The sequence below is a fragment of the Trichechus manatus genome, unplaced genomic scaffold (assembly GCF_000243295.1).
Source record: "Trichechus manatus latirostris isolate Lorelei unplaced genomic scaffold, TriManLat1.0 scaffold00094, whole genome shotgun sequence".
Taxonomy (NCBI): Eukaryota; Metazoa; Chordata; class Mammalia; order Sirenia; family Trichechidae; genus Trichechus; species Trichechus manatus.
The window spans coordinates 10,734,890-10,788,231 of record NW_004444030.1 but is presented as its reverse complement, the minus strand read 5'-3'; the positions used below and the strand labels follow the sequence as shown (position 1 = coordinate 10,788,231).

Genomic DNA, 53,342 nt, shown 5'->3' with positions numbered 1-53,342 from the left:
GCAGAACTCAAATTCTAGTAAGAAGACCAGACTTAGTGGTCTGACTGAGACTGGAAGAACCCCGGAAAGCATGGCCCCTGGATTCTCTGTCAGCCCAGAGGCCAACTCTTCTAAATTTCCGAGGCCAACTCTTCAGACAAGGATTGGACTGGACGGTGGGACATAAAGTGATACGAAAAGTGTGCCTCTTAGCTCAAGTAGATACGAGAGACTAAACAGGCAGGTTCTGTCCGGAGGCGAGATGGGAAGGCAGAGAGGGTAAGGAGCTGGTTGAATGGACATGGGGAATCAGGGGTGGAAAGGAGGAGCGTGCTGTCACAGTATGGGGAGAGCAATTAGGTCACATAACAATGTACATATAAATTTTTGTATGGGAAAAAATTTTTAAAAATGGCAAACGGAAAAAGAGTACTCAATTTATAGCCTTGACAATGCCTGTTATATAAAAGAGCTCCTAAAAGTTGAGAAGAAAAAGACCTAGATAAAAAAATTGGCGAAAGATATGAGTAGGTAATTCAGTAGAAGAAATGAAAATGGCCCTTAAATATAGAAAAAGGAATACATATCACAACTACCCTGTGAGACCATTACTCATCTATCAAATTGGTAAAAGACTAAAAGTTTGAAAACATACTAAATTGGTGAGTCTGTGGGGAAACAGGCATTCTTAAACGTTGCTGATGAGAATTCAAAATGGTGCAGCCCTATAGAGAGAAATTTGTCAATATTTAGGAAAACCACATATGTAATTATATTTTGACCCAGCATTCTCAAAAATACAGTAGCAAAAATATGAAATGGCTACGTGCAAAACCAGAGCCCTGATGGTGCTGTGGTTAAGAGCTCCAGCTGATAACCAAAAGGCTGGCAGTTCGAATCCACCAGCCTCTCCTTATTAACCCTATGGGGCAGTTCTACTCTGTCCTATAGGGTCACTATGAGTCAGAATCAACTCGATGGCAACAGGTTTATGTGCAAGATTATTCTTCGGAGCATTACTTATAACAGTAAAAGACTGGAAAACCAAATGCACAGCAACAGAAGACTGGTGGAATAAATTATGCTACATTCCCTCAAGATAATACAACACAGTCATAAAAAGGAATGCAGAAAAGTTCTACAAATGCCGTGCAGTGGTCTCCAGGATATATTGTTAAACCTTGGATAATAAAAAGGGAAGGATTTATGATGGGAGGCTCCTGGAGCCAGCAGACTGAGAGAGAGAGCAAGCTGTGGCCCTGAAGACAGTGAGAAGCAGTGGCAAGGGAGACCAGCACGAGACAGCATGGTAGGCTTCCTGGTCCACAAAGCGAGAAAGCTGAGTGCCTGAAGTGCCTATAGAGACTCACTGGCTGGGGTAAAGAGCTTTGTAACACTTGCCTGAGCAAGGCAGACGCCTATAGCCAGAGAGAGGTATGCCTGTGGGCACAGCTGAAGAGGCTATCCTGATGGAAGAACTATATTCTGACTGTTCCTGAGCCTGAATTGTAAACTGTTACTTTCCTAATAAACCCCATAATCTTGAATACTGTCTGTTTAAGTTCTGTGTGGCCACTGCAATGAATTATCGAACCTAGCAGAGAAGTAGAGAGTGACGTGTGAGGGAGGGTTGGTGTCAGAATTGGTAAAGATGGCAGAGAGGAGGCATATCTGACCTCCACCTCATAGGAATCAGACTTGGGCTGTTGATCTTGATTCTCCTTCCCCACTGTGAAGTTAGAGAAGGTCAAACAAAGGCCCATGCCATTTTTACAACAGTCATCCATAAGGGCAAAGAGAATTCAGAGCAGAAGGGACATGGTGAAAACCAGGCTTTCTTAATATGCCTTGATACATAATTCTGATTTTGGAAACACATACATGATTTACATATTAAAAATTAAATCAAAAATAAAAAAATTCATAAAAAAAAAAAAACCCTAACTGTATATCAAGTTGGTGACATAAACGCAGAGAGAAAAAACAGTTTAAACTAACTTTACCCGTTGCCACCGAACTAACTTTACAACACAGCATTTTGACTGTACTTCCATAGTGGAATATATTCTATGGACAGAGCTGAAAAAAAAATCCCAAACTTCACTCAGAAGTCCTTTTGTTAGAAATAATATTGGTATCATTTATTTTACAACTATTTTTTACACTTTATTGGATAAGCAAGTGATTAGTGATATTAGGAAATGAGATTTTTAGTGTTAAAGAAGAGATAGAAGTAAACACATCAAAGGAGCTAACTAAAATTCAACCCATTATGATAACTGAATTGAAAATATACATTCAAATTCATGGTTCTTTTTACTTTCAAATACACATATTTCCTAGGTTTGCTTGCCCACTGAAAAGGCCTTGAAGCAATGACAACCCATTAACAATACTCATTTCTAGAACCCAAATTATGTTCTCTAAGACCCGTTCCCCACTAAAAGAAACCAGGGATCCTTGGAGGAATGGCTGATTCCAAAGCTAGGGTAGGAGATAAATACATAATGAGCCTGGACATCTTGTCATGTCAGAAAGCAAGTTGTCAAAGACAAATGGAACCATAGCACAGGACACAGGAGCTAAAACAAAGGGGTCTCCTCATTGGCCACAGACGGAACAATTTCAGCATCAAAAGAATAATGACTGTAATTGATTGAAGTACACTGAATATATAAAATCCATGATTTCATGATACTCAAAAAAAAAAAAAAACCACTCCCATGAGTCATTATCGGAGGTAACTAGGTTGTTGTTGGGTGCTGTCAATTTTGACTCATAGCAAGCCCATGTGACGGAGCAGAGCTGCTTCACAAGGTTTTCTTGGGTGTAATCTTTACGGAAGTAAATCACCAGGTCTTTCTCCTGTGGCATAGCTGGGTGAGTTCAAACTGCTGACCCTGTAGTTAGCAACCCAGCGCTTTACTGTTGTGCCACCAGGGCTCTCCTTACTCTAAAATTGGCAATAAAAGGAAATATATGAGCATTTATCATTTATCCTCTTTCCTATTAAAATATCCTTTATGTGAACTAATAGTCCTAATTGATAAGGAAAGGTTTGTCTTTACAGAAGAATTCTAACTACTAAATGTGGAAGGAATACAGAATTAGAATACCACCATTTTCAAACTCCCTGTTAAATAAGTAATGAAGGCAGAGACTATCAACGAATGAAAACATTAGATGAAAGGTTGATGGAGAACTTTATTATGGATGTAGCAGGCTGTCACATCTGAATCCACTGACCAAGCTTAGCTTTATTATTAGCAAGACACCCTGTCACGTGCCACATGACTTGATAGAATATAATTTATACATTGCCACCTAGGAAGTATTCTTGTTGGGGGAAAAAAAAAAGTTGAAACTGAATTTAATCATGCCGATGGAGTTAACGTACTGTTTACACGAAGTAAGGTTAAATGGCACCTTGGGAAAGAAAACAGAAAAACCTACAATGTAGGACTTTCTACAGAAGAAATGACCCAGGTTTTACAAGCCAGTATCATGGGGGAGAAAAAAGTGGGACTATTCTAAATTAAAAGAGACCGAGAGATATAACAACCAAATGCAATGTGTGGATCTTGTTTAGATTCTGACTAAACAAATTAATTGAAGTAAAATGACATCATAAAGAAGCATGTAAATAAATCCACAATGTGAACATTCTATAGGACAAATGGCATGCTTGTTTTCAACAGACCGATAGACCAAGACATTAAAAAAGTGGGGGAGAGAGGGGACAGTAGAACTGCTTGAGATTTAAGAAGTTGTAATAATCAAATGCAACAGATGGACCATGTTTGATACTGATTTGAGCAAACATGCTGAAAATACTGTATTTTTTTAAGATAACTAGGGAAACGTGAATATGGACTGGCTATAGGTGATACCAATGAATTACTGTTTGTTAGGTGTTATAATGGCATTTTGAAGAAAAACACAGAATTGCATACTTAAGTTTATATATGTAAAATGATGTGAAGCCTGGGACTTAAAAATATAACAGCAAAGATAACACAGGCAGGCAGAGTGAGCAAGTGTGGCAAATCTTGATAGTCACTGAAACCAAATGATGGCTATGCTGGGGCTCATTACAATAGTCTCTTAATTTTCATGTATGCAGAAAATTTTCGTAATAAAATATTTAAGTAAATGTGTTAAGATATATACGAGTATTTTTTAAATCATGGGGTGGGGAAGCTTTCATATAGAAGAGAAAAAAATTCAGATGCTACTAAAGAAAAGACTGACAGACTGGTTACATTAAAATTTAAACTTAAAGAACAATAATAAAAGATAAACAAGAGAACTGGAAAGAGAGAGTTGCAGCGTACATAACAGAAAAAGCAATATGCCATAAAATACCAAAATACCATGAATCAATAAGATAAAGAAACACATTAATAAAAATAGACGTGATATGAACAGGGTCTTCACGGAAGGAGGAATATGAATAGCAAAGGTGCTCTACTTCCCTAGTTAAGAAGGAAAATAACAAATTAAAATAATGTCTTCACCTATAACGTATAAACTGGCAAAAGTGTAAACACAGGTAATAGTCATTATTGGCAAGGTATTCTTATTGTTAGCAACTTTACGGGCACAGTTTGTGCCTGTCCTTTGATTCAGAAATTACATTTCCAGGAGTTTATCTTATAGAAAGTCTAAGGCAAATATATTTTGAATCCTATCCTTTAAAGCATTGTTTAAAATAATGCAGAAATGAAAACAGCCTAAATGGTCATCATATTTTAGAATAAAGCTAGAGGTCATGGGCATGACAGAGGAAAAGAGGAACACGGAAGTTGAATTGTACAGAACATTTCTATGTAAGAATTCTATAATACTGACCCTATTAAATTCTTGTCTTAGTCATCTAGTGCTGCTCTAACAGAAATACCACAAGTGGATGGTTTTAATGAAGAGAAGTTTATTTCCTCACAGTTAAAGTAGGCTAAAAGTCCAAATTCAGGGCGTCAGCTCCAGGGGAAGGCTTTTTCTCTCTGTCAGCCTTCTTCTCTTTGGTGTTCCCCCGGACTAGGAGCTTCTCTGTGCAGGCACCCCGGTTCAAAGGATGCGCTCTGCTCCTGGGACGGCTTTCTTGATGGTAGGAGGTCCCCGTGTCTCTGCTCACTTCTCTCTTTATATCTCAAGAGACTGCCTCAGGACACAATCCAATCTTGTAGACTGAGTCCTGCCTTACTAACACAACTGCCACCCATCCTCCCTCATTAACATCAGAAAGGCCGGATTTACAACATATAGGAAAACCACACAATACCAGGAATCATGGCCCAGCCAAATTGATACACACATTTTTTGGGGGACAAAATTCAATCCAAGACAATTCTCTAATAGTTTTTCTATTGCTCCTCTTGGGTTTTCCTGGATATAATCACGACATCTAAAAGTAATCATTTCTACTTTCATACATTTTTATTATTTTGTCTAATTTCATTGACTAGTGCTGCCAGAATGTTAAATAGTGGTGGTAATAATGGACATCCATATCTTGTTCCTTTATCTTCAATTTCTTCCTTCTTTCCTGTGTTTATATATAAAACTCTAAAAAACTGAGATCATACTTTTTTCCTATTTTTTGCTTTTTTTTTTTTTTCAATTAACAATGTATCATAATCCTTTATCCATTACAATGAAGTCTCCTAGCTAAAATTAATTTTTTGGAAATGGTGATGACCGGAAGTAAGAAAATTTGCCATTTTAAAACTATAAGCAGATTTTCTATTTCTCTAAATAGGGAGTTGAATTCATCTTTAATACACTGCTGGTTTTGGCAAAAACATGCTTTGGTTTTGCAAAGATGAGGCAAAGATCCCATTGTGGAAAAGGAAATACTGAGAAAACAAAAAGGTAAAACTGCTCAGCAAGGAATCAAGAAAAGTGGATCTAATCTAATGTAATCAGATATAATCACTATCCCAAGACTGACTTGGAAAAATGGTATTTTGGGAAACCCTCAGAAAAATCCTGGCACCTTTTATCTTCTAGTAATGTATGTCTTTTCTGAAGAGGTGAAATCAACAGTTTGTGATCATTGTCTGTTGTTCTTCAGTTACAGCAACACCTGTGTGCCTCTTTCCGAATAATGTTCTCATTGAAGGATGAGAAAAACAGCATCTCAACTTTTCTTGCTCAAAAACCTCTTTGAAGACTGTGCTGTAGTTTTCACTAGAAACAGATAACCCAAAAAAAATTCCCTGAACAAGGAAAGCCAGTTATGACAGGATGGCACCATGGACCCATTATGTCTGTCACTGAGAAGGCAAGCAAGAAAAGCCTTTTTGGCTCTTGCTCCATTTGAACCAGCCGTCTGCCCTTGGAGCTTTGCTGCTTGCAAACTCCTCTGTATCTCACCCCACTACTATTTGGAAGGTCCACGACAATAAAGAGAGTGAAGAGTTCCACCTGCATACTAGTGTGAGGAGGGGTGCCCTTTTGTAATTTGCACAAAGATGCTACATATACTGGAAGTAGCCATGGGGGTAGAAGCTGAAAGTTGCTTAGCATTGTCATTTATGGGGAATAAAAAGATATTAAACCCTTTGATTAATCACTCTTAGTGTTCTGAAATTTCCAAATAATTAAAAGAACTAAAGTAAGGCTAAGAGCACAAAGAGAGTTAGCCCCAATTTTGGTAAATCTGTAAGACAGAGTATATACTACTTCTGGCGGTTTGTCGTTTTTTTTGTTTATTTCTTTTATTCCATGCCAAAACCGAAAAACCAAACCCACTGCTGTTAAGTCAATTCCGACTCATAGCAACCCTCCAGGACAAAACAGAACTGTCCCATAGGGTCTTCAAGGAGCACCTGGTGAAATCGCACCACCAACCTTTTGGTTAGCAGCCAAACACTCAACACTGTGCAACCAGGGCTCCAGTCCCTAGAAAATGCACACACACAACTTTCCATCAAGTGGCCGTGCCACAGTGATTTAGCCAAGATTTTCTATGAACTGACTATCATGTCTTGGGTTTCACCCAAAGGGGGTCTGTGGATATCTTAGACAGTCTGCCAAGTATGGCATGAGGAAGGGAGACTCACGTCCAGAAAACAAATAGAATTTAGTACTCACAGGTCCCAGAGAGGATCTTACAGCATGCCTCCATGCAAGGCACATAGGGGTTGTACCCGGGGGCAAGGCAACACGAAGCTAGAAATGTAGGCAGTGGCTTATGTATGGCAAGCAGGGTGTGTGGTCTCAGGTTAGCCTCTGTTGAAGTCTTACTGGTCAATTTATAAGTTTCTAGTGCATTAGCACAAGAAAAGGAACATATATTTATTTTAGGGAATCATATGGGACATGGCCAGGGGGGCAAGGAGTAACTATGGCCATTGAGAGACTAGGTTACAAGCCTGTAATGGGTTTTTATCATGGGAGTAAACTGCTGAGAGCCTGTACATCAAGATATGAACGGCCATGTCAGAAACTGGGTGAAAGGGCAACCAGGACAATTACTGCATGCTGAGGCAGCAAATTATGGAGGCCACAACCTGGCTTTATGACATTACATAAATTGTTTACCAAACCTGGCATTAACTACTGACAAGATATCTGGAGGTGATAAGCCAAGGCTTGTGATCAACCAGTGAGAACAGGGGAGCAGCAACAACAGCTGCTGCTCTGAAACCCAGACTGAGGGGGTTTTCTTAGCCGTATTAGAATGACATGAGGACCTGGGATTTGTCTGTGCTTGTTACTGTTGTTTATACTTATTAGTTTTCTAGTTTTACTGTGGTATGGCCTGAATCAAGAGTTTACACATGGCTACGAAGATCAATATTTATAAATGCTCCATGTGAATTTAAATAATCTGCAACCTCTAAGTGAGGGTGTATTCTTAATTCTATTATTTATATCCTTATTTGTGTTTTGCATACTTAATCTGTCAAAACTACTACTGTTTTCCAACAAATGGTACTGGAACAACTGAATATTCACATGCAAAAGACGAACTTCAATCCACACCTTACATCCTATGTAAAAATTAACTCAAAATGGATCACACACCTAAACATAAATCCTAAAACTAAAACTTCTAGAGGAAAGCACAGAATAAAACATTTATGACCTCGGCTAGGACAGACTTTTTAGATAGAACACCAAAAGCATGATCCATAGAAGACTTCATCAAAATTAAGAACTTCTACTCTTCGAAAAACCACTGTTAAGAAAATGGACAAGCAAAACTAGGAGAAAATATTTGCCAGTCACATACCTGATAAAGGACTTGAATCCAGACTATAAAAAGAATTCTCAAAACTCAATTAGAAAACAACCCAATTTTTAAAATGGGCAAAAGATTTGAACAGCCATTTCATTAAAGAAGATATATGGTGACAAATAAGCACACGAAAAGATATTTAATATCATTAGTCATCTGCATAATGGAAATATAAATTAAAAGTACAATGAGATACAGCTACACAACTATTAGAATGTCTACAATTATAAAGACTGACAATATCAAATGTTGGTGAAGATGTGGAACAACTGGAACTCTTACACTGCGAGAGGGAACGTAAACTGAACAAAAACTTTGGAAAAGTTTGGTAGCTTCTTGAAACATTAAACATACACTTACTATATTACCCAGCCATTCCATTCCTTGGTATTTACACAAGAGAAATGAAAGCCTATGTCCAGAGAAAGACTTGTTTACGAGAAAAAATTTTTGGATACGACAAATCCAATCAGCATCTAATCTCTAAAATCTACAAGATACTGCAAAATCTCAACAACAAAAAGACAAATAACCCAATTAAAAAATGAGCCAAGTCTTATGAACAGGCACTTCACCAAAGAAGAGATTCAGGCAGCTAAAAGATCATTAGCCATTAGAGAAATGCAAATCAAAACTACAGTGAGATACCATTTCACCCAACAAGGCTAGCATTAATCCAAACAACACAAAATAATAAATGCTGGAGAGGTTGTGGAGAGACTGGAACACTTACACACTGTTGGAGGGAATGTAAAATGGTACAACCACTTTGGAAATCGATTTGGCACTTCCTTAAAAAGCTAGAAATAGAAGTACCACACGATCCAGCAATGCCACTCCTTGGAATATATCCTAGAGAAGTAAGAGCCGACACATGAATAGATATATGCACACCCATGTTCATTGCAGCACTGTTCACAATAGCAAAAAGATGGAAACAACGTAGGTGCCCATCAACGGATGAATGGATAAACAAATTATGGTATATCCATACAATGGAATACTACGCTATGATAAAGAACAACGATGAAGCTGTGAAACATCTTATAACATGGAGGAATCTGGAAGGCATTATGCTGAGCGGATTTAGTCAGTCACAAAAGGACAAATATATAAGACCACTATTATAAGAACTCAAGAAAAGGTTTAAACACAGAAGAAAACATTCTTTGATGGTTATAAGGGTAGGGAGGAAGGGAGAGCGTTATTCACTAACTAGATAGTAGACAAGAATTACCTTAGGTGAAGGGAAGGACAGCACACACTACAGGGCAAGTCAGCACAACTAAACCAAAGCTAAGTTTCCTGAATACAACCAAACACTGCGAGGGACAGAGTAGCAGAGGCGGAGGTCTGGGGACCATGCTCTCAGGGGACATCTAGGTCAACTGGCATAACAAAGCTTACTAAGAAAATGTTCTGCATCCTACTTTGGTTAGTGGCGTCTGGGGTTATAAAAGCCAGCGAGCGGCCATCTAAGATGCATCAATTGGTCCCAACCCACCAGGAGTAAAGGAAAATCAAGAGCACCAAAGTATTAACCAAGAGACAGAAAGGGCCACATAAACCAGAGACTGCATCAGCCTGAGACCAGAAGAACTAGATGGTGCCCAGCTACCACCAATGACCACCCTGGCAGGGAACACAAGAGAGTCCCTGACAGAGCAGGAGAAAAGCAGGGTACAGAACTCAAATTCTAGTAAAAAGACCAGACTTAATGGTCTGACCAAGACTGGAGGAATCCTGGAAAGCATGGCCCCCGAACTCTGTCAACCCAGCACTAAAACCATGCCCAAGGCCAACTCTTCAAAGATTAGACTGAACTATGGGTCATAAAATGATACTTGTGAAGAGTGTGCTTCTTAGCTCAAGTAGCTACATGAGACTAAATGAGCAGCTCCTGTCCAGAGGTGAGATGAGAAGGCAGAGGGGGTCAGGAGATGGTTGAATGGACACAGGAAATCTAGGGTGGAAAAGGAGGAGTGTGCTGTCACAGTATGGGGAGAGCAATTAGGGTCACTTAACAATGTATGCATAAATTTCTGTATGAGAGACTAACTTCAATTGTAAACTTTCACTTAAAATACAACAGTAAAATAAAGACTTGTTCATGGAAGTTCATAGCATCTTTATTTGTAATAATTAAAAACTGGAAAACCACCCAAATGTCCATCAACAGGTGAATGGATAACAAACTGTGGTGTACCCATACAACAGAATATTACTTAGCAATGAAAAGGAGTGAACTGTTGATACAAGCAACAACATGAATGAATCATAAAATAAATATGCTAAAAGACATAAAAAAGGAGTACATACTGTACGAGTCCATTTACATAGGGTCACTTAACAATGTATGTATAAATTTTTGTATGAGAGACTAACTTGAATTGTAAACTTTCACTTAAAGTACAACAATAAAATAAAGACTTGTTCATGTAAGTTCACAGCATCTTTATTTGTAATCATTAAAAACTGGAAAACCCCGAAGTCCATCAACAGGTGAATGGATAACTGTGGTATATCCATACAATGGAATACTACTAAGCAATGAAAAGGAATGAACTGCTGATACACACAACACGAATCACAAAATATGCTAAAAGACATAAAAAAGGAGTACATACTGTATGAGTCCATTTACATAAAACTCAAAAAAATACAAACTATAGTGAGAGAAATCAGATCAGTGGTTGCATGGGAATGCTAGGGAGGGGTTAGAAGCGGGGATTACAAATCAGCATAGGGAAACTTTTGGAGTGATAGACGTGTTCAGTATCTTGATTGTGGTAATGATTTCATGGGTATATACATATATCAAAGCTTATCGAGTTGTATGTTCTAAATTTGTGTAGTTTATCATATATCAATTATACTTAAAAAAAACTACCACTGTGTTTCAACCAACTACTTACATGTCTTTAACAGTTCTTGTTTTATATAATTTCAGGGTTATATTATTTGGTGTTCAAAGTTTTATTACCAAAAAATAGTGTGTTGAATCCTCTACTATTATTGTGGATTTATCTATTTCACTTTTCATATTAGTATTTGTTTCATATATTTTGGTGCATTGTTATTAGATGCATATATATTTGAAACTGTTATGTCTTCTTGCTGGGTTGACCCTTTTATTATTATGTAAGGTCCTTCTTTATCTCTTATAATAGATTTTGATTTAAAGTCCATTTTATCCGACACCAGTATGGCCACTCTGCTCTTTGTTTACTGGTTATATGGAATATTTTTCTCCATCCCTTTATTTTCAGTCTGTTTGTGTGCTTATGGCTAAGAAGGTGTGTTTCTTGTAGCCAGCAAAAGGATGGTTTTTATCCATTCTGCCTCTCTCTGCCTTCTGCACGGAGCATTTAGACCACTTACATTTAAGGTTATTACTGAAAACAAAGTGTCTACCTCACTCATTTTGCTATTTGTTTTTTGAGTGTTTTGTATCTTCTTTTATTCAGATTTTTCTGGTTTTTTTTTTTATATTTGACTGCTTTCTTGTGGTGAGCCTTTTTGCTAACTGTCTTCTTTTCTTCTGAATGTTTCTTCTTGGTGGTTTTTCTTAGTGGTTACCACATAAGTTACATTACACAACTTAAAATTGCAAAACGTTTAACATATGAACAACAGTTAACATACAACCTTAACATAATAAATGTATTCCTGATATGCTCCTCTCTACCCCAATTCTGTTTGCGTGTCTCCATTAACATCAATATACAACCCATATTTGGTAAGTCCACTTTGTACTTATTGCTTACAAACTTGATGTTGTATTGTTTGCAGGATTTAATTACTGAATTTAATCCCTGAAAATATCATATGCCTGGTCCTAGGATTGCCCATGTTGTTGCACTTTTTGGAGATCTTTTTTTTTTTTTCCTTTGTGTACAGAAATGAGTATTTATTTAATGCTCTTGCCTTTCCATTTGGACTACTCCCTTGAGTAATATTTGCAGAGCTGGTCTGATGGTGGCAAATTCCCAGAGCTTATGTTTGGGAATGTCTTGACTTCCCCTTTTTTTGAATCACAACCTTGGTAAGTAAAGAATTCTTGGTTGGCAATTATTTTCTTTCAGTATTTTATATATGTCGCTCTGTTGTCTTCTGGCCTCTAATAGAGTTTCTGGGGAGAAATGTGCACTGAATCTTATGAAAGCCCCTTGGTATGTTATGTTTTTCTCTTGCTGCTTTCAGAACTCTCCTTGTCTTTGGTTTTCAAGAATTTTATTAGGACATGGTGCAAAGTTGATCTTTTTGTCTCTTTTAACTGGGGTTCATGTAGCTTCCTGTATATGCAGCCTTGGTTACCTGCTCAGATCTGGAAAATTCTGATTATCTCTCGGAAAATCGTTTCTATGTCTTTATTGTTGTCATGGTGCTCTGGGATTCCAATAATTCTAATGTTAGATTTCTTAATTGAATCCCATGTTTCCTTTTGCGTTTGTTCACTCTTCTTTGTTCTTTTCTCTTGACACTTGGTAAGTTATTTTGTCTTCTAGTTCATTTATTCTGTCTTCCATCTGTTCAACTCTATTGAGTGTTTCTCCTGCTTTTGCTAATTCAATTTTTTTATTCTTCAGTTCCAGTAGTTCTCTTTGGTTGTTTTTGTTTGATTTTTTTTTTTTTTTTTTTGGGACCTTTTCAATTTCCACGTTGAGTCTCTCATTTTGTTCCTCCATTTGTTTTCTGATCTCCGCTAGTCTGTTTTACATGTACTTTTTGCTTTCTTTAAACATATTTACCACCACAGTCTGAAAAGTATTCTGGACTCCATAGGAGAAATTTCCTCTTCGTCATGTTTCACTTTTGACCCGTCCTTCTCTTGTGATTTTGTGTGTTTTGCTAATTTTTGTTGAACCTCAGCCATTCTGTTATTTTTTTTATTTCAAATTTTGTGTACTTGTTTTTGTGGGAAAATTTTCTGATTGGACACCCTGGTGGCGCAGGGGCCAAGCACCTGGCTAACTACTGAAAGGCCAGGACCTACACCCACCAGCTGCTCTGCGGGACAAAGATGCATCAGTCCACCTCAACGAAGACTCACAGCCCTGGGAACCCCACAGGGCAACTCCACTAAGCCTCACAAAGCCACTATGAGTCAAAATCAACCCAGCAGCAGCAGGCTTAGTATCTTCTCCTGAGAACCACTAGACGTTACTCTTATCCTTAGGTTTTTTTCACTGCTGAATCAGGAGTTCTGGATGCTTTATCTCTGAGATTCAATATGCATGAATGGGGAGTGGGGGTTGCTGGTCACAGATGCTGACGTAAGCAGTGGAACTTGACTCCTGTGGTGAAGGTAGGGGACTCTTTCCCTCACAGGTGCCTCAGTCCAGGCTCACCCACGGTGTCCTGCTGTGGGCTGTTTTCCCTCTGTGTCGCCCCATCAGTCTAAAGTATTCCCTCTGCCCTGCTGCCCTTTCTGTTCCTCTCGGTTCTAGTGCCTGTCTCTCAAACCTCAGCAAGATTCAACAGCACTCTCTCGTAGTACCAAGCTCTCCCTTTGCCCCCTCCCAACTCCACAGCCAGGGAATTCCCACAGCTCCCTGGCACTGTCTTTAAAAAAATCGAGCTACAGCTTCCTCAGATTAGCTTATTTTGTGTGTTCCCTGTTTAGGGTGTTACCCAGCCCCATCCCAAAGTGGCTGCAATGAGCCAAGTTCTCCCAATGTCTGTGGGTAAGTTCTCCCAGCTTGTGCATCCCCGCTCCTCCTCTCCCTGCTTCTGGACTCACCCCAATTCTCCAATACCACAGCTGCTGTCCGGAGTTCTGAAATCTCAGCCTGTGCTTGTTTTATTCACTGTTTAGTGGGTTAGTTGCTGGGGGAGTACAAGGGAGCCTCCACTCACTTCGCCATCTTGCTCTGTCTCCTTATATCTTTCCTTTTACTATTCTGTCTGTAAATCATTTTACCTTAAATTGTATTTGAGCTAGTATTAATGTTTTAGTTCCTCCCTTTTACCTTGCATTTACCTAGTACACATTTCCCTTTGGCCAGCTGCTCCCTAGATATGTGACATTTGGCAAGTTACTTATCTGTCTCTATTTCCCTACCTGAAAGATACGCAGCTTTCATAATTTCTCTGAGGATTAAATCAGTTAATATTTGTTAAATATTTAAAATAAGGTTTCTCAACCTCAGCACTATTTACATTTGGAGCCTGATAATGCTTTGTTGTGGGGGCTGTTCTGTGCATTTTAGGATTACTTCACAGGATCCTTGACCTCTACCCACTAGAGGTCAATGGCACCCTCTTCCCAGTTTTGACAACCAAAAATGCCTCCAGACATTACCAAATGTTCCTTAAGAGGGCAAAATCACCCCCAACTGGGAACCACTAATTTAAAACAATGCCTATGATATTTTTTTGTTTTAAATGTTGCTGTCAATTCTAACTCATGGTGACCCCCTGTGTGTCAGAGTGCAACTGTGCTCGATAGGGTTTTCAATGGCTGATTTTTCGGAAGTAGACTGCCAGGAGTTTCCTCTGAGGCACCTCTAAATGGACTTGAACCTCCAACCTTTCGATTAGCAAAGCACATTAACTGTCTGCACCACCCAGGGACGAATAAATGCTATATGAATGTTTGTTAAATAATTATTCTGTGGCTGTGGCCACTCTCCTTCCTAGGGCGCCTGCCTACTGTATGATGGAAAAGCTCAGCTATATCAGGAAGAAGCCCTGCTGCTCACAACTACTTGATGTAGCCATATTTATGCTTGGATTTCTCAGCTAACTGCTTCAGGTGCTGATTCACAGCACAGAGTGCTCATTTTCTGTCCCACAGCCCACTCTCACTGCCAGATCTTACCCCTCCAATTTAACAATGGGGCTCTCCTAGAACTTCTACTTATTGCCTGTGATTCGGTAAGTTTTCAAAAAGCAAAACTGCAGGCCAGTTGTAATGTCTTCTTTTAACATGGTTCCTCCTGCATATAGTTAACAGATAGATGGGTGGCCTTCTTCCCCATTTCCAGGGTGCATTCAGGATTTGTCCTATTTTAGGGCCATCTTAAGTCAGTTTAGGGAATGAGGGGAAGCCTATATTGAGGCTTACATATTTGCTAGAACTCTATCCTACGTGTTTTTTAGGATTAGATCTCCTTAAAAGTAGACTTTTTTTTTTTTTTAATTAGCTCTTTTCGGACGAAAATGTGCAACAGACTAGATTAGAAAAACAATACACTTAGACTTGGTAGGAACTAAAACATGTAGTAAATAAATAAAAAACCCTGTCCTTTTTTTTTTTTTTTACCATCAGAGTATAAAAATACTAGAAATTTAAAGATTTATTAACCAAACCAGTTGTCACTGAAAGTCAATTCTGACTCAATAACCCTACAGGACAGAGAACTGTCTCATAAGGTTTCCAATGCTGCAAACCTTTACAGAAGCAGACTGCCACATCTTTCTCCTACAGAGCAACTGGTGGGTTCGAATGGCCAACCTTCAGGTTAGCAGCTGAGTGCTTAACCGCTGTACCACCAGGGCTCCTTAAAGAGTCTTAATAAATTTCTGTATCTCTAATCTTTGCCAAATATCAATATTATGCCTTTACTATAGATAGATGTCTTCTCCTGGATTGCTTGATAAAGTGTGTGCAGTATATTTATGAAGTCACTTGAGATAAAATTTTGGCAAGGAGTCAGAAGGTTAAATTTTCTTGACCTGCTTAAATCTAGGGTCATATTGTATCATAAGGGAGATTATATTTCTGTTATCTATTATCTGGAAGCTGTCTGAGTAGATGCGATATTCACTGACTTACAGAACCGGCGAGGATCTCAGAGTTCACATAATTCAGCCTCCAACTCAACTGTGCAATCTGGTCTACATCATCTCTGCCAAATGATCATCTTCTCCCTGCAATAAAAGAGGACTAAACTGCTCTACATGAAATAAGAGGAGAAAGTTGGGGATGTTTGCTCCTGAAGAAAACAAGAAAGTAAAAAGAGCAAGTTAAAATGAAAAAGCAAATTATCAACTGGGAAAAAAATTACAAGTGATGATAATATCCTTAATATATAAACAAGATTTACAAGTTAATTTTTTTTAAAACACTGAGGCAACAAAAGAAAATCAGCGAAGGACAAACAATTCACAGAGAACAAGAAACGAATAATAAACATGTAAAAAAAGTTAAACCTTAATTATACTGAATAAAAATACAACTGAAAAGATAGAACACACACACACACACGTGTGTATGTACAAATACATTTTTTAAATTGCCAAAAATTATTTTGGAATGATATCCGATGCTGCTCACAAAGAGACAAGGAAATGGGCACTCTCATACGCTGCTGGTAGTAGTCTAAACTGATACTAAACAATACATACAAACACACAAAATCAAAGTCTATTCTGTAACATCATTATGGTTATAGTACTAAGAAACTAAGAAACAATATTAAGACACCTTACAGTACTAAGTTATCAAAAATAGGGATATTAAAATTAATGGATGCTATCACGGGGAAAGGGAAATATGGCTACAGTTTCAGAATCACAATACCAATATTATCATCAGGAATTCCATAAAGCTATTTTTTATTCATCCAAGTGCACTTTGTTATGGCAAGCTACAATAATAAATTTATTCAATAAATGTCCAAAAATTATCTTCATAGAGACTATATTTTCTGAGTATAATAAAACACTATTATGTAAAAAAAAAAAAAAAAAAAGATAGATTGAACAACCCTACATGTCTGAAAACTAATATTAAGTAGCATTTGTTTTAAGGAGAAAAATTATGAGGGATTTTTTTTTTTTTTTTTTTAATTTCAAGCTAAACGAAAGCACTACATGAGAAATCTATGGGATGTAGCCACAACTATGTTTAACAAAAAACATTTTTGTATTAATAATTAATAAGAATGAATAACGAACATCTGAGTACTTTCTATACGCCATGCACTTATTATGGTTTTCACACGTTATCACATTTAAACTTTTTAGTTGTATTTTTATAAAGTATGTAGTATACGCCTATGAAAATGAAACATATACAACAGTTGAACCCATTTAGATCTCATCAGTAGTACTTGAAAGTTCCTACTGCACTTCATACTTAAACCCAGGTATTATCAGACTTTAGTGTTTACCAACCTGGCAGGAAAGCAGCAGTTTCTTGTTGTGGTTTTAATTTGAATTTCCTAATTAATGAGGTTGAGTATCTTTTTATATGTTTATTGGACATTCAAGTTTCCTCTTTTATGAAGTACCTGTTCTCAGGTTTTTCTCATTTTTCTACAGGGTTCCTTTTCTGTTTATTGGTTTTGGGTAGGAATTCTTCATATAATCTGGATATCAGTTTTTATCAGTTACACAATTTGTAATTATCAGTAATAATTACCAGTTTGTAACTTTTTACTTTCTTCAGCTTTAAGGTCCAAAATAACTTTAAAACTAACACCTGTCCCCTCTCACCACCCATCCTCAGAAAGCCAATGTTTGAACATCAAAGACTTCATGGCAAAACCAGTTTCAGAAAGCCACAACTAGAAAAACAGGAAAAACAAAGTTTAAATAATCAAGGAATTCCCAGCATTCCTAGAATCACTTGGAAAGACTGTACAAGGTCAACAGTGTGAAACAAAGGAACACAGAGTCTTCACTTGATGGTCTGATTATCAGCAGATCATGGAATTTTATCTCAAGCAGACAGCTAGGAAGCTTTTCAGATATTTCCCAGGTCCTTTTAATAACTTGGAAAACAAAATAACTCTGGCAACTCAGAATGTAACTTCTTTCTCTTCTATTCCTCTACAAGAAGGATTCTGGCAGAAGTCCCAAGCATTTATACCAGTTGTTCCCAAACTCCAACGTGGGGATTAATACAGGCCCAGGACGAAGTTTGTGTGTGTGTGTCTTTTATTCAATCTAAAGTGCAATGTGAAAAAGGACACAATTTAATTTTTTCACAAAGCTAAATGTATTCAATTTGAAGTATTTGTCTTTTATTCTGCAATTATGTCCTTCCTTTGTATATGTGAGTCAAAATGTTCTTCCTTTGGAAATGAGGGTGATAGTGGAAATTTTTAACATCCTTATTTGGCAAAATAAATTTGGCCACCTCCATAGACTACACAGATAATGGAAAACTTTTACTATTCATAAAACCTAAACTGTGTAAAACAAGTATTGATGCTTCTGACGAGGAAACAAGGATTTCTAAGAAAGGCTGGCCCTGGGGCATATAATACCAATCCCTACATTTTGGAAGCTCATATTTAAATGAAAATAGTTTCAACAGGAGCCAACCTTACTCCTGCTCCACTTTTTAGGGAGGGCTTAACAATGCCCTTAACATCCATCTTACTTTTCAATTCTGAAATTGCTTCTGCTAGCTGTTAAGTATGAACATAAAATGACTAGGCTATCATGGCAACCTATTTCACAGAAGGCTTTAAAGCCAGAATAAGAAGGTAGAAGGAAATAACAAGGTACCTTAGAAGCCCTAGAAAGGTAAAGATGAAATAGTGTGTAAAACATGAATGATATGGGCAGAGAGAGTACAAGCAAGATGAGTGAAAGGACAAAATTTGTACACATGGTCTCTAACTTAACAATGAGTTCTACTGCTTAATTGTGAGCTGGTTAAATGGAATTCAAAATGGAAACATTTTCCACAGAAAAAATGTTGTAAACAGAGCTGGTTTCCAAGCAGCCTACAAGGGTCTATTAATCTAGATACAGAAATATCTCTCTATCCTCAATACCTCATATGGCTCAGTTTGGAGGTAAGAGGTTGGATGCTCCCAAAGGGTATAAATTCATTAAATTCTCTATTTGTAAACAAAAAACAGCAATTTCTTATACTACTTTGATGGTGAGATAAACGCAAGCACTGTCCTAAATTGTTCACTTCCTGCTATTCTAAATTGGGAAACGAAGGGACGCGCTCTTCACAAGGACACAAGCCAGGGTTCCAGAGTTTAGCTCCTCTAAGCCAGCTCCCATTAAACACTGGTCCTAAGACAGGATCATTCCGAAAATGTGTTGTGGCAAATAATGCATCTTATCCTGGATCCCCAAGTATTCTGCAGGGTGTTCGTGGTACATTTTCATTTGCACAGGAACATATTTTTGCTCCACAGTCCCCAACCTTCCCATTTTCTATGGCTTGTTCTTTCTGAGAGACTTGTTTTCTATATCACAGAACACCGGTGGCATTATAACCCAGGTGCAAAACTGACTGGTTACACTGTCCCTTACCAAAAAACACCAAACCCGTTGCGGTCGAGTCAATTCCAACTCATAGCAATCCTATAGGACAGAGTAGAACTGCCCCATAGGGTTTCCAAGGAGCGGCTGGTGGATTCAAACTGCCGACCTTTTGGTTAGCAGCCGAGCTCTTAACCACTATGTCACCAGGGCTCCAAATTGTCCTTTAAGCCAAGTTAAATCTCAGGTCCTATACATTCCACTTGATCTTGGCAAGTCAACTGTGACAGTAACTATTGCATCTGCCTGCACTCTACTGGACTGAAGACTTACAACCTCATCTTTTTAGCAGCCTTTTTGAAGCTACAATATTCCTTTATTCAGTTGAAAACGCTCAACTAGGAAAATACTACCATGGCTATGGTCTTGCTACAAGTCACATAAAATTAAAGGTTTTGCTCAAATAAATTAATCTCCACAGAAAATATACAGTACATATCGATACATAATAGCTTTTGACCTCATCAACAGACACACAGCATAATAACTTCCGTCCTCATTAACATGCTACTAATGGCTTATCCTAACAACAACCAATTTTCCACTGTCCCTGCTACTTATTACTTTTTTCAGAATGCCAAGGCATTTGAGTGTACCTGGGACATTCATGCACTATGATAAGGCAATCAAAATGGCAGAATTTGTTTAATGACAAAATTGCACTTGAACATTATGACTAGCAATTCTTTTTTCTTTAAGGCTTACACACATAAGAACCCCAGTTCTACCAAAGGTAATTATCAATTTCTCTGAGTTTGTCAGCTGCTTGACTAAAAAGGGATGCATTGTTTTGTAAATGAGAAAACACAGGTACCTCTGGTTCCATTCTTAACTCCCATGGGTAAGGTGCTGAAAAAAAGGTCTTTCTTGCCCACACACTCAGTACAATGGCTAGATTATCACGGGCACTCAAGGAGTACTTACTGGAGATTATCACTACAGTACGGATTCATTCACTTCATGAGCTTAATTTGGGACATATACCTGGATGATCCTAAGAACATAGACTGAAGAATAATTACAGCACAGACAGAAAAACCATCAAATGAAAAGCCCCCAAAAGCACTGGAATGGCAAGCTCTGCTAAACAAACCTACTGATCATTTTTAAGACGGTGGTTATACTTAAGCCAATGTGCATCACAGTTCATTTCACAGAAATGACTCCATAGCTTCAGGAGTCCCCTGTGAAAGTATAAATACTGGCACCACAAATTTAAACTTATTTTTAGACTAAAAAATAATGAATCACTGAACCACCCTGTCTTTATACAGACCTGCACCACACTAGATTTGCTATCTCACAGGCTGCCAATTATGTTACTAAAAACTATCACAGACTCTATGAGGGGATAATGGAGAATTCTGCTACATGTTAGGAACATACAGAACGAGGCAGGAGATTTAAATAACACCCAGAGTTACAATTTTTAAGTAAACTAAACGGTATGGCTCAAATAGTTAAAAAAGATGAATAAACTGGCCAATTGTGTGGGAGAAATCCTACAGCATTAATAGTTGTAACCCAATTACTATGATCCTCTTTCTTAAGCCCAAAGTGTTTTCATATCTATTCTTGCATTGGTATTTATAACATTCCTGAGAGCCAAGTAAGGACAAAGATTATCCTGCCAAATTTTAGTTGGGAACATTATGCCAAATCAAGGTCAGACTGTTAGTGAAGTTTATTAACAGTCTTCAGTATGATGTTGTCATAGGCATGAAGTGAACACTGATTTGAGATAATGCCCCCAGCTATCATCATCAGTAGATCAGAGTATCTTTTCCCAGAGACCCTGGACTGACTCAAATCGATCTTCATTAGTAAAATTAGTTACGTAACATTATACAGTATGCACTGTGTACAAAGCACTGAGCTGAGAACTATGATTAGTGCTTCATTTAGTTTAACAACAACGCTTTCAGTTAGGTACCATTATTAACTTCATTTTACAGATAGGAAAACTGAGGCTTAGAGATGTTAACTTCCTGAAGTTGCTGAGTTAGTACATCATGGAACTTGGATATGATCCCAGACTTCTGACGCAAGAGCCCTGTTCCTAGCTACTACACATTCCTGCCTTCCAAACTACCCAAGCTGGTACAGGAGCCAAAACCTGTGCCGTTCCAGAAGGCAGAATGAATACTGGTCAGAAAAGTTAGCTGACTTATGTTTTCTATCAACTCACACTTAATAGGTTTGTGAACGTGAGCCTTAATTTACTCATTTGGAAAAGGTGAGAGAGTGAAACCTGTGAGAGCCAGAACTCAACAGGACTGCCTTGTTTCTCCAGGTGTCCCAAGTTTTCCACTTTTGAACTAATCACTGAACCATCACTGAGGGTGTGGTCTTACCACTTTTCTCTTGCTCATCTTGGTGAAAAATATTTGCGTTTCCCCTCTGACTGGTTTCCGCCTTACATAGGTTCTGGCTTTCTCAGATTTTACTGTGATTATGAGATTATTCTAATCCACAGTCTTGTGATTTCTGTAACTGTATCATACTAGGATCACACTCCTATGTCCATATAATGACTATAACTGAATAGGAACATACATTTAGATAACCAGAGTTCTAGTCCAGCAGTCTTAATGAAAGACAGGTCACATGTGGGCCTTTCCCAATTCTGATTTCTTGTCTTAAGGGGGCATTTTCCAGCATGAAGTGCACCAAAGAGAGTGAGATGTGTTCTAAAGACAGGTAATTCCAATGTGTCCTCTGGTTGAGGACTCACCTTGGACTGTGGTAAGCCCTCAACCAAAGGACTCTAAACTTAAGAGAAACTGAAATCTTTCTCACCTACCTACTGACCATTATTCCTAGGGTACCTAGCTATTTATGCTCTGAAAACCTAGCACAGTGACTGCCTTGCACGTAACTATTCAATACATCTTAGTTATTACTTACAGAATCCCTGTAGATGGCTTACTTGAATTTCCTGAATGCAGTGAAAAGCAACCTATTCCAGAGCTCTCTATTAGTTCAATAATTACAAGTTCAAAGCTGCTGCTTTGAATCTCTCGAGTTATTCTTTTCTTGACTTGTAAAGCAAAACAGAATAAGTTCACTTTCTATTTAATATAAGAAACTTAATCCATTCCGAACTGCATTATGAGAGTTTAAACATTAGCCATACCACTTAAAACAAGGAAAAAGCCATCCTTCTCCAATGATTAAACTACTAAAAAATTGATGGTACAAAAAAAAACTTGCATTTCAATAGTACTAGCTTTATTTATTTATTTTTTTAAACAAAAAAAAAAAAAAAAGGTCTAAAAGCAAAGACAGATATGTACTGAGGGATAGACATGACCTGGTACTTACAAAGAAACTGTCATGTTAGATATGGTAACACACAGACAGAGAAAAATAGTATTCCAGGTGCTGTCTGTGTGAGTAATCTAGAGGAGTAAGAGAACTGAAAGGTGCTCTGCCAAGCAATCAGGGTGAACAAAAAAAGACCACCAGAAGTTGCTTCCAGAGAACTCGGTGGCAGTAGCATGAGAACTGGCATCAACTCACAGTCTTCTCATTTTCTCCATTTTCTATAATTTTCCTCTTCTTTTCATCTGTTTTTTTCTTGAAGATGTTATTTCGGTAAAACTGAAGTTCTCTGATGCTTTCACTAATGTCATCGAGTGCCCTAAAAGCAAACACACCATGTTGAATGACACCCTTAAACACAGAGGAGATGGAAATCGTTTTACAAAACACAACTTCTTATAAATAACTTAAGAACAATGGGCACTACCGTAAATGCCATAATTTGGCATCATCAAGAAATGGGACATTTCAATAAAGCAAATTTAAGTGTTCTGTTTTTTAAAAAATGTTTGGTAACGAAAAAAAAACTTTCTAAATCATAGCAGACTGAAGTTTCCCCAACTGTTGCATAAATGGTGATGTGTCCCACAGAGGGTGAAAAAATGATTCTAGGGTCAAGTAAATTCAGGAAAAACTAGATTAAACATTTTTTCTTTAGAAGTTCTTTGTGAACTATTTAATATACTAATGTGCACGGTGAATTCCCAAGAGGAGGTTATAGTATATGCACACAGTATTTCTAAAACTTAATTGACCACATTTGTGGAGTACTTATTAACAGCTCATGGAACATAGTCTGGGAAATAACTGAGCAATACTTGACATCCCTGAACAAATATACTGACATGCTTGAACATAATTCATGTCTCAGTCATAATAAACATCAATTATCAGACAGTACCTAACCATAAAAGAGGATCTACCTCCTCTCTCGTGGTGATTTGTGCTATAATCAGTGGCAGCCTGCCTCCATCTAACAGCCTTTCTTCTCGTCCAACATGCTGTTTCTCATCTGTTGTAGTCTGAGAAATCAGGTAACCAAGATTATTAGAACAGTGTGCAAGTAAATCAATAAGCTCTGAATGATGGGCCTCTTCTAGAGAATAAAACTGCACAAACTTTAGTGCAAGAGTTTTATGACAGTTATTTCTGTGGCTAAGGCAACAATTGTTTTCTTCCTAGGTCCTACATACACGGTGGAGCGCTGAACCTGTCAAAATTACACCCTCTGGCTAAATAAAGGTACACAGCCTCTTTATACAATACTGAAATTCAAAAGAGATCTGAGAACCCAAAGTACTTTTATAACCCATTAAGTGGCAAAACCTGCCTGGTCTTGATGTGAGGCTATTTATACTCATTAGTTATTTCATTGGGTGTGATTACCTGTATGTTTTACTGTAGATATCAGTGTGTTGTATTATAGGGTACTCCCTTAGACCTTGCTGGAGTGTTACCAAATGTTTATCAAAACAATGTACGAGCACTATTACCTTTCTAAAATCTGAAAGAATTCTGAATTTAAAACACATCAAGCCCAACTGTTTCAGATAAGGTATTATATACTTGTATTACTGTGTTACAGTCCATGTAAGATCAATGAAAAAGAAAAAAAAGCCCATTAGAATGAACGACTCTTTAGAGTAAGGACTTGGTCATTTTCTGCTTGCCTAGAACTGTGCATATCACACAGTAGGCACCCAGTAAAGGATGAACCAAATGCTTCCTTTAGAAGGAATCTCCCCTCATTCATGTTCACCCTGAAAGACTACAAAATCAAAAAGTGAAAAAATTAGCACAGGACACATGGTATACAAGATCTTTAAATCCCTGTGTATTTGTAACTAAGGCTGTAGTGCATGAAAAAAACAATCTGAAGAATTTTAAGTGTCAAATTTAGGATTACAGTATTATACAACCATACATAAAGTGTTCTCATTTTAAATGGCTATAAGCCTATATCCTCTGTGGGAAGAAAATTAATACTGCTCATTACTAGAAAAATTATAGTTTGTTTCATCATACCTACAAACTAAGCTATCTAAAAGTTTTAAAACTATAATAAAGACTACAGGACCCACACGTATCTCAGAATGGAATACTGGAATCCTGATCAGCATTCCTGATAATCCTAGCAAAATAAAGTTTTCCTTATGCTATTCAATCTTTATCTTTCCACCAAGGGAAAGGGGTGGACAATCACTCAGAAATCTGAGGATTATGGGTGCATCAAATTGCCAAGTGCTTGGTAGGACCCAAACATACCTGTGAGAAGCAGCCTTCTTTGGTGCAAATTCATATTCTTCTGGATACCAGCGTCTATATACAGCAGAAATGGAACTCTCAAAGGAAAACTGTCTCAAATATACTGAAAAATTACCTTCTTCAAGTAATTTATCAATACTGAAAAAGGCATTTGGGTGTGACTATCAAGCTGCCTCTTCACCTAGGGCTCTGTCTTCCACCCTTCTCTCCTCATTCTACACATTCTCTTTGAGCAAGCTCACCTAACCACTATCAATGTACAGAGTCAAATCTGTAACTTCAGCCCAACCCTCTCCTGAGTTTCTCTCCTGGATATCCAACTGCCTGCTAGACAACTCCACCAAAAATTCCATCAGGCACTCCTAAGTCAACATATGCAAAACCACATTCACCATCCTAAACACCCCTCTCCTCCATCCACCAAATCTACTCTTCCTCTATGTTCCCCTTTATCTCTGAACAGTCATTTTACATTTCTTCCTCTTACTCACTCCCCACATCAAGCATTCAATGTCCTGCCAATTCACCCGCTTTGATACTTCATCTCCATACCTTTCTCTACAGCCCAACTGCCATTTCCCTAGCTTATTCTTCTCTCTCCAAGATGATGCAGCAGTTTCCCTTCTTATCTCCCTATCTCCTTTCTAGCTATCTTCTAATATATTCTCCATCCTAAGATCGGAATGATCTAATCATATCACTCATTCCTCACTTAAAATTTTTCAAAAGAATCCTATCTCATATGAGATAAAATTTAACCTCCTTAGCATGGCCCTTCAAAATCCGGTCTCATCTCCCACCTTTTCCAACCTCACGCTTAGCACTCCAGCATTACTGAACTGCTTGTAGGTCCTTGAACTTGTTGGTTCTTATCTTCCTGCTGCCTCACACCTTCATACCTCTGCCCATTCCCTTTGACTAGAATGTTCTCCCCTCCCTTAAAAGCCTGAAAAACTTCTACTCATTCTTTAATCTCAACTTAAAAGCTAATTACTATACAAAGCTTTCCCTGTTGGGTGCTCTTTCCTTTGTGCCCTCAATATACTATATGCACATGGCCACTACCGACATCATCACCCAGTATATTTGGGGGGGGGGGTGTTCGTTACACATTTGCCAACCCACCAGACTGTAAGCTACGTAAGGGCTTTTTAGCTATGTGTTCCCAGCACACAGGCCCATGCCTGGCACAGAATGGGGGGTCAGTAAGTTTTCTGGATTAATGAAATTTATATGGAAGGCTTTTGGCATTGTTTCACCCAATTCTCACCAGTCCAAGATAAATTAAGGTTCTGTCCAAGTGAGAACAGGATGAGGAAGATATACTCCCACTTTACATCCTCAGCTTTGTAGCTCTACTCAATTACTTTCCACAAATTCTCAGTAAAAACATGCTAAATGAGGCAATTTAATGGATCCTAAATATAGCCCTTACCTGCACAGTTCTTTAACAGTGCTCACATCAATTATTCTATAATGAAGATGTTTCATGAACTGAGGCATGTATTTGTCAAGAAACTTCTTATCTGCATGAACTGAATTTCCTAGAAAGACACGAAGCATACTGCATCTGTGTATTTCTAGTAGTATACAACAGGATATAAAAACTAGCATTTGAAATGGAGATGATTTTTTTTTTTTAATTTAAACAATTCCTAAAAGCATCTCAAAATTTTTAAATCAATCTGAGAACATCTGATTAGGTTCCAAACGCACATTTCTGAGTATTTAGTCAGTCTAGCTCATAATAAATTTGTCAATGGTCTCTCTGTGGACAAAATAGTAAGTCTCTATCTACCACATGCTAAAATAATGCATACATCTATTTGTTACTTTTTATCATACCAGATGCACAAATTTTCTCCCAGTGTCAGGAAATACACACTGCTGATACTAAAAATTTAACTGAATCACAGAAGTAGATAGACCTTTATTTATATTCCAATTTTTTAACAAATCATATCCATATTCACATTTCCATACAGTTATTCATATTAAAAACACTTAAGTTTTAAATTAGAGCTTTAAAACAGACATCAGCCACATTATCAGGTGGGGGGGATTAATACAATATATGCTCTAGTATTTAATGTCAAAACATTTTTTACAAATGTTTAAAGGGAGTATTACCACATCAATTTACATATACAAATGCAAGTACATCTCCAAGGAACATTAACTTCCCTCTTGACAATGCCAGTTCTTTCAAAATCCTATTAGAACTAGCCTGGTCTCTTTAAAAAGTCAATGCCACAGGGAAAGAAAGGTAGGTAGACAGTTTTAGATAAACAGACTAAGGAAACATAATAACCAAATGAAACACATGAACCTTGACTAAATCCTGGTTGAAAAACAAGTATAAGACATCTTGGGGAACTTGATAACCATGAATTATTTTTAAGATCTTAAATGTGATAGTAATATTGTAATTATGTAAGGGAATGTCCTTATTCTTAGGAGATGCTTGATGACGCATTTAGGAATCAAGTGTCAAGATGTCTGCAATTTACTTTCAAATGTTCAACAAAAAAATAGGTAAGTAAAACAAACATGGCACAAGATTAACAATTACTGAATCCAACTTTTCTGTACACGTGAAATTTTTCCATAGTAAAAACATGGGGGAAATTTTTATTGAGTATGTCTGTGTTCCCAAGATCTCATGTCAGATTTCAGGGCATTTTTCCAATATTCACGTGATAAACTAAACACGAAAACTTGAACACAAAAGCAAGATGTATTACCCAAATTAGGGTAAGTGGAAGACATGGATGACCTTGGCTGGTCTTTCTGGAACTGCAGTCTCTTGAACCACTACAATAGAAGACTATCTACAAGGCATACATAGGATTGGATTTTACCTGCAAGTGGACAGAGCCCCGGAGGAGTCTGCTGTCGTACAAAGGAGAGAAATTCATACTCTGCCTGCTGCAATGTAATTGTACTCTCCTTCACGGCCTTGGTAAGACCAGACTGCAAGAGAGAATCCCCAGCCCCCACCAGAAACACATGAAGTCAGTTTTCAAATGCATCCAGAAATGAAACTTCACTTCTAAAATGGGCAAATATAACCACAGATAGGCCATTTTTAGAGCTCAAGTTCAAATTGAAACTGCCATCTTTACACCAATTTTTTCTTAAAGAATCCAAGCCAAATCAGCTGTTCCTGATTGTTAATAGCATTTCCACACAGTCAAAAAAGATGGCGCCCAAAGTCCAAGGGTATAACCTCTGGGAAGAAACAACTATTAACAGGAGAGCAGCATTCCCCCTTCTCTGAAAGGGTGATGTCTAACCTTATCCAAAAGACTGACTTGAGCAATACTTGAGAATCCACAATGCGTTCGCGACAGACTGAATGTAGGAGAGAAAAAAAGAGGACATTCAGGAGAAGATGGTCTCGAGAGGTCCCAAAGATGAAAAGTAAAGCAGCAAGCAGTTTCCCAGGCTTGCCAAGCAATCTTCCTCTAACCCTTTTTTAAATACCATCCAACAATGGTATAGGATTCAGATGTGGGAGCAACAAGCTTGTTATGATCCCCAAAGCAGCAATCCTGTTATTTGGTAATGTTACCTTCCCATGATGCTCCTTACACCAATCTGACATGCTGTCCAGCAACTCATCTGGCTGCTTTATAATCAGGTTAGGACCCTGTGGATGGAAAAGGCCATTAGGCATCAGGAACCAACAGGAATAACCTTACTGTCTGAGATAAAAAGTTTAAGCTGCTTTTAGGATTAAATATACTGGCCAGAGAAATTAAGAGATCAGAGCACATCATTAACTCTAAAAGTGGTCCTCATTCCTTCCAGTACTATTTATGACAGCATAACAACAAACACACACCTGAGAACCTAAATGTCTATTCAGAGAAGACACAGATCTATACTGTATCAAGGGTTGGCAAACTATGGCCCCCGCCTGCAGCTGTTTTTTTACGGCCAGCAAGTTAAGAATGGTTTTTACATTTTTTAAGGATTATAGAAGAAAGAAAGAACATGTGACAGAAAGGTATGTGGCACCGAAAACTTCAAATAAATACTACCTGAATTACAGAAAAAAGTTTGTTTTTGCTGTTAGATCCCCCAGAGTCAACTCTCACCAGCAATTAGGAATACACTCTGAAAAGCATCTACTTTATATTGCCAAGTGAAAGAAAACTGTGGAACAGTATAAATGATACACTTTACACTTATTTAAAAAAAGAAAAAAAGAATACACACATACATACAAAATACCAAGAAAATACATAAACTTTGGTGAATAGGAATGGGATAAGAAGAAAAACTAGTAACTCACTATACGTGTATTTTTGATAAAGTTATACTCTTTAATTTTAACATTATTTTTACATTAAACACACCAAAAAAATTTAAAGAGGTATTTAGTGACATCTGGGGACAACAAAAAGTAGACTTCAAATTCTCAGCTCCATTTAACAGTCAAAACATTCAACTGAGAGTAACAAGGATAGAGTCCCAGGAGTAACAGTACGCTAACCTGTGGCATTAAAGCAAGTCACCTCGGGCTTTGTTTCTCCTTCTGTATGATGGGGATGATAACAACAAACTGCCCTCCCCTTCACTCAGGGATGTTAACAGGATTAAAAAAAATTACAGATATGAAAGTTCTTTGAACTCTCTGGAAGAAAAGTACTCTATAAATCCAAGGTATCCGTACTACTAAGCTGATAAAAATGGTTTGCAATCATTGAAAGGAATGACGAGAATTTGACTAAAATATGCCTGACATCCTACAATAGTTTTAGTCAAAGAAGAAAACTGGTGATGGTCAAAACAATCTCAGTGGGGAAGCCAAAGATTTGCTCTGATAATATATTTAAAAAAAAAAAAATTCATCATGTAAAAAAAACAACTCTAATCAACAATGGTAGAAAAAGTAAACTATTATAAAGCTAAGGCTTATACAGCTTATTCTAGATCCCAGTTGGCAAACTGAACTAGCTACAGAAGAAGTTTCAGAGTCAGACGTTTGTTCTTTTCTAGCATAAGATATTTTCCTCAGACTCTTATACAAAGATAAAATGTATTTTCCACAGAACTAACACTTAAGTGCCAATAGCCTCTAATTTTTTTTTTTTTTTAACATTCCCTATCCTCATCTTTGTCTACTTACGAATGTTGCACTCATCTGCAGCTGTGTGAATACACACCCAAATTTCCTCCAGGGTACATATCAACTAACTGGTTCATTAAACTGTCAGTATTTCACATTATAGCAACAGTCTAAAGGAAAAACTCTTCTTCAGCCAAGTTAGGTAAGTAGAGCTGGTAAAATAAAAACGCTTCACTATTCGTCTCCAATAAATTCTAAATGACAGTAAAAACAACCAAACCTAAAACTCAAAGCTTTATTTATATAAAGTTCAAAAAAAAAAAAAACTAATTATTATAATGCGAGAAATACAAAGTCTCATGATTCGTCTTCAGCTGACGTGCTGATGTATCAGGAAGACATCGCTGGTACTCCGAGAATAGCTGGTAATTCATCTATAAATGCTTCCCCGCCCCCCTTACCTACCCAAGAAAGTAATGGAAGAATTAACTGTAGATTTATGAACTTTACCCACTGTCAGTAACAAATCGATCCTACCTCTGTAAACTTTTTTTTTCTTTAACAACACTCTCTTTTGTTCCTACTTTGTTCCTATTCTAGACTTTCTTGATGACTCTGAATATTGCTGACAATATGAAACAGAGTTATTCAAGGTCAGGGATTTCACCCCTTACCAATCACATGGTGTCACGTACTTATTAAGTGCTTCATGAGGGGCTGAAATTCAACACGTTATGTTTTATGTTTTGTTTAATGTTCCAATTGAAAGCATGTAAAAACCTTAATTATGCCCCATATGTCCACAAGAATACATTTTATGGATGTGCATCAACAGAAATTCTAAAATCTTAATATAGATCTAGAAGAATCACACATCCTAGCTGAAAAGGCAGGAATTAGGTATCTGGAGTCAAGTTAAAATGAAGGTTATGATAGTAAGATGCAAACTTTGACAAGAGTCACCAAACCTGATGGAACAAGGCAGCCCAGTGGTCAGGAGCACTTTACTGACTGCCTGGATTCAACTACTGGCTCCCCCAGTGACTAGCCAGGTGGTCTTGCACAAATTACCCAATGTCTGTGCCAAAAGGAATCATCTATAAAATGGGCATTGTAACAGTACCAACTTTATACTTGATGTGAGGATTAAGAGTGAGTACATGCAAAACCCTTAAAACTGTGCCTGGTGCACAGTAAGCACTCAGTAAATGATAGTATTAATGTGTCTTTTGGTTTCTGGTATGGTTTCTTTTAAAGCTAAGTAGCCTGCTAGATGGATTACTTTGGTTCTAGTATCAAACCTACCATGACCTAGCACCTTACTTAGAACCTTTATCTACATAGACCTCAGTTTTCTTACTTTTTTAAATAAAGAGACTTGGGGTGGGGTGGGGGGGGTGATCTTTCAAATTTCAATCAACTCCAAACAGTCTGACTGCATTATATGGCATCACCTACTTCAGCCAAAATGTTGAGATCAGAGTCAGTTATCAGACAGGCCATCTCAATAATCTGATCCTTCTCAATGTCCAATCCTGTCATCTGCAATAAAAATAAATAAATATTAAACATAAAACCATCTTTCTGGCCTATTTTACCGAAGTTTAACAGGAATTCCCTCAAGCATATTCAGTTAATATCCCTAACTGTGACAGAAGAGACAACAATGCCACTTAGGCAAGTCCACCAGACAGGAAATGAGGGTCTTTATTCAACAAACATTTACCAAGGGCCTACTGTACGTCAGGCACCCAGTTCCACTGTGGAGTAGGTGCAAAGTAAGTAAAACAGGGTCCCTGTGCTGGCCACACTCAATTTTGGAAGTTAGATAACTATCACTACACCCCAGCAAGGTTTGCAAAGTTTTCATATGAATTATACCACTTGACCTGCACTACAATCTGATGCAGAAAACGCTATTATTATTCCCATTTTATACAGAAGAAAACTGAGAATGAAAGAGAGGGGGCAGCCCTTGTCATGAGCAATGTTAAACATAATGGAATCAGAACCAGAACTGGGTTCTAATCCCAACTCAGACACTCACTAACATCATGACCTTGAATGTCTGGAACCCTCTCTAAGGCCCTCAGTTTCCTAACTTATGAAATCGAGGATAAGGCTGAGTCATCTCTAGAGTCTGGTTTAGCTCTAACAACTTACAGTCCTTTAAGGCTTGGGAGAGAGGGGTCAGCAGAGCCACTGTTCCCACCCCCACTCCTGTCACACTAAGTTCAAAGGGACTAGCGCATTACAGAGGCCCACATCTGGGCAGATGGGGAGTACCGTATGGATGACTCCTCCTTTTTTAAAAGAAACCCCACAACCTAGCACGGCCCCCCCACACGCAGGTCTCCTGCCCCCGGACTTGCCCCGTGACCCCAGAGCCCAGCTGCGCTCACCTACCACACCTGAGCCCAGACCCCCGTCGCTCTCCCCGACAGGCTGGGCTACTGGGTCCCATGCGCGAAACCTCACTCACCTCTCCTAAGCCCCCGCCGACCTCACTCACCTCCAAGTCCACCCAGACCATCCGCTGAGCCATGCTCTCCCCTGTCGCCATGGCTGCGCCACCTTCGCGGACACCCCGCCCCCAGAACTGCCCGCAACTCCCACCCACACTTCGCAACAGCCTGGAGCCCAGGGAGCCGCCTAACATCACCCGGCACGAGCCTTCACAGCCCCAGCCTATCAGCCGGCGCTGGCGCAGGCGCGATAGTCGCTAAATGTCGCAAACCCGCAGAGAGGTGCAGAAGCAAAAACCACAGGTCCCAGCATCCAGTGCGCCGGCTCGCCCTGAACAGCCCGGCTTAGCTGCCGAACGAGATGATGGGACTTAGAGTCTTGCCAGGAGTTGAGACCTGATTCCCCACCCCCGCCACGTGTTTTTCGGATGTTAACTGGACGCGCATGTTTTTCCCAACTAAGTTGATTTGCTGCCAACAGTTTTTATTTCCTGAGTTTTGGTTAGTTGTAAACCGCCTAGTTTAAAAAGAGCTCTTTTACTTTAGGTGGTCGAAATAATGTGTTTATCTGTTTGTAAGTTTTTTTCAAATATATCTTTCCTTATTTGTTTTTTTTTTTTCTCTTTCTTTCCTTACCCTCCCCGAACCACGCACACACATAGGGTATTTTTTTTTTTTTGCTTGAAACAGAAAAGAGTGGTGTGCTTTTATAGGCCAGAAGGCCAATTCCACTTTAATCAAATCCTTTAGATATCCTTAAATGGAATCTTTGCTGAGAGATCACTTAGCACATATCAAAGCTCTGATTAGGTAACAAAGTTTCTCTCTCACAAAACCAGCTCACCAGGCAAGAGTAACCATGTGATGGGCCACAAGTTTTTTAATTAGTGACAGTACAGCTCTTAGAAAAACATGTACATGATACAGTTCAAGACCGAGATCAACATTTGCGACAAGGTTGCACTCTGCACACGAATTTGCTGAATAGCCACTGTTTAAGGAGAGAGTAGTATACTGGGTTTCACCTATTCCTTCGATGTACACAACCCACTACCTGCCAGCGCACAAAGAAGCTCTCTTTGAAGGGTCTTCAAATCGTGGACACAAATTATACATATAGAATCACTGAGCGCAATGTGCACACATTATACATATATAATCATTGAGCCCGATGTGCATATATTGTAACTGTTTTGCCTGATGGGTCGCATTGTTTTGCTATAGCTTTTTATTCAGTTGTAGCCTACTTTATAAAAAATGATCTACACTTCTTTTTTTCTTAGTTTTAAATTTGGTTCATATAAAGCAGAATCAATGGAAGTATTAAAACTTTTATCAGCTTGGCTTTTTATTATCCTCTCAAGGTATTATTTCTTTAAATTTTCCAAAGAACATCTTTTGTTTTCAGTGTTACTATTAGAACATTGACTAGTTTTATTACAAATTACAACTTCAGTGGTGGTATTTACATTTAAGAACTTACATCCTGATAAATCATAATCATAATTCAAAAATAATGGGTAGTTAAAATTATATGATGAGTATCCATACAGTGGAATATTATTCAGCCATAAAGATGAATGAAGTACAGACACATGCCACAATGTGGATGGACCTCAAAAACATTATGCTAAGTGAAAAAAGGCCACACATTGTATGATTCTATTTATATGACATGTCCAGATGGCACAGTGATAAAGCACTCAGCCACTAACCGCGAGGTTGACAGTTGGAACCCACCAACCACTCCGCAGGAGAAGGATGTAGCAGTCTGCTTCCATAAAGAGTATAGCCTTGGAAACCCTATGGGGCAGTTCTGCTCTGTCCTATAGGATCGCTATGAGTCAGAATAGACTTCATGGCAACTAGTTTGGTCCAGAATAGGTAAACCCACAGAGAGAGTGGTTGCCAGGGACTGGGGGAAGGGATGAATGGGAAGAATGGGGAATGACTCCTTAATGGGTATGGCGTTTCCTTTTGGAGTGATAAAAGTGTTTTGGAAATAGGCAGAGGTAGTGGTTGCACAACACTGTGAGCATGCTAAATGCTGCTGAATTTTACGCTTCAAAATAGTTAAAGTTATGTGAATTTCATCTTAATAAAAAGAGGTGTGGACATTTTTGAAGTTTAAATTTTTATTCAGATATGGTAATGTACTTTCACTGTTTCACTGTAACAATAAAGGCAGGCTTTAGATAATTGTATTGTCCAAAACGGCATGGCAGCACGTTGTCACTGACCCCTTCCTCTAACTTCACAAGGTGAAGAAGAATCAAGATCAACAGCCCAAGGCTGATTCTTATGAAGTGGAGGTCAGATATATTTCTTCTCTCCAAACTTTTTGCTAATTCTGACACCAGCCATCCCTCCCAGGGCACTCTCTACTTCTCTGCTGGGTTCAGTAATTCGTTGCAATGGCCACACAGAACTCACAGACCATACTCACAGTTACGGGGTTTATGAGGGAAGTAACAGGTTACATACAATTCAGAATGAGGAACGACTCAGGATACAGTTCTTAGGTCAGGACAGCTTCTCAGCCAGGCCCACAGGCAGACCTCTCCCTGGTTCTCAGCCTCTTGGCCCTCAACTGCTCGCTCCTTGGGCCTCTTGGGCTGGCCCAGCCTCTGGCCTGCTCAGGCAAGTGTTACAAAGCTCTTTAGCTCCAACAACAAGTACCCAGAGGCACCCCACTCTGCCAGCAAGCCTCCTGCCCAAAGACACTCAGCGTTCTCTTTCCATGGGCCAGGAAGCCCACCACACCACCTCCTGCCAGTCTCCTGGTTCTGCTGCTGCCGATTCTCTCCCACACTTGCTGCTACTTCTCACCATATTGCACTGTCTCCAGTGTTACAGCTCTCTGTCTCCTGGGTCTAGGAGCTTCTCAGTGCAGGGAACAAAGGACACGCTCTGCTTCTGGCTATTATTTCTTGGTAGTAGTGAGGTCGCCCCTGTCTGCCTCTGGGATGCCTCATTTTAAGCCTGTTGTCTTCAACCCCTTCCGCAAACCCAAGCACCTTAAGGAAAAGTGTTACAGACAAAGAGTGAAGACTAGGAAGTGAAAGTGGGGAATTCAAAGGGAAGAGAAACCTAAACCTGTCAGAGTGGGGCGTAAGTGAAGAGTCGTGCCCAAGGAAAACTCACTGCTTCAAAGAGGCACTGAACAAGGAGGTCCGGGCAGCTGCTTGCCTTTCCAAAGGTCTGGATTCCGTGGGCTGAGTCCACTCACATCTTCAAACCCAGGACTAAATCAGTCCCACCAGAGTCACCAAACTGTTACTGCCGAGGGCACGGAGGCCCTCCAGACTCAATGGGAACTTGTCTTTCTCTTGTAAGAGTACACAGAGGAGACAATTTCTGGGTTCAGCTCTAACAGGTTTATTTTACTTGTGACAAGTAAAAAGAGTCAGTCAGGGCTCATGCCTCTCCAAAAGACTGGTTCACAAGGGGAAGCAAAGCTAGGGCTTATATGGGTTCAGTGGGGACAATAGAGCAATGAATATTCAGTGGGTTTCTTCAAAGGGGCAAGTATTCTTTGGAATGGTAGTGCATACTAATTAGGTTGCATGCACATCTGGAATCCAAGATGGAACCTGCTGATATTTAAGACGGAGTACCCTCAGCAGCTCTCGGCATCACTTCTTACAGGATATGGGATATGGCGCAGGTCCCCTGATCTTCTGTATCACTTCGCCCCCTTCAGTGGCCAAAACAGAGGTCACACTTTGTTCTTCTGCACATGCAGAGCCTGTAAGAAGGGGAAAGGGAATAGAAAAACACTAAGGAGGAAGTAGTAATTCACGGGTTGTTCCAACCTTATTTTATGTTAACAGGATGTGGTTCCTGTTTACCCAACTTCTAGGTGGTAGTCTTTTAACAGCTCTTTTATTCTGCCAGCACAGTTAACTGCCTCTCTCTCAGCAGGATGGCAAAACTGACCCATCCCTTCATTAGGGTTCCCACTCCGACAGGGGTGCTGTGCACCTTATTTGTGTTGTTAGCAAGCTATCCAATCCCCTTGGTAGGCCACAAGAACCTCATTTGCATAGTCCCACTCAGTCATTTGGTGGTAGTTACAAAACCATGTTGAGAAAGGCCATCCATTACACTGAAAATATTACAAAGTTAGAAGAGTTATAATTTTTTGGTTTTTGTATGTCATAGCATTAGACTGGCAATCTTAAAGATTAATGTCCTAAGTTAGAGTAATGTATGCACCAAATTCATAAATCCAAACCATGTATACAAGGGGGAGGGCAGACACAAGAATATGGGCCCGCAGAATCTGGAAGCAGCCAGGTCCCACAGATGACTCAATCAGTTCTTCCCCATTTCTTTTCTTAACAGACTTTATCTCAAAGCCATGTTACTCTGCTCAGAGACTTTGCTATTTTAATTCTGCTGTGAATCAATAAAAACTGCCTTTGTTAATTAACATCAAGGACATTGTGCCAAGAAAACTTGTTCTCGAAAATCAGACTATGAAAAAGTTTGCTGTTTGAAGTAAGAATGGAATATCTCCCTCTTGCTTAAAGAATCTGAGCCATGTGGGTCACTTTGACACAGAGAAGCAGCCCCAATTTCTAACCAGGAGCAGAGATTCAGATAAAGGGTTTCAGACCACACATTCCACATTTATCTTAACTTCCTAGTTTCTAGGGATAAGATAAAAGGGCCCTGAGTCTGCTTCTTAGCACTGCTGGTAATCAGGCTGTGATACTCCTAACAGAATCTAAGACAATGTTTCTAATGGGACATGGCCAAGACCAAGCAAACCTTCCCCTTTATGAAAGATTGTTACTTTGAGGAGAGGGGAAGCAAGGTTTTTTAATTTTATTTTTTATTACTGCTTTGTTACCAGTGACTTCCCCAGCCCTCCTTTGTTCTTCCATCCTCCTGAACAAAGCTAACTATGATAACTAATTCAAAGGTTGTCAGTCCCCCCACCCCCCACTCCCGTTCTTCCTTAGAATCATCCCACACCCTATAAACAAAGAAAATCCCTCTCTCCTCCCTCTTAGAAAAGGCCCCTGATTCCTCATGTTAATTTTGCAGCAAGTTCATAAGCAAGAAAAATTATGTTCCTACTGATCTTTATCTGGTGCACTTTATCACCATCCTATTAAACCAGCCTCTTTACTTTTTAGAATACGTTTATTTTATACCTTTGTAAGACCAGCACAGAACCAGATAGTAATGGTGGTAGGACTAGTTAGTAGTCGCCAAACTAATGATACTACCTCACACCTGTAAGCTGTTCTACAGTTTATAAAGCATTTTTGAATAAGCAGATGGTACCCTATGAATACTTACTGATTGATGATGATATCTCTTCTCTTCTTGCTTTGTGGAACTTTATTTTGAGAAATGTTGACATCAGGCTCACTGCTGCTAACTGTTAACTGCTGTTTACTTCCTGCCAATGAGCTGGGAAGGAATGAAGGATAATAAATCTTTTGCCCTCACCCTCTATCACTGTAAAAATACAGGGTAAAAACAGAAGTCAAACTTGTAATCTACAAAATACACCTTACACAAAATGAGCCTCAAAAGTTTTTTATGAAATTTGAATTTCGTTTTACCTCAGTGCAGATCAACAGACACTGAGTACTTAGTATATATCAAACTCTGTTCTAGAATATCAAAGTAACAATACATTTATTAGACTGATATGTATCATATTAGACACTATAGATATTTAAGATATTAAAATATTCTTAATATGTAAGAAAAAGATGGTTCATTTTGCATTTCAGGTTGTTTCTTTTGCAGATAAGGGAACAGTTTTAGTTTTCCTCTCTGTAGAATGAGTTGTTTGATGATTAAATGAAAACATATAGAACATTTAATATGTTATATAGTAGATGCTCATTTAATTTATTTCTGTAAGTGATATCATTGCTGATGTCAGATGGATCCTAGCTGAAAGCAGAGAATACCAGAAAAATGTTTACTGGTGTTCTATTTACTATACAAAGTTATTGGACTGTGTGGATCATAACAAATTATGTATAACATTGTGAAGAATGGAAATTCCAGAACACTTAATTGTGCTCATGAGGAATCTGTACTTAGACCAAGAGGCAGTCATTCGAACAGAACAAGGGAATACTGTGTGGTTTCAAGACAGGAAAGGTGTGCATCAGGGTTGTATCCTTTCATCATACTTATTCTATCTGTATGCTGAGTAAATAATGTGAGAATCTGGACTATATAAAGAAGAATGCAGCATCAGGATTAGAGGAAGACTCATTAACAACCTGTGTTATGCAGATGACACAATGTTGCTCGCTGAAAGTGAAGAGGACTTGAAGCACTTACTGATGAAGATCAAAGACTACAGCCTTCACTATGGATTACACCTCAATATAAAGAAAACAAAAATCCTCACAACTGGACCAATAAGCAACATCATGATAAACGGAGAAAAGATCGAAGTTGTCAAGGATTTCATTTTGCCTGGATCCACAATCAACGCCCATGGAAGCAACAGTCAATATATCAAACAATGTATTGCATTGGGCAAATCTGCTGCAAAAGACCTCTTTAAAGTGTTGAAAAGCAAAGGTGTACCCTTGAGGACTAAGGTGTGCCTGACCCAAGCCATGATGTTTTCAGTTGCTTCATATGGATGCGAAAGCTGGATGATGATTAAGGAAGACTGAAGAATTGACGCCTTTGAATTGCAGTGTTGGTGAAGAATATTGAATATACACCATGGACTGCCAAAAGAATGAACAAATCTGTCTTGAAAGAAGTACAACCAGAAAGTTCCTTGGAAGCAAGGATGGTGAGACTATGTCTCACATACTTTGGACATGTTATCGGGAGAGATCAGTCCTTGGAGAAGGTCATCATGCTTGGTAAAGTGGAGGGCCAGCAAAAAAGAGGAAGACCCTCAATGAGATCGTCTGACATAGTGGCTCCAACAATGGGCTCAAACATAGCAACGATTGTGAGGATGGCACAGGACCAGGCAGTGTTTCATTCTGTTGTACATAAGGTCACTATAAGTCGGAACCGATTTGATGGTACCTAATAAACAACAACAACAGCATAACACTCCTGGCCTCTTTTACTCAGCCCTACAATGTTCTTGTTAGTTGCCAGCCAGTCTGCTCCAATTCATGGTGACCCCATGTATAACAGAAGGAAACATTTCAATGTCCTGCACCATCTTCACCATCACTGGCATGCTCAAGTCCAGTATTGCAGCCACTGTGTATTTTGAATGCCTTCTAACCTAGGAGGCTCATCTTTCAGTCCTATATCAGACACTATTCTGTTATGATCCATAGGGTATTCATTGACTAATTTTCAGAAGTAGATCACCAGGCCTTTCTTCCTACTCTAAGTCTGCAAACTCTGCTGAAACCTGTCCACCATGGGTAACCCTGCTGGTATTTGAAATACCTTTGGCATAGCTTCCAGCATCATAGGAACATGCAAGCTACCAAAGTAGGACAAACTGACAGGTGGGGTGGTGGCCTCCCTACAAAGGTAGAGTAAATTACAAGCTTAGAGACAGAAATTAGACATAAGGAACCCACCCCCTTCCTGTCTCCTGTCTCCTGCCTCTGGATAGTGAGCTGCCCACAAGGAGTAAGCATTCTACTTGTTCCATGCTGGAAGCTTGAGGGATCCAACACTGCCTGTGATTGGGTGGATACTCTAATTGTGACATTGTGGTTTAGGAAGACCACTAGGCACATTCTCCAGTATCAGCTTTATCTGTCCTAAATATGCCTTCCTTCTTCTTCTCTCTCAGTTGGCTCCAAACTCAGGTGGGGGAAGAGGTACTATTTATTTTTCTCACCATTCCCTCATGAAAGAAAAATCCAAAAGCATCCTTCCTCACTTTGCCAGAAACTACTCTGAAATTTTGCCATTGCAGGAGCTCTAGTATACTGGTGGTGGTGTCTACCCATGCAAAGGGGGTGTCTTGAGGGGTAGACATGTTTTGGAATCTTTGAAATACTTGGGCAGAGGGCACTTTGTAGGGGGCTGAGGTCCTGTGTTCTTCAGGTGAGGGCATCAGAGAGTTAAGTTTGCATTATTTCCATCCACACACTGTTGAAGTTTAACCACCTCACCGAGCTACCAGTTTACCTGATGACTTCTAGGTATCTTGATAACAAACTTGAATCAATTAGCCCAATTTAGAAAATTCTATAATTTTGAAAGTCTAAGTTTAATGCCACTAAAAATTGTAACAGCAAACTGGAGCAGTATAGTGAATATTCACTTGGAGCAGTATAAGTGAATATTGGACAAAAGAACATGGGTATGAATAAAGATTCAATGTGGGCTATGTATGAGGTCCCTGGGTGGCATTTGTGCTGAGCTACTGTCTTAGGTTGGGTTCTCTAGAGAAGCAAAACCAGTAAAGCGTATAAATACATATATACAGAGAGAAATATATCAAGGAAATGGCTCACGCAGTTGTAGAGGCTGGAATGTCCCAAATCTGTGGTTCAGGATAAAGGCTTCTCCTGAAGTGCGTAGCCACAGGGGCTGGCAAACACAAGATCAACAGGTCGGACAGCAGGGCTCTTGTTTACAGGCTATGAAGATCAACGAATCCCAAAGATCAGCAGGCAAGACTGCAGGTAAGCTGCCAGCTCAAATGAACCAGAGATCAGGTGAATAGGATCCAGCTGCAGGATCCAGAATGAGCAAAAGCCCTCAAGCTTTGCCAGAATATCCACTTATATTCAATGTAGGCCACACGCCCAAGGAAACTCCCTTTCAACTGATTGGCTACTCCCAGCAGATCCCATCATGGAGGTGATCACATAATATCAAATCTCATCGTGGAAGTGATCACACCATCATAGAACTATTAAATCACTGAAAACCATGGCCCAGCAAAGTTAACACACAACCTTAACCATTACAGCTACTAAATAAAAGATTAGCAGTTCAAATCCATCCTGAGGTACCATGGAAGAAAGTCCTGGCTATTTACTACTGTAAGATTACCCGTTGTCATAAGGTTGATTCTACTCATGGTGCCCCCATGTATTACAGAGTAAAACTGCTCCATACGATTTTCTTGGCTGTAATCTTCAAGAAAGCAGATCACCAGGCCTTTCTTCTGTGGTGCTGTTGGGTGGGTTCCAACTGCCAACCTTTAGGTTAGTAGACGAGTGCAAACTATTTGCACCACCCAGGGGCTTTCCATAATATTACAGCCATTGAAAACCCTAGGGAGTTCAGTTCTACTCTGGCACACATGAAGTCGCCATGAGTCAGAATCAACTCCACAGCAACTGCTCTTTGTTAAGTGTGTGCGTGCATGTGCCATGGATAATGAAAAAGACAATAAGCTTTGAAGACAAAGTAAGCTGAAATCAAATCCTGTCAGCTATTTTCCATCTATATTTTGTTAAACAGGTTGACTTTGATTTCTCTAAGGTTTATTTTCCTCCTCTTTAAAACAGTGATAGCACTACTTCATCTGAAGAATTCTGATAAGAGTTTGAGGTAACATGCGTAAAGACAGCAGGATGTTTGGCATATGGTAAAAAGTAGAAATAAATCGTTGTTACTGTTTAATAGGCCCGCTCCACTCCAAACCAAAAAAAACCAAGTCTGTTGCTGTTGAGCTGATTCTGACTCACAGAGATCCTATAGGACAGAGTAGAACTGTCCCATAGGATTTCAAAGGAGTGGCTAGTGGATTTGAACTGCCAATCTTTTGGTAAGCAGCAAAAGCTCTTAACCACTCGGCAACCAGTCTCCCCACTCCACTCACAATTTATAAAGCCTGGTCGTTTCTGATCACATAGCCAGCTACTGAGAAAACTTAGATTCAAGAGTTAGAGGAAGAGAAAGGGACTTGTGGTAGAGACTGATCATTGCCTATCAAACATGGATGTCCTTCTTCATTAATAACATACTTCTTGTTTTTAGTTTGGCACATTGCTGTCCTGTGGCTGAATCTGGCCAATGAGATGATGGGATTTCTAGAAGGTTTCTTAGATAGCCTGAAAGAGAACTCTTTTACCCCTCCTGACATCTGGAAATATGACGTGATGGCGGAAGCCTCAGAATCTATCTTGGAACAGAGATACGGTGAGGATGATGAAGCAGAAAGACAGGAGCACCCTAGGTCTCTCTGTGGTGACTTAGAGAGTTCCCATATCAGCTACGTGTCTGTCCACCAAGCATCTGTGAGTTTGTCGTATTGTGGTGGCTTGCGTATTGCTATGATACTGGAAGATTTGTCACCAGTATTTCAAATGCCAGCAGGGTCACACTTGGTGGACAGGTTTCAGCAGAGCTTCCAGACTAGGAAGAAGGACGCAATAGTCTATTTCATGAAAAAATTGACCAGTGAAAGCCTTATGAATAGCAGCAGAACATTGATATAGTGCTGGAAAATAGCCCCTCAGGTGGGAAGGCACCCAAATATGACTAGGGAAGAGCTGCCTCCTCAAAGCAGGGTCAACTTTAATGACATGGGTGGAGACAAATTTTTGAGACCTTCATTTGCTGATGTGGCACAACTCAAAATGAGAAGACACAGCTACAAACATCCATTAATAATTGGAACGTAGAATATATGAAGTACGAATCTAGAAAAATTGGAAGTTGTCAAAAATGAAATGGAAGGCATAAAGATCTATACCTTAGGCATTAGTGAGCTGAAATGGACTGCTTTTGGCCGTTTTGAATCAGGCAATCATATGGTCTACAACACTAGGAATGACAAATAGAAGAGGAGTAGTGTCATATTCATTGCCAAAAAGAACATTTCAAGATCTATCCCGAAATACAACGGTGTCAGTGATAAGATAATAGCCGTACAACTATAAGGAAGACAAGTTACTATGACTATTATTCACATTTACCCACCAACTAGTAAGGCCAAAGATGAAGAAATTGAAGATTTTTAGCAACTTCTGCAGTCTGAAATTGATCAAACATGCAATCAAGAATCATTGATAATTACTAGTGATGGGACTGCAAAAGTTGGAAACAAAGAGGAAAGATCAGTAGTTGGAAAATACAGCTTTGGTGATAGAAACGATGTTGGAGATCACATGATAGAATTTTGCAAGACCAATGACTTCTTCATTGCAAATACTTTTTTTCAACAACATAAATAGTGACTATACGCGTGGATGTGGACCTCGCCAGATGGTATACACTGGAGTCAAATCGACTACATCTATGGAAAGAGACAATGGAGAAGCTCAATATCATCAGTCAGAAAAAGGCCAGGAGCTGACTTTGGAACAGACCATCAGTTACTCCTATGCAAATTAAAGTTAAAGCTGAAGAAAATCAGAGCAAGTCTACAAGAGTCACAATACAATTTAGAGTATATCCCACCTGAATTTAGAGACCAAGTCAGGAATAGATCTGACACATTGAACACTAATGACTGAAGACCACACAAGTTGTAGAATGACTTCAAAGACATCATACATGAAGAAAGCAAAAGGTCATTAAAAAGACAGGAAAGAAAGAAATGACCAAAATGGATGTCAGCAGAGACTATGAAACTTGCTCTTGAACATGGAGTAGCTAAATCAAAAGGAAGAAATGATGAAGTAGAAGAGCTGAATAGAAGATTTTAAAAGGTAGCACAAGAAGACAAAGTAAAGTATTATAATGAAATGTCAAAGACCTGGAGTTAGAAAAGCAAAATGGAAGAACATCCTCAGCATTTCTCAAGCTGAAAAACTGAAGAAAAAATTCAAGCCTCAAGTTGCAATACTGAAGGATTCTATGCGGAAAATATGGAATGATGCAGGAAGCATCAAAAGAAGATGGAAAGAATACACAAAGTCACTGTACCAAAAAGAACTGGGCAACATTCAACTATTTCAGAAGGTAGCATATGATCAAGAACCAATGGTAATGAAGGAAGAGGTCCAAGCTACACCAAAGGCACTGGCGAAAAACAAGGCTCCAGGAATTGGCAGAATATCAGTTGAGATGTTTCAACAAATGGATGCAGCCCTGGAGGTGTTCACTCATTTATGCCAAGAAATTTGGAGGACAGCTGCCTGGCCAACTGGCTGGAAGACAACCATATTCATGCCCATTCCAAAGAAAGGTGATCCAAAAGAATGCAGAAATTATCAAACAGTGTCATTAATATCATACACAAGTAAAAGTATCTGAAAATTATTCAAAAGCAGCTGCAGCAGTACATCAACAGGGAACTGCCAGAAATTCAAGCCGGTTTCAGAAGAGGACGTGGAAGGAGGGATATCACTGCTGATGTGAGATGGATCTTGGCTGAAAGCAGAGAATACCAGAAAGATGTTTACCTGTGTTTTATTGATTATGCAAAGGCATTCGACTGTGTGGATCATAACAAATTATGGATACCATTGAGAAGAATGGGAATTCCAGAACACTTAATTGTGCCCATGCAGAGCCCATACTTAGACAAAGAGGCAGTCGTTCCAAGAGAACCAGGGGATACCGCGTGGTTTAAAGCTAGAAAAGGTGTGCGTCATGGTTGTATCCTTTCACCATACTTATTCAAGCTGTATGCTGAGCAAATCATCTGAGAAGCTAGACTATATGAAGAAGAATGAGGCATCAGGATTGAAGGAAGACTCATTAACAACCTGCGATATGCAGATGACACAACCTAGCTTGTTGAAAGTGAAGAGGAATTCAAGCACTTACTGATGAAGATCAAAGACTACAGCTTTGTCTTAGTTATCCAGCGCTGCTATAACAGAAATACTACAAGTGGATGGCTTTAAAAAAGAGAAATTTATTCTCTCACAATCCAGGAGTCTAGAAGTCCGAATTCATGGTGTCAGCTCCAGGGGAAGTCTTTCTCTTTCTGTCAGCTCTAGGGGAAGGTCCTTGTTGTCAATCTTCCCCCGTTGTGGAGCTCCTCAGCACAGGGACCCCAGGTCCAAAGGATGCGCTATTCTCCTGGCTCTTGTTTCTTGCTGACATGAGGTCCCCCTGATTCTCTGCCTGCTTCTCTCTTTTATAACTCAAAAGAGGTTGGCTTAAAACACAACCTAATCTTGTAGATTGAGTCTTGCCTCATTAACATAATTGCCTCTAATCCCACCTCATTAACATCATAAAAATAGGATTTACAACACATAGGAAAATCATATCGGATGACACAATGGTGAACAATCACACAATACTGGGAATCATAGCCTAGGCAAGTGACAGATATTTTCAGGGGACACAATTCAATCCATGACAAGCCTTCAGGATAGATTGCACCTCAACATAAAGAAAAGAAAAATTCTCTCAACTGGACCAATAAGCAATATGATGATAAATGGAGAAAACATTGAAGTTGTCAAAGACTCCATTTTACTTGGATCCACAATCAATGCCCATGGAAGCCACTGTCAAGAAATCAAATGACGTATTGCATTGGGCAAATATGCTGCAAAAGACCTCTTTAGAGTGTTAAAAAGCAAAGACTTCACTTTAAGGACTAAGGTGCACTTAACCCAAGCCATAGTATTTTCAATCACCTCATATGCATGCAAAAGCTAGATGTGTAAGGAAGTTCAAAGAAGAATTGACGCCTTTGAATTATGGTGTTGGCAAAGAATATTGAATATAACATGGACTGCCAAAAGAACTAACAAATCTGTCTTGGAAAAAGTAAAGCCAGAATGCTCCTTGGAAGTGAGGATGGCAAGACTTCATCTCACATACTTTGGTCATGCTATCAGGAGGGATTAGTCTCTGGAGAAGGCCATCATGCTTGGTAAAGTAGACAGTCAGCAACAAAGACCCTCAAGGAGATGGATTGACACAGTGGCTGCAACAATGGGCTCAAGCATAACAATGATTGTGAGGATGGTGCAGGACTGGGTAGTGTTTCATTCTGTCGTACCTAGGGTCACTATGAGTCGGAACCAACTCGAAGGCACCTAACAATAGCAACATACCAGTTAGAGACATGGTTTATGTGAAAGAATAAAATCCTAATATGTTAAGTCACTAATTTTCGGCTTCTGTTTCTTAGAACCTAACACAATTCCTAAGCAATGCAGGACTTGTTTTAAAGATTGCCTATATTTAAATAGTGAGTGAAGAAAGAGGAATTCAGAAAAAGAGACAGGTTACCATTGTTCAAAATAGTGGGGAGAGGTTCAGAGAATGCAGCATAACAGAAATCAAAAAAAGAAAAAATTTGAATGAAAGTCATTGGTATCAAACTTGAATAAGGTCTGGAAAAGATGTCATTGTATTTGATCATTACAGCATAAAACTCTACTGCAGGTTGAGCAACAAGTAAATTGCAAGTTGAAGAAGCAAGCAATGAGGATTCTTGATATATCGTAGAGAATGAAAGACAATGAGTGTGCAATTATGTTAAGAGTAAAAGGTTCATTGCAAGGCTTCCTGGTTGGTGAAAGACAGTGATGCACTTGAAAGGGTAGCCCCTCCCTTTTCGGGACATGGAAACTGCTTTGGGAACCCTCCCAGGCCTTGCCTTACGCGTCTCTTCATTTGTATCCTTTCTGCTATAATAAAACTGTAATCGTTAAGTTTAAAAAAAAAAAAGAAGAGTACATTGGAGCTAAAATAAAAATGATGAAGAAATTAAAGGGGAAGAGAGGTGGAGAGAGTGCTGAAACTGTTCTGGGAGAACAAAACCATGGGCGCTGAAATAAGCATAGCTGTTAGGGGAAGCCTTGGAGTTAGCATTTTAACAAACAAATCTCCTTTGAGTGAACTCTATTTTTCTAAATAATTAAATTGCCCTAACAAGATTTTGAAACGTAAGTGCTGACGAAAGTAATTTTATTTCTGCATGGTAAATTAAGTAGCATCTTCAAACACTTGCATTAAATTTTAAGTAAGCATAGTAATACTCAGAATCTAATTTCAAAAGGGGAGAAGTCTTGCAACAACAAAAACAACAACAAAGAAACTTCATTGGACATATAATTGTTGGGAGAATTAAGTGTAATCTTTATGGAAGCAGACTGCCACATCTTTTTCCCAAGGAGCGGCTGATGGGTTTGAACTGCCAATCTTTTGATTAGCAGCCCAACCCCTTAACCACTGAGCCATCAGGGCTCTTTGCATAATTAGAATAAATCAAATGAATCATCCTCCTTTTTTTAAGATTGCCATTAACAAAGAATAAACTAAAAGTAAACTAATATATCAGAAGCATGTTTGAGAAATCTGACCCTCTTCAGAGCTTATCACTTACCTTTGAATTCTAGTCGTTTTGTGCCTCACTTTTTAATTATTGCATTCCTATTTCATCTAATTGCATACGTTTCATTTTATTTTACAAAAATTATCAAAGTGATACTTCTAAATTTAAGCATTGCTTTAAATACAAGCTCTACAAATCCCTCAGCATTATTTCATTCTTAGAATGTATTATATCTGCTTTACTTCCTATAAAAGCAATAAGAAAATTTACTTCACTTTAGAGAACACTGATTACTAATGCTAAACATTCTAAACAGGAAGACATCTTCCATTTCCTATCTTCTAATTATGCACTGACCACAAGTGGTTGTTTATAAATTCCATTTTAAGAGGGAAAAGATAGGAATGAAAAAATTATAGACATAAAAATAAATTATTTCCACTTTTTCCCCCACATCAAAACAATTCTCCCCAAAGCAAAATACCTCATCTGAAAACAAAAACACAAAAAACAATAGTATGTGATTGTGATGGTTGAGATTGTGTGTCAGCTTGGCTGGGCCATGATTCTGAGTGTTTCTTTGTGATCACTCCCATGATTGAATATGCTGTGAGTAGCCAATCAGTTGAAAGGGAGTTTCCTTGGGGGTGTGGCCTGCTTTTTGCTCGTTCTGGATCCTGCGGCTGCTTTCCGTTCGTCTGACCTCCGGTTCGTGGGACTTGAGCTGTCAGTTTATCTGCTGATCCTGGGATTTGTTGATCTTCATAGCCTGTGAGCGGAGTCCTGCTTTCCAACCTGCCGATTTTGGGTACACCAGCCCCTGTGGCTGTTTGAATCAGGAGAAGCCTCTATCCTAATCCACAGACTTGGGACATTCCAGCCTCCACAGTCACATGAGCTGTTTCTTTGATATAAATCTCTCTATATATATATTTATACAGTTTACTGGTTTTGCTTCTCTAGAGAACCCAGCCTAAGACTGATATTACAGTGATTAAGAACATGGGTTTAAGATTCAGAAAGACCTGCATTCAAATCCTGACTCTTCGACCCCTACCTGTGTGATCTTGGGCCAGTAACACAACCAGTCTAAACCCGTTTTTCTTATTTACAAAATAAAAATAACAACTACCACATACTTTTAAAGTTGCTGTGAGGATTAAATCAACTCATGCACATAAAGTGCTTGCCAAAGTGCCCACCACATCATGAGCCCTCAATAAATGACAACTATTTTATTTGCTTCTCCCTCAGAAAAGATATTTTGGCAAATATTTGATAACGTTTCATTTGTTTTTGTAGATAGAAACTATTTTTCTTCTTTTGAGGTTCTTTTCAGAATTACCCTTGAGCATGAAATAGGACTTTTTTTAAATTGTACTTTAGGTGAAGGTTTACAGAACAAACTAGGTCCTCATTAAACAGTACACATATTGTTTTATGACATTGGTTAACAATCCCATGACATTGCAACACTCTCCCTTCTCGACCTTGAGTTCCCTATTACCAGCTTTCCTGTGCCCTCCTGCCTTCTAGTCCTTGTCCCTGGGCTGTTGTGCCCTTTTAGTCTCATTTTGTTTTATGGGTCTGTCTAATCTTTGACTAAAGGGTGAACCTCGAAAGTGACTTCATTACTGAGATAAAAGGGTGTCCAGTGGCCATACTCTCGGGTTTCTCCAGTCTCTGTCAGGCCAGTAAATCTGGTCTTTTTTTGTGAGTAGAATTTTGTTCTACATTTTTCGCCAGCTCTGTCCAGGACCCTCTATTGTGATCCCTGTCAGAGCAGTCAGTGGTGGTAGCTGGACGAAACAGGACTTTTTGTAACTCAAAAACTGCTTTCCTCACCCATTCCTTCTTTTTTTTTTTTTTTGCTGAGAAATTGGATAATACATTTATATATATATACACCATGGCCAAGAACGATTTATTCCAGGGATACAAGGCTGGTTCTATATATATATAAATTGTACTTTAGATGAAGGTTTATAGAACAAACTAGCTTCTCATTAAACAATTAGTACACATACTGTTTTGTGACATTGGTTACCAACCCCATGACATGCCAACACTCTCCACTTCTAGACCTTGGGTTCCCTATTACTAGCTTTCCTGTCTCTTACTGCCTTCTCATCCTTGCCACTGGGCTGGTGTGTTCCTTCTTTTGATTATTTCAGGTCTTTTGATCTGAAAAATAAGTCTCAGGGAAAAGTCTAGCGAGACAGAAAAGAGAACTATATATATATTCAATGGACTTCTGGGCTTTGGGCTTCTCCCACTAACCGGTTTAAATCGACTAACTTTATTTTCTAGGTTAGTTGGAGTTATTATTGAATTGTGTCCCCCCAAACAATGTATGTTGGAATCTTTACCCCTTTATCTGTGTATATAATAAAATATAATGTATGCCATTTGGGAATAGGGTTTTCTTTGTTATGTTAATGAGGCCATATCAGTGTAGGCTGTGTCCTAAACCTAATCACTTCTGAGTTATAAAAAGAGCAGATTACACACAGAAGCAAGCACAAACAGGGGGAAGACAGATGCTACATGAAGATCTACAAGGAACTGAGGAACACCTGGCCTACAGAAGCTGACTGAGACAAGGATCTTCCCCTATAGCCAACAGAGAGCCTTTTCCTAAAGCCAGTACCATGAATTCAGATTTCTAGCCTCCTGAACTGTGAGAAAATAAATTTCTCTTCTTTAAAACCACCCACTTGTGGTATTTCTGTTACAGCAGCACTAGGTAACTGAGACAGGTAGTTTTAAGGGATGCTTAAGGACTAATCACCTATTTATTTCTTTAGAAAAAAATGTGAGAGCTTTGATGATAAACAATTAAGCAGTTGACTAAAGCAGAATTATTTCCTCCTGAATAAGAACTGTAAACTCCAACGCAAAATTAGGAGCTCTGGTGGCACAGTGGTTTAAGTGCTGATCTGCTAACTGTAATGTCTAGTGGTTCGAATCCCCTACCTGATCCTCGGGAGAAAGATGTAGCAGTCTGCTTCTATAAAGATTTATAGCCTTGGAAAGACCTTATGGGACAGTTCTACTCTGTCCTATAGGATGGCAATAGGTTCTAAGATAAAACTAATGGATAATCACATTTTGGGGGAGGCCCACCTTCTTTTTAAAATAAAAGCTAAACCCAAACCCGTTGCCATCGAGTCAGTTCTGACTCATAGCGACCCTATAGGACAGAGTAGAACTGCCTTATCGGGTTTCCAAGGAGCAGCTGGTGGATTCAAACTGCTAAGCTTTTGGTTAGCAGCCGTCGCTCTTAACCACTGCGCCACCAGGGCTCCAAATAAAAACTAGAAGACCTTAAATCTATGATTTGATGTGCTTGTACCACTGCAACAAGTCATTTGAAACTCAAGCTATATTGCCAGTTCTTCCTGTGTTAATTTACAGGCATACCACAATCATAATCACAATCAGATTTTTCTTCAAACTTGAAAAATCGTGTTTCTTCATCAGACTTAGAGTTCGGAAAAAACAAATATATGATAAAGTTGTTTGTTTAATAAGCAGTGTTGGAGAAATTGACTAGGACAAAACTGGTTAAATCAGAACCTCACGTTGTTGTTGTTAGGTGCTGTCGAGTTAATTCCAACTCATAGCGACCCCATGTGACAGAGTAAAATTGCTCCATAGGGTTTTTTTGGCCGCAGTTTTTATGGGAACAGTTTACCAGGTCTTTCTCCCACAGAGTCGCTGGGTGGGTTTGAACAGCCATCCTTTCAGTTAGCAGTCGAGTGCTGAACCATTTGTGCCCCCAAGTCTACTTCTGAATCTCATACAACACACTAAAATAAATTTTAAATGGATTAAATAGTTAAATGTAAAAATGAAGTCATAAAAAATTCTGAAAAAATATGATTGAATATTTTGTTTCTCTTTGGACAGGTAAAGACTATCTAAATCTCAAAACAGCAGAAAACATCACACAAGAAAACCTGGCTGGCTTTCACTTCTTTTACCACAGACTTCAAAAAATATAATAAGCAAAATTAATTGGGAAAATATCTACAAGAAACATTTCAAACAAAGCTCTGCTATTCTTAAATACAGAGAGATTTCACAGATCAATAAGAAGAATTTAAACCCTAGTAGGAGAATGAGCAAAGGGCATGAACAGGCAATTCATGAAGAAATATGATTGGCTGATACAAAGAAGCAAATTATCCAATCTCATTAATAAATAATTAGAGAAGTTTAAAAATCAATAATTACCATTTAGATAGAAATGCCAATAGACTTTGGTCTGAAAATAGGTAAGCTGATTATAAAGTACATATGGGAAAATAAGCAAGCAAGAATTAGTCAGCAAAATACTGAAAAAGAAGAGTGATGGGGTAGGAGAGGGGAAATTAGTCCTGTAATAACTAGGTTCCTGAGCATGAATAGCTGGATGTTTACATATAGACTACAAAGTCCAGGAATAGACTCAATACAATGATGTCACTTTATGTAAGTAGGGAAAAGACGTATTGATACTAAATGTTATTAGCAACTAGGTAATGATCTGGAAAAAAAAATTGGCTCCTGAGTTCACAGTTTACACCAAAATAGATTCTAAATGGATTAAGCATTTAAACAAAAAAAATTAAAAGTAAAATTGTGCGAAAAAAGCAATAATGATTGTTTTGTTGGTGTTATTTGTGAAATCCAGGTTCAGGAAGCATAGTGTGGCTGACTGAAATTCAGAAACATGGCCACAAAAACAGCTCACATCCCAGCTGCTTCTTTTACTGTATGACCTTAAAGCTCCTTGAGTAGTGGGCTGTTATGTCCCCTTTCCATGAACTTGAGTGGACCACTGTGACTGTCTTGATCAATAGAATACAACATAAGTAAATTTATGTGGTTTCTAAGGCTAGATCATAAAATTCCATGTACTTCTACCTTGCTCTCTTGGGATGCTCACACTTGGAATGCAGCCACCATGCTGTAAGGAAGCCCAACAAGGCCCAAGTGGAGAGGGACCAAGACATTCAGCTCATAGCCCTGGCTCAGCTCCCAGCCTATGCCAACTTGTTAGTCATATGAGTAAGCCATCTTGAAAGTGGATCTTCCAGTCCCAAGTTGTGTCACCCCAGTGTTGCTAAGAAGATGCTAAGAGGAGAGAAAAATCATCCCCATTGAGCGCTGGCAAATGATTGTTTTGTTAGCTATTGAGTTTGATGGTTTGTTGACCAGAAACAGACAACTGGAACAAATGACATACATGCATTTTTACCTTCTCTATCAGGAACTGGGCCACCCTCTTGTTTCTTAGGTAGTAAAATACTGATGCATTTGAAGAAGAGAAACAGAAGATTATTACTTATGAAATTCCTTTCCCTCTTCTGCCTCCATTCTAGAATCCAGTATTTCCCACCAGTTTTCCAACTCTTCAGAGAGTCTCAAAAAATGTCCCAGGTGTTCTTTTTATTAAAGATAGTAATGTCATCTGTTTAAATAATATAATAAATTAATATTTTCTTTAAAAAAGAATATTTTAAGGGTTATAAGAATGTATAAATTGACCAAAACCTTTGGGACACAGCAAAGGCAGTCCTCAGAGGACAATTTATAGCAATAGATGCACATATCAAAAAAGAAGAAAGG

At 38.8% G+C, this 53,342-nt stretch overlaps 1 protein-coding gene across 2 annotated transcripts; it reads right to left on the bottom strand.

Annotated features, from left to right (window-relative positions):
- Positions 1 to 17,061: 17,061 nt before the first annotated feature.
- REXO2 (RNA exonuclease 2) lies at positions 17,062 to 32,933 on the bottom strand. 2 transcript variants are annotated; one of them, XM_004382522.1, is made up of 7 exons: positions 32,644 to 32,933; positions 31,590 to 31,673; positions 28,629 to 28,706; positions 27,916 to 28,027; positions 26,490 to 26,598; positions 25,055 to 25,108; positions 22,675 to 23,108 (listed from the first exon to the last, which is right to left on the bottom strand). In XM_004382522.1, exons 1-7 carry the CDS (start codon positions 32,788 to 32,790, stop codon positions 22,979 to 22,981), a joined length of 714 nt encoding a protein of 237 aa, XP_004382579.1. In that variant the 5' UTR covers positions 32,791 to 32,933; the 3' UTR covers positions 22,675 to 22,978. The 2 variants fall into 2 exon arrangements, with proteins under 2 accessions (XP_023592766.1, XP_004382579.1); XM_023736998.1 differs by lacking the exon at positions 25,055 to 25,108 and having other exon boundaries at positions 17,062 to 23,108; positions 32,644 to 32,817.
- Positions 32,934 to 53,342: the final 20,409 nt, after the last annotated feature.

Coding starts and splice junctions, on each gene's coding strand:
- REXO2 (XM_004382522.1), bottom strand. CDS start 32,790: ATGTTAGGCGGCTCCCTGGGCTCCAGGCTGTTGCGAAGTGTGGGTGGG. Junction 31,674..32,643: donor TGGTCTGGGTGGACTTGGAG/GTGAGTGAGGTC, acceptor TTTTTATTGCAG/ATGACAGGATTGGACATTGA. Junction 26,599..27,915: donor GGGGCTCTGTCCACTTGCAG/GTAAAATCCAAT, acceptor GTGTCTTTCTAG/GAAATTCAGTTCATGCAGAT.